At 40.4% G+C, this 72,089-nt stretch overlaps 3 non-coding genes across 3 annotated transcripts; all 3 read right to left on the bottom strand.

The window, feature by feature from the left end:
• Positions 1-37,218: 37,218 nt before the first annotated feature.
• On the bottom strand, positions 37,219-37,291 carry TRNAV-CAC. The gene has a single exon. It is a non-coding gene; the product is annotated as a tRNA-Val (tRNA).
• A 7,210-nt stretch (positions 37,292-44,501) lies between these two features.
• On the bottom strand, positions 44,502-44,574 carry TRNAV-UAC. The gene has a single exon. It is a non-coding gene; the product is annotated as a tRNA-Val (tRNA).
• A 3,216-nt stretch (positions 44,575-47,790) lies between these two features.
• On the bottom strand, positions 47,791-47,863 carry TRNAV-CAC. The gene has a single exon. It is a non-coding gene; the product is annotated as a tRNA-Val (tRNA).
• Positions 47,864-72,089: the final 24,226 nt, after the last annotated feature.

The raw sequence follows: 72,089 nt of genomic DNA on the forward strand, positions 1-72,089 counted from the left end.
AGGTAGATCATGCTTATTAAACCTGGTGGATTTCTTCGAGAATGTCACCAAAGCCCTGGATGAAGGCAAAACAGTACATATAGCTTATCTTGACTTAGCCAAGGCTTTTGACACAACCCCCCACTCAGGCATCATTGAGAAACTCACCCAGCTGGGATGCTGGGAATTATGGCAGTAGAACAAAAGGGCAATAAAAGAAAATCATATGGAACAAAGGATCATTTGTTGATAAATAAAGTTATAATGGAGAACTGTAAAAAGGGGAAGAATTTAAATATGGCATGGCTTGACTACAAAAAAGCATTTGATAGTATCCCTCATTCACAGATAAAAGAGTGCTTAAAATGTATATGACACACCCCACACTGATCGACTACATTACAGTGGCCATGAAACAGTGGCAGACCACTTTGCAATTAAGCCATGATAAAGGACAAATTGTTATCCCAGGGATAAAAATTCAAAGAGGAATATTCTGGGGTGACCAGGTTAGTTTTTAGAGTTTGCACTGTTAGTTGTTGCCTAGATCTCTGTTGAAACTGTTTTGTCTCACCCACCCTCCCTATTTTTGGTTTGTAGTTTAAATTTGGTGGCTTTTGCAATTGTCCGCCCCACTGTAGATTTGATCTGGGACACTCCCCCAGTCCCATCTCTTTACCACATTCTACCTAGTAAACTCTTTCTGCACTTGCTTTTAGTCCTTTTTAATTTAATTGCATTTTTTAAACTGTGTTTGGTCTAATATTGCTACATACTCAAGTGTGCTAGCTTGCACTGCATGTGAATTGTTTTTGCTACTGTTTTCTACTTTTCTGTAAAAAAAAAAACAAACAAACAAAAAAAAAACTGTAAGCCTGTTTCCTACCTTTCCTGTAACTAGTGTTCCAGATACAGATTTGCTGTATCCAAGACTGTATGTAAGCTTCTGAGCCCCCAAGCCTTTCTGTGTTGGAGGGAAACCTTCTAGCTTATCAGTGGGAGTGGTAAGCACTAGGTAACCTGTCTACCACATAAGGAGTGGTTCTGGCCCAGAAATTGTAGTTATTGGCCGTTTGGGCAATCTCTTCCATCTCTCTCAACTTTCTGATTTGAAAGCCTGCATTTGCTCTTGTTTCTGTCCTGTAACTTGTCTAGTGCAGATACAGATTCTTAGTTTTAGCACTTAAATTTGTTTATTCATGCTCGGCACTTGTTCAGAACTTCTAAGCACTAAATAAGCTACTAATTACTATAGCACTCAGTCTTCCTCATTACCTAGAGGAAAACAGTTTTTGTACTTACTTTTCTCACTTGCTTAGAGAAAAACAGCTCTTGTACTCACTTTCCTCACTTATCTAGAGGAAAATAGTTTTTTATTCAGGCATGTCCAAGGGTCAGCTCCCAGTGTTCTCTCCTGTCTATCTGATGAATCTGGGCATCTTGAGGCAATGGAGAAATTGCCTCATATACACAGACAACCCTCTCCTCCTACCACCCAACACTACAACCTGTGAGAGATGCACTTATCTAGCCAAACTGGAGGTAAAGCTGTCACCAACCAAGACTGAACCTGACAGTCATGAGGAGAAGGTAAACATTTGCACCACACCACACTCATCACATAGTCTCACTAAATCTACACCACCAAAATCCACACATAGTAACACAAAAACATTCATGGAGGCTCTCAATAATAATCTGTCTAAGCAACAGAGACCTCCAAAGCAGAAATGCAAGCAACCTCCACCCTCCAACACAACCCAAATGACACATAGCCTGCAGACTCAGTGGGCCACTCAACCACAGCCAATAAGGCAAAACAACATACCCAACACACTAGTTATAGGTGACTCTATAGTCAGGCACACTGATGTCCCACTCACCAGGCTAAACAAGGAGAAGGTTACTGTCAGCTGCCTGTCGGGTGCCAGGATCCACCACATAACCCACACACTCAGGTCACTCCACAACAAGTACAAATATGACTCTGTCATTGTCCATGTTGGTGTGAATGACCTGAGACATACCTCCCTGGACTACATGAAAAGAGACATGGAAGAACACTCCGATCTTGTAGCTCAGGCAGGTATGACCCTAGCCCTGAGTAGCATTCTGCCATTGCCCAGAATGATACTGCAGTACAAGGACAAAATGATTGACTTCAACAATTTGCTAAGCTTCTGGTGTCATTCTAAGGGGATCCAGTATCTGTCTGCTTGGTATGACATGGTCGACAGACCACAATGCTTTGCCACAGATGGCCTTCACCTGTCACCCCTGGGATTCTGGATACTGGCTAAAGCTCTTGCTGTCCCTATAGTGCCTTATTTAGGCAAGGTTCAAATAACAAATTCACCACCATAACAGAAACAGGCAAGCAAAAACTGAGGGTAATGCTACTCAATGCTAGACGTCTAAATCTCAAAATGTGCACACTCAAGGCACTCCTTAAAATGGAGAACATCGATATCTGTGCAGTGACTGAGACCTGGTTCAAGGCTCCAGAGAGCACCCCTGCACTACCAGGCTATAACTCATATCACACTTTTCGGTCATGTAACCTGGACCGAAACATCGGTGGAGGTGTGTCCATATTCATTAAGGATATCCACACCTCCAGGCTAGTTGCTCAGCATAATGCATCTGAGGTTATCCAATTGCAACTAACTCTGGGCAAAACTGCAATCCAAATTGTAGCTTGCTACAGATCCCCACCATGCCCTAGGATTCCCAATCCTCTTTTCTTAATGTACTCGAAAATATTAGGGTTCAACCAAACACCCTAATAATGGGCGACTTCAACTAGCCCACCATTAACTGGGAAAACTACTCGTGTAACAACTCCTTAGCTCAACACTTTCTGGAATTCATAAACTCCAATGCCCTGGATCAACTTATCCACACCCCCACCAGGGGCAACAATATCCTAGACCTAGTCATTACCAACATGAGTGACCAGTGTTCCACACCTGAAGTCAACTCCTTGTTGGTCCGATCCAACCATAAGCTAATCACCCTTGATATCCACATCCCGCCACCCCCCAATTAAGGAGACCACAGTAAAAAAAATTCTCCAAAGCCAACGTCATGCTTCTTAAGACAGAAGTGGTGAACTTCATGACACCCATGCAGATGGACAATACAGTTACAACTGCTGAATCCTACACAAATGCACTCTATAAGCACTTACACGACTGCATGGATCATGCTATCCTAAACAGAACCAAAACTCTATCCTCCAAAAAAAGGAAGCCAATCTGGTGGTCCCCTGCCATAAACAAACTGTACAACAGAAGGAAGAAACTGTTGCAAAAGAGAGTAAAATCCCATGAGTGGAGGAGCTCCCTGGTCAGCCTCAGTAAGAAGCTGAGATCCTTTATAAGATCCTCCAAAGTTAGCTATGAAAACAAAATCACCACTAATACAAGGACAACCATAATGCATTCTATAGCTATGTCAAGAATCTCGATGGCAACACCCAGATCTGCTCTGAGTTACAGCACAAAGGCAAGAAAATTAGAGAAGCAACTGATATTGCCAAAATCCTGGCAGATAGGTTCAGTGCTAACTTTACCCCCCTCTCACCCCCTAAAGGGTCCATATCTATACAGGAAGAATGCAGAGTCCCTGTAATCACAACTATGCAGGTAAAAGCGGCACTCTCTATAGCCAAAAACACAGCATCCATGGGACTGGACAACATCCCAGGCTGCGTTTTACATGAACTTCAGAATGAACTGGCTCCCCACTTAAGCAACATGTTTAATAATAGCCTCACATCAGGCTTTGGGCCCACTGAATGGTGAACAGCAACAGTTATCCCACTCCACAAAGGGGGAGCCACCACTGATCCTGGGAACTATCAACCTATTAGCCTGATGAGCCTGGTCTGCAAGGCCATGGAACGCATCATCATGGAACTCATAAACAAAGACATTGGTAACCTCCAAACTCTGGATCCCACCCAGTTCAGGTCTGTGAAATCTGACCTTAAAGCAGTGACAAGTGGAGTACCACAGGGTTCTGTTCTGGGACCTCTCCTGTTTGGTATCTACTTCTCTGAAGTACAGACTAACACAGAAGGCCTCTGGCTAACGATGTTCACAGATGACCGCAAACTAGGAGCCATAGTCAAGTCCCCAAATGATGTGGACATCCTACAGAAGGGCCTCGCTGAGACAGATGCCTGGTGTCACAGCCATGGCATCAAGCTCAATGCCAAAAAGTGCAGTGTCACCCCCTTTGGTAAAAACTCTGTACCCATGAACTACCACATAGGCAGCAATCTACTTAACACCGAATGCGTGCTAAGAGACCTTGGGACCCAGGTGGACAGTAGTCTCTCCTTTGATAGTCACATCGCCACAGTAGTCATGAAGTCCTTCTACATGGCACACCTCATCATAAAAGGGTTCTCATCCAGGAAAAAAGATGTCATTATTCCCCTCTACTCGACACTCATTAGACCCATTATAGAGTACAACGCCCCTTTTGGAATGTACCTCACAAGACATTTGCAGCAGCTGGAAAGGCCACAGAAGTACCTCACAAAGAGGATTACTGGCCTCAAATAAATGCACTACACTGACCGCCTCAAAAAACTCCAGCTTTACTCCATAGCATATCGCCTACTCCAAGGTGATCTCTGCCTAACATATAAACCTATGTCAAGCCCAGAGCCGTTGGTCATGCTACACCTAAAGAAATCCCAATCCCTCCTAGATACACAGTCTAGGGACCTAAACCTTGTCACTACAATAAACAGGACATGCTGGAGGGATAGATTCCTGTCCCAGACACTTCCCATACTCTGGAACAGGCTACCCATCTATGTCAAGCAAAGTTCTTCATTAGCACTCTTCAAGAAAAATCTTGATGAGTGGATGGGAAACAGGAAATACACCCCGGGGATCACTTCTGTGTCTCTGCTCGACAGTGACACAGGAAAATAATTTTCTTGGGTGGTGTAAGCCAGGGAACCTTGTTGGCTAGGCTTACGTAGGCCCTTGGGCAGATAGCCTAGTACCTACCTATGAACCTATGACTCTCTGTCACTGTTACTCTTCTGCCTTGCCCTTAATCTATTAAGGCATTTACTCAGCAGTTTAGGCCATGGCTATAATCTGGCTCCTAGAAAACAACAAAATATAAAAACTTCTCACCTTCTCTTTGGCGATGATTTAAAACTTTATAGCTCATCAGATGAGGAACTGAAAGCACAACTGCAAGTTGTCAAAACATTTTCAGATGATATAAGGATGTCATTTGGTCTTGATAAATGTGCAAAAGCAACCTTAAAGCAGGAAAACTGCAATGCCAGGAAAACATCAGTTTGGGACAATAATGTGATATAAATGAACTTGAGCAAGAAGGAGTGTATAAATATTTGGGAACTGATGAAGGATCAACAATAAAACAAGAGCAAATGTGAATAAAATTTAGTAACTAATACTTCAGAAGACTTAAATTAATCCTGAAAACAGTACTGACTTCTGGGAACAAAATCCAAGCTATAAACCAACTTGCTCTTCCTGTCCTAATTTACAGTTTTGCAGTGATTGACTGGCCTCAAAACTTGTTGGATAGATTAGATAGGAAAACAAGAAGGATGCTTCCTGCTCATCAAATGATTTATAAAAATCAGTGCATACCAACATTATATATTCCCTGTTCCAAAGGAGGAATGAGCCTCCTTGAAATTGATTATATGTATAGATCTGCAATCATGGGACTCCACACATATCTGCTGACCTCACAAGACCCAAACATAGAGAAAGTTTTGAAACATGAGGAGAATAAATCTAAGATGACTTCTCTGCTTAATCTAGGAGAAGCTTATCGGCGTCAAGCAGGAATGGAAATCAAAACAGAAGTAGATAAAAATCAGGCATCAACTGAATGTGCCAAAAAACAAAAGAAAGAATCAAAGGTGAAAGATCAGATGAGAACGCAAGAAATGTGGAAAAAACATAAATATAGTTGCAAGTATAGAAGACTTCTGGAAGAACCTCATGTTGATCTGGAACGAACACAGGAATATTTAAGGAGAGGCAAATTCAAACCAAGAGATGAAAGGTTAATATTGGCGGCCCAAGATAGTGAGTTATGTACACGTTGGTTTATAAAGTCCATTGAACATGTTGGAGAAACAGACAAATGTAGGTTTTGCAAAACCGAATTGGAAACAGTTGCACACCTCGTTGCTGGTTGCGACATACTAATGGTAGAAGGACTGTATACTGAAAGGGTGTATATCACATAATCTAAATCCCAAAATATTGAACACCATAAGCTCGAACTTGGAATGTCGAAATGTGATATAATCGAAAGCTCAGAACAGCAAATTATTTCCCAGGGAAAAAAATTTGCTGTTCCGAGAAACACACACACAACACAAGCACACCAAAAAAAGTAATCCACACATATACACTTAAAATCCTACTTCTAACCCTACACTAAACCATACATACACTACTATCTATCCACTTACATTAACCCAAACCGTAACTCTAAGGTCCGTAACTATTGCACACTCACCTTACCCACTCCCTAACCCTAAGGTCCCTATCGCACACTCACCTTACCCGCTCCCTAACCCTAAGGTCCCTAACTATCCCATTCTCACACTCACCTTAACCCGGTCCGTTTGCACACCTGGTCCATAACATTCGCACCACAGTGGAGAAAATAACGAAGCGGCAGAAACAGCCTACCGAATTCTTTCCCTAGGAAGAATTCGATGTTCTGCAACTTCGCTATTTTCACCATTTGCTGTTTTGGGTTCAATATTACAACATTCGACATTTTACTACTTCGATGTTATAATATAAACCCTACTGAAAGGCATAATAATGTGGCGAGACTGTTGCACTGGGGACTGGTAGATATTATGGTATTGAAGTGGCCGAAAAACACTGGAAACATGAGCCACAAAGCATCATATAAAATGAAGAAGTTACATCACATGGGATCATCCATTACGAACAATTCAAAAATCAGATGCTAGAAAACCAGATATAGTGGTTCAAGAAAAGAAGACAAGAGTAGCATTGATCATTGAAATTGCCACACCCAGTGACTACTGTGTCTTGAGTACAGTGAGAAACAAAGTCATAAAATATCAGGATCTGCAGGCAGAAATGAGAGCAATGTGGAAGAAAGATACCCAGACAGTTCCAATAGTGGTACGAGCAACGGGTCTTAGAAAAAAGAATTTACAATCATATTTAGACATGTTAGCAATATATGTAACTCAATATGAACTGCAGAAGGAGTCATTACTCGGCACATTGCAGGTGCTGCGAAAAGCACTACGGGCTGGCATCAAAGATTAGTATTTCCTGAACTTCAATCGTACTTTGACTTAGGAATGGGGTCCATTCAGGCCATGGTATTAGAAACCCAAAAGACTTGGAGAAATTAAAAAAAAACTGGGAATTGACCCATATGTCATCAGATGAGTAGCCAACTGGCTCACTGACAGAATGCATACAGTCAAAGCTGGGGATTCCACCTCCACCAGCAGACCAGTTACCAGTGGTGTACCACAAGGATCTGTGCTGGGCCCCCTACTGTTTGCAATCTATTTCTCATAAGTCAGGGTGAAAATAGATGGCCTGTGGCTTACCAAGTTCGCCGATGACTGCAAACTTGGTGCAATCATTGAGTCCTCTAATGACGCTGACATACTACATAAAGAACTAACACAAACAAATGAGTGGTGCCAAAGCCATGGTCTTAATCTAAATACAATAAATGCATTATCCCTTTTGGAAAAGGGGAAGTCCCTGCAAATTACAATATTAACAGAACCCCCCCCCCCCTTAGCTCAAACCCTGTGATGAGAGATTTGGGAACACAGGTTGACAGCAACTGTAAATACGATCACCGTTTGTTCACTTCCATCACCATGTGCCCACAGTGGTAAGGAAGGCCTTCTGTGTTGCACATCTCATAAGTAAGGGCATTGCATCCAGAGCTAAGGATGTTATAACTCCCCTGCTCATCCCTCATCAGACCACTATTAGAGTACAACACCTCCTTCTGTGTGTACCTCACCAGACACCTGCATCAGCTGGAGAGGCCTTAGAGGTTTCTCACCAAGAAAATTCAGGGCCTTCAACACATGGCCTACATGGACAGACTGAAAGCCCTGTCACTGTACTCTGTATCTTATAGGCTGCTGAGAGGCGACTTGTGCCTTGGCTACAGAGCAGTCTTGGACTCTGCCCTATTGGGAATGCTGCACATCCGCAAGCACTCACACACCTACATGCACAAGCCAAAACACACGCATGTGCACGCACACACGCACACACACACACACACACACACACACACACACACACACACACACACACACACACACACACACACACACACACACACACACACAGGCACAGCTTTGCGATTCCTTTCTGTATTCATAGATGAGCTGCAGTCATTTAGTAGGTATAAATGGATGATCGACATCTGTTAGCATTCAGTTTTCCTCCTTATGAAACAATTAACTCAGAGCAATTGTCGGAATTACACTACTGTATTAATCTGTTGTCAGTGTCATTTTTGTGAGGCAGCACATAATTTGCATTAGCTGCTCCCCCCAGCCAGCTACATTTGCAGTTTCAGTTGCAAGACCACTGTCTGTGTTTGGGCCACTTCCAGAGGAAAACCTCAGTGGGAGAGCAATCTAGGGAATATGCAGGCATATCATGATGAAGAAACCTTATGAGTTAAAAGTTTCTGCATCTCAGTACGCCTTTCTGAACATTATTGCATATTTGTAATTTTACTAAAGATAAATAAACAGCACGTTTTCAGGACAAACTAATTTTTACTGTAGTCAAATTTATTAGATCCTAGGTCTGTGTTGTATAAGATTTTACAAGTCACAATACATGCAGTAAATATTGATTTTTATAAAGTTTTGCAAACAGTATACAATATTTCAGTAACTCCTCAGCTCTGAACATGCTGCCAGCAACATTTTGTTCATGCATTTGTGATTTTTCACTTGAGGTTAAGCAATTCTGTTTTGTCACTTGGTTACTGATTTATTTTGTGAAATAAGAACATTATGACAATATGAGTAATTAGTACAGGATCAACACTTAACATTTATTTAGCTGCAGTAGACAGATGTCAAGTAGGAATATAGTTGTGTTTAAGATAAAATATTTCAGTAGTTTCTATATAAGATAGTTTTAGAATTATTAAAATAAATATGAACAGGCAATAGCAGATGTCTGGAGGCATCACTAGGATGACCCTAGAAAAATGCTTGGAAGTGTCACTAAAATGTAGGGCCTAGTGAGTGATAAAGAACCATGATCAGTGAATCTAAGGGAGTAATTATGTGTTTTTATGATTTGCTTGCTTGCTAATGGCAGGCAGTCCTCTACATTTAATAGTATGAAAGTGAGGGACTTGATTAAAAGTGCCGCCTCTGCCATTAGTGGCAGCCAGTTGTTTTTTTTCTTTTCTAGAGTTAATGTTTATTTTCAGGACAGAGATAGATAGACAGAAATGAAATAGCAGATTTTGTTAACTGTAGTTTAGAGAATTACTGTGATTTAATGAGCTGTAAGTGCAACTAGAGAGAATCCATATTCTAGTTTAGGGATATGATGCTGATTCCCAGATCATGTTTGGCTTCATAGTTTGAATTAACATGTTATAGTAGAGTTTAAGGTTTACAAATACCCTGACAATAAATTATTAAATCTGAGACTGAATAAAGGAGTGGAATTTATATAGATATCTATATATTTATGCATTTGATGTTGTGCCATATCAGTTTTTAGTGGGTATATAAATCTGTATATTAAGTAAGTTTTTCTGTTTCTGCAGTATATCAAAAATCATGGTGGTTTTATTGTTTATGCATTCCAGGTAAGTTTGTTGTTTTTTATTTTTTGTTCAGGTACAAAGTTTTGAGTCACTATTTTAAAGGCTGTTTTGTAATGCCTATATAGTTATACCCAAACTGAGTAATAAATAGCATCTATGTATGGAATAGGTGAGATTGAACTAGATCAAGTATTAGGTTATTATTGAAAAAGAAACAGAAGTATAAGAATCCCTGTGGACTAGCTACTTTTAGGATGTCTGATTTGGAGGTTGAAGCTCCCACTGAGACCAGATAGGTACAATTTGTGAAGTAATTTTTGAACCACTTTAGTTGGTCGTCAGGAATTCCTGACTGTTGCAGTTTAAGTAACAGTGACTGATTATCTTTAATTCTGAATGTTCTTTTCATGTCTTCAATGGTTACCCCAGTTATTAATACCTCTCCATATCTGAATCTTTTTTCTTTTCCAGTCCTTTTCTGTCTATTGACTCTCATTCCACAAGCTCCACTGATGCATTTGTTTCCACAGGAATGACAGCTGTGTGGCCCATTAGGTCTCATCAGGATGATGGTTAAGGACCAGGTGTTGTACCATTGTTCACATAAGGGACATGGTTACTCTGTATGGCCAACCGCTAATGTCCAAGAGAGGGATTCCAATGAGTTGCTGAGGGGGAGGAGACACAAACTTCTGCATGTGATGTGATGCTTTCTCTGACCCCCTGCAACAAGCACCTCTGTGAAATCTCCAGTCTCTGCACAGGATTCTATAACAGTGTGCACCTAAGGTGTTCAGCAGGTATTCCCTTATCACTCATGCCTCTTCTCTCTCCAGCTCCTCCACTTTCCAAGCTGTTCACTGAACCTGAGTCATCTGGGAAACTGTCAGAGCTTTACCCCTGAACCCCACAGAGTAGCCACAATCCCAACTTCATAGTGCTGAACATTACATATGATGTGGGACATATGTCAGTTACTGTATTATAGAGCATACATTAGCTGCTTTGGATATAGGATAAAAAAATAACATTTATTAACATGGTCAAGAACTTGATTATAGACTATTTTTAAATAAATTTGTAATCAAGCTGAGTTGGGCTATAGGATGATAATCTTTTGATGGGTTTTATGTCTTCAGTAATGGAGTGATAAATGAATGTTATGTACTCATCATAACAATACATCTGTGTGGTCTGTGTTGTCTGCTTCCATCCTTCCTCAATGGATGGGTCTTCGGTTTTGGACTGCCAATAAATCAATTTACACCTAAACACCTTTCAACAAATCACAAAAACTTTTTAAAGGGAAGGCAACCCCCCATTAGTCCTTGATGTTGGGGGCAATACCCACCTAAAATTATATAGACTTACTCTGATGTCAACAATGGAGTAAAGGGAAAACTTTACTGCTGCTTAAAGGTGTTTTTGCATAACATCTTTGACCTATCAGCAGTTGAAGAAACAGCCGTCAATAGATAGACTTACACCTGGCTATGTGGTGTTCCTACCACCACTTAAAACTGTCCTGGTAGTTTCCATCTCAAGCTCAATAGACAAACCACTTCAGGCATCAACTGTTGTGTGCAGTATCCTCTAGACAGAAGAACATGGATCACACACTGTGTCCCAAGTCAGGTCTAGATATTTAATGGTATAAAAATTAGCTCTAGGTTATTTGGTCTCATTGCCTAACGCCACCAAAAATGTTCTGGGTATTTGTCAGAGAGAAATAGGTTGTGGACTCAGCCTTCTCTAACCTACTCCAGGGATCCATGCTAACAGTAGGAAGGGTCTATGTGTCTCTATTGGTCAGTGTTTGCCTGTTATAAAGACAAGCAGCTCTGAGTCAATAAGCTACTGGCCAGACAGCATCCACTTGCCCAACATGGATTACCAGGCATAGCTCTATTGAGGGAAAACTGGAAGTAAAATTAATCAGCCTGCCAAACATTAACTAAGGATTGCTACATTCATAATAACAGGATATGACTTGGAAGTAGATAACATGATGGTAAGGAGGGGGACAGACATCTTATGTATCCAGGAGGCAAGATAGAAGGACAGTGCAGATAAATCACTTGGCTTGTGTTCCAGAGCCTACTAGTCAGGGTGGAGAACAGATGACAAATGGTATAGGGATTGTGGTGAGGGAGAGGCATCAGAATATAGTGAGGGATGTCATCATTATTACTGACAGACTCGTGGCAATTAGACTCTAGTTTAAGGATGCAGCAGTATTCATAATCTGAGCAAGGTTGTGAGAGTGAGGAAAAAACTGCATTCAGGCAGCAGCTGCACGACCTACTACATAAAACAGGGCAACATGAGCTGGAATTGATAATAGGGGACCTGAATGCACATTTTAGGATAGACAGAACAGGATATGAGGACTGTCTGAATCCACATAGATGAGATAACAGTAATAAGAAGGAAAGGCCATTCTAGACTTATGTTTGGCAAATTGTTTGATGGTGGCCAACACATGGTCCAATAAGAGAAACTATCAAAGGTCACATACAAGAGTGGCCAACTTGCTACCCAATTGGATTTCATCATAGTAACAAAAGGGCACTAGAGCTGAATCAGAGATTGCAAAGCCGTCCCTTATTAAAAACTTGGCCCACAGCATAAATCACTGGTCACCACAACCAGTTGTAAGCAGTGGTCAGTAGAGACTAAAATGAAGACCTAGAGCCTAACTTGAGAGAAACAGCAAAGAACAAACTTGAGAAGTAGCACCACGGTCTGGGTTAAAGACACTTTATTCGATAAAACAATAAAAAATGTGCAAACGCTTTTGGGTTCAACAAAATTAATGCTTCTTCAGACATATATTCTGGGTTTCTGAGTTGACCACTTCAGATCATGTCTGCAATAAAACCCTTGAGAAATTAGAGACAGAATTCTTGAACAGAGGATACAAGGAGAAAGAAAGTAACTCCTTAAGAGACGGGAAAGTTATAGATAGAAGGAATAGAGGGAGACCATTTTTTTTTAGAAAAGAATGGATGCTAATATGATTTTTGATAGGGTTGGTAATGAAGGAGTCCAAGGGGTTAGAGTCACCATCCCTTAATCTAATAACAACACAGCAATACAAGAAATTATTACTAGAAACTGGGGGATTTTGACTGTTGAAGAAAAGATCACTAGCATTGCAGGACCTAAACCTAGATATGCATATAAGAATATTAAGTCCCTGAAGAGAATACTTTGTTTTTTTATTTTGTTTTTATTTTTATTATATTTTTCATACCAGAGTCCAATCAAAGCAAAAAGGAATCTTCCCATGCAGGAATTGCAACCCTTGTATATATATATATATATATATATATATATATATATATATATATTTATGGCTAGTAGCAATACTTTTGTACATCCAGTGACACAGATATCTTATGTATTTAACCACTATGCAGACTGCAAGGCATGTGATTTAATATAGTTAGCTACCTGTATGAAATGCTCATCATTTTACATCGGGAAGATGAATAGGACTTTGAGAGAGAGAGTAAGGCAACATTTATATGCGATTAACAGGGAGGATGAAACTAATGCATTGGCACGACGTGTTAAATGATGACCTTTCTCACAAGTTTCTATTTCTAGTGACAGAGCTTGTCAATAAGAGTATTAGGTTAGGTCATTTTAGGAACTACACGGAACAACTTGAAAATAAATGGATCATTAGACTACAAGCAGACAAAGCTTGTGGCCTCAATGAGAGTATTTCTATGAAACCCTTTTTAGTTGTTAGACCCCTCAGACATTAAAATGGTCTTACAAGTAAGTGCTCCTTAGTAATCTTGGCTCTCCCTTTATTTTATTTTATTGTATTTTGTTATATCTTGGATCATATCACTGTGCACTTGTTATGTATTATATTCTATATATTGTTCATACTAAGTTTTTTAATGTGATAAGTTATACATTTTTAACAACCTTGAATATAGATTTTTTTTGAAAGCCTTAAATATAGTTTTATTTATGCGTGTTCAGGTTTTGTTAGTATAGAGGGATTTTTAGATATTCACTGCTATTTATTTGTATGTTAATAATTCTAAATGTTTAGTATATTTGATGTATAAATATCAATATTTAGTGATACATTTACAAGCATTTATTATTTTACATGGTATATGTGTTTTTGTTCTTGATTGTAGTTTTATGTGGAGAGTGAAATATGGTTTCATGATGGATTGATATAATAATAGTTATTACAATGGGTTAATTAGAATAGGGATATGATTGTTGATACCAGTATTTAAACTGAAGATGTGATAGTCTGGATATGTCTGAAGAAGTGTTTGTTTTGTTGAACGCGAAAGCGCTTACACATTTTTTATTGCTTTATCGAATAAAGTGTCTTTAACCCGGACCATGGTGCTACCTCTTGAGTTTGTTCTTTGCTGCTTATACATTTTTCTCAGAGAGGTGCTTTGTCCTCATACTACTTTCATTCTTCATTGTATCTTAGAGAAAGCACACATTTAGGAAAATACTCCGGGCTCTAGCACCTGAAGAAGAAGAGGAAATAGGTGGAGTTGAAGAAGAAGAATGGGAGCGCCACAAAATAACAATTATGAGTAATGTAGAATAGATATGTGGCTGAGCCACGTATGGAAATATGGTACATAGTGAAAGCTGGTAGAAGAATGCATAAGTCCAGGAAATCATTAAAATAAAGGAGTGCAGGAAAGGTAGCAGATAAAAAACACAGATCAGCATAGGAAAAGGAGTGCTGGAAAAAAGTGGGAGGTAGACAAGATGGACCAGGCTGAGAGGGAGTAATGGCTGGATAACAAAAAGGGTAAGAGAGCAATGGCAAAGAACATGGTGACAGAAGCAAACCACCAGCTACTGCAAAATTACTCAGCAGATGGCACAAACAAACTTTCTATTAGGTTGCTAGGCAAAGACAGAAAGATAAAGAAGGTAGTCATCAGCCACCCTTCATAAGGGATGCTAGCAACAACATCCTCACCAGTCCACAGGAGATTAAATACAGATATAAGGAGAACTTTAGGAAGCTTCTGAATGAAGAAAACCCCCAAATAAGCTATACTGCCCCAGACACAGTTTACAACAAAATAGGAAGAAGAGGAGCTCACCCTAGAAGAAGTAAGAACAGCACTAAGGAAATGCAGTCTGGGAAAGCAGCAGGCTCAAATGAAGTCATGGCAGATATGATCAAGATGTTGGGTGAGTTAGTGAAGAAATGGCTGCAGAGGGTACTCAAGGTAGTATCAAGAAAAAGGTGGATTACAGGTGACTGGAGAATAAGCATTCTTCTGCCAGTGTACAAGAACAAAGGGGACATTCAAAACTGTGGGCAGTACACGAGTATCAAACTTATGTCATGCTGCATGAAAGTGTTGGAGAAGGTGACTGATAAATGAATATGCAAGCAGCAGAAAGTAAAATGGTAAATGAGCATTTTGGATTTAGATCAGGATGTAGCACAACTGACCCAATGTTTTCAGTGAAACAGGAAAAGAAGCTAGAAATGAGGAAGGAGTCCAAATGGACATTCATAGACTTGGAGAAAGAATATGAAAAGGTCCCTATAAGTCTGACTTGGGCAGTTCTTTGATGGTTCAAAGCCTCAGAAACATTGGTAGAATTAGTGTAGACTACATACAAGGACATCATGACTCAAGTAAGAACAGAGTTTTGTTTCACAGATGGTTCCCAGTGTGTGTAGGGGTGCATCAGGGTTCAGCTCTGAGCTCATTGCTGTTCATACTGGTGATGGACTTCATTAGCAAACAGATCATAGGGGACAGATCAACAAAGTCTCTGTATACATATTGTGAAGAAAAAGAAAACACTGTCATTGGGTTAGCATGTCTGGCAGGAGATTCATGTATATTCTCAGATTAACTGTTATTGTATGCCAGCATGTCTAATTGTGAAAATGTAAATAAGTTTTTAAAATGTTGAGTATTTCCCTATTTATACAGAATGTTTAAAGAATCTGTCAGTGTTTTGATACATTTCTAATTGCACACATTTGTGAGGGAGATTCTAAAGTACAAACTGTGGAGAATTAGCTGATCAGTAGGTGACATCATTAGAATGTTCCTGGTTGCTATGAGATAGTTGAACAGATGATTAACAGGAAAAGGAACCTTTTTAAACAGCTGATTATTATTTTTTTAAAATAAGACAGTTGAGACTGCTAACCTGGAATATAAGAAACTGCTGAAGTCAGTTGAAGGGGGAGTTAGTTTAGAGTTGCAGTTACAGTGCTGTGCAGTTGATACCCAAAAAAGGACTCACCAAAAACTGTAAGCCTGCCTTTGCCTTGCTGTTATGTTTTAGATTAGCTCAGGGACAGTATTCTCTATTCAGATTAGGAAAGTTTAGTTACTTAGAGTTTTTGTGCAAAAAAAAAAAACAAAAAGCAAAAAAAAAAAAAAAAAAAAAAAAACAGGGACTGATGAATGAAGAGAATGAAAGGGAGAGAAGGTTGGGTGATGTGCGGATAGTGAATCATGAAGTGCAGTGGATTAGCAAAGAGGAAGTAAGGATAGCTATGAAGATGATGAAGAATGGAAAGGCTGTTGGTCCAGATGACATACCTGTAGAAGCATGGAGGTGTTTAGGTAAAATGGCAGTGGAGTTTTTAACTAGATTGTTTAATGAAATCTTGGAAAGTGAGAGGATGCCTGAGGAATGGAGAAAAAGTGGTTTGGTACCGATTTTTAAGAAAAAGGGTGATGTGAAGAGAGAGCTGTATTAATAACAGAGAGATTAAATTGATCAGTCACAGTATGAAATTATGGGAAAGAGTAGTGGAAGCTAGGTTAAGAAGGGACATGATAATTAGTGATCAGCAGTATGGTTTCATGCTGGGAAAGAGCACTACAGATACAATGTTTGCTCTGAGAGTGTTGATGGAGAATTGTACAGAGAAGGTCAGAAGGAGTTGCACTGTGTCTGTGTGGACTTAGAGAAAGCATATGACAGGGTGCCTAGAGAGGAGTTGGGGTATTGTATGAGGAAGTCAGGAGTGTCAGAGAAGTATGTAAGAGTGGTACAGGATATGTACGAGGGTAGTGTGACAGCAGTGAGGTCTGCGGTGGGAGTGATGGATGCGTTTAAGGTGGAGGTGGGATTACATCAAGGATCAGCTCTGAGCCCTTTCTTATTTGCAATGGTGATGGACAGGTTGACAGACGAGATCAGACAGGAGTCCCTGTGGACTATGATGTTTGCAGATGACATTGTGATCTGTAGTGAGAGTAGGGAACATGTGAAGGAGACCCAGGAGAGGTGGAGTTATGCTCTAGAGAGAAGAGGAATGAAGGTCAGCAGGACTAACACAGAATATATGTGTGTGAATGAGAGGGAGGATAGAGGAATGGTGAGGATGCAGGGAGTAGAGGTGGCGAAGGTGGATGAGTTTAAATACTTGGGATCAACAGTTCAGAGTAATGGTGAGTGTGGAAGAGAGGTGAAGAAGAGAGTACAGGCAGGATGGAGTGGGTGGAGAAGAGTATCAGGAGTGATTTGTGACAGACGAGTACCAGTAAGAGTGAAAGGGAAGGTCTACAAGAGGGTAGTGAGACCAGCTATGTTATATGGGTTAGAGACAGTGGCATTGACAAAAAGGCAGGAGTCAGAGGTTGACGTGGCAGAGTTGAAGATGTTAAGATTTGCACTGGGTGTGACGAGGATGGACAGGATTAGGAATAAGTATATTAGAGGGTCAGCCCAGGTTGGAAGGTTTGGAGACAAAGCCAGAGAGGCAAGATTACATTGGTTTGGACATGCGCTGAAGAGGGATGCAGAGTATATTGGGAAAAAGATGCTAAGGATGAAGCTGCCAGGTAAAAGGAAAAGAGGAAGGCCTAAGATAAGGTTTATGGATGTGGTGAGAGAGGACATGCAGGTGGTTGGTGTGACAAAACAAGATGCAGAGGACAGGAAGAAATGGAAACAGTTGATCCATTGTGGCAATTCCTAATGGGAGCAGCTGAAAGAAGAAGAATAAGTTACTTAGAGTTTTTGTATAATGATGGACTTCTATTTTACAGTTTAATTTTACATTTCTGGTGATTGAATTCTGGTGTTTATTGACAGTTAGTAATTTACATTTTTTTAAGGGCGGCTGTGGTGCTGCAGTGGTTAGTGTTGCCATCTCACAGCAAGAGGGGTTCTCCGGTTTGATCCTCGGCTGCGGTGCCTTTTTTGCGGAGTCTGCATGTCCTCCCTGTGGTTGCGTGGGTTTCCTCCGGGTGCTCCGGTTTCCTCCCACATCCCAAAGACATGCTGTAGGTGGATTGGACACTCTAAATTGGCCCTAGATGTGAGTGTGTGCATGTGTGTGCCTTCTGTGGATGGTTGGGCGCTGGGCTGGCAACTCAACACCGTAAAACTCCACTACCAATCATGAGGGTACAGGTAATCCGCTGTGGCAATCCCTAACTGGGAAAAGCCGAAAGAAGAAGAAGATGTGGTTTACATTTTTTAATAATCATTTTACTTATTATTGAATGTTTTTCTTTACTTTACATTGTGGCTGCACAATCAGTGTTTTCTTTAGAGATTAAAAAGTGTTTATACCTGTTTGATACTCTCCAGGTCACCTCGAATGCCTGGCTGCGTCTGGTCATAGCTATAATTTATTTTGATGTTTAATTTTTAATAACTGATCACCCTTTGAAGGGTGTGTAGACCTGTCTGACTCTGGTGGCAGCATTACTATTTGTATTGGGGAGGGGACACAGCTGGAAATCTGTGTCAGGCTTCCCATAAGTGCCTGAGTGTATGAGATTTAAATTTATTTTGAGTGTGAGTGAGTCAGAGGTCTTAAACTGGAACACATTCCTCTGAAGTGTATAATAAGGGATTACATTTAAGTATATAGTCCATTTCCAGGAAATAGAGCATGCTCCTGTTGTGGTCTTAAGGGAAAATGTGGAATTTCACTCGTGTGTGTTCTGTGCTCTGGTGTTTTCCATGATGCTCCCACATTGGAAACAGTAGTGATTGAGGATCCTTAATTACTGACCTGGGTTTTAAGTGGGGGATGTCACATTAATTGTTGCCATTCTGGTGGGATATTGTCCGGACGTCACACATATAATATTTATTACAGGCAGATTCTGAAGAAGAATTTCAGCAAATAAAAGGGAACTGGAATGCAAAATTGTATGCACATGATGAAACTAAGTACAGATAAGATGATTGTCATGATAACAAATGGGTAAAATTAGAAGAAGCTGAAAACTGAGATAGAAGGAAAGTAGTGGAACAGGTTAATGGCTTCAAGTTTCTGGGAGGGGTGGTTGAGGAGAAAGGAAGTCTGAATGAGGAGGTTAAATTAAAATCAGAAGGGATACAGCCAACTGGCACAGAATGTCAGGGTTAGTGTGTGACCGACAAATGCTACAGAAGCTGAAAAGTAATGTGCACAAAACAGTGGTATGACCAATACTATTGTATTGTACAGAAACATGGGCAGTAAAGGCACAGCAGTTGAGGAAGCCAGAGGCAATGGGGATGAACAGGTGGGTAGAATGCTCATTATGGAACAGACAAAGAAATTGAGGACATCAGAGCAGATGGTCAACTTCCTCCAATTACAGACAAGATCAAAGAGAACTGATTACAGTGGTTCAGGCACATGTGCAGGAAAACAAAAGACAATCTGGTAAAGATGATTTGGGACAGACATGGAGAAGGCAAGAAGTGGGCATCCAGGAAAGAGATGGATGGACTGTGGAAGAGAAGACCTGTGAAAGTCAAGCATGAATGTTAAAAAGTAGGAGAATGACACTGAATCAAGTGAGATGGTGACAATTGATGTGACACCCCAATCCCATGTAGAAAAAGAGGAAAAAAGGGGATTGATAATGAAGATGGTGATTATTATACAGAATATCTCTGGTGTCTAGCGTCTGCCTCGGGTCTTGTTCTATGAATTTTAAGTGCTTTTAAGGCACACTGTAAAGAGCTATTCCTGGTATCTAGTGCTGCCCCCACCTTGTGCTGCAAAACTTTGTTCTATGAATTTTAAGTGCCTTTAAGACACAATATAAATAGTTATGCTTGGTTTCTAGTGTTCCTCCAATGTTGCAGAATTTGCTCTTTGGTCTAGAGGGAGTTTGGAGGTATGACAACCCCCCACACACAAACACACATTTAGACATTGGTGTATAGACACACACACACACACACACACACACACACACACACACACACACACACACACACACACACACACACACACACACACACACACACACACACACACACACACACACACACACACACACACACACAGCCCTCCCCCCTCACCTGATTGCACTTTTGGACCGCCCCCTCACCTGATTGCATTCTTGGACACATCATTGCTATCCCCTAACTAACCCCCTACTATGACCTCCTATGCAGACATACTTATGCACAAATATACTCATAGATGCAGCCACACACACATGAACACTCGCACATACCCCCAACACAACCTGTCCGTTTAAATTCCCAGCATGTACCTCTAACACAATTTAGTGAACACACATTTTTGTCTCTTTTCATTAGCAATGCAGGCTGATGTAACTTAAGCAATTCTCTGAATCACTTGACTGCATAAATGCATTACTACAGGAGGGAGAGCAAATACCTAATCATCATAGGCTGCTACCTTATTATACCTCATTAGCATTTGTGGTGGAGACAGCCCATTGCAGCGTGTTGCAGCTCAGTAATAGGACTGTCTCTGAATCAGAAATGTTTAAGGGTCCATGCATACTTCTCATGATAACCTTTCTGAATTTGGCTCTAAGATTTACGTATACTTGATTAGAAGTTTGATCACATGGGCTTCAACCTTGAGGTAAAGCAAGCCCAAGTGTGAGTAAATCCCATCGAAACCCATCCCCAAATGTACGTCTTCTAAAAACAGTCACTAAATGCAGCTGTTTCTTTTACTAAAAATGGATCATTTTAAATGAGGTAAAAGATTAGTTTGGCACACACCTAAACTAAAATACGATCATGAAAGACTTCAAAATTAAAATAAAAATAGTTTCACTTCCATATCGTAAATGTGTTATTCAGCAAATTAATGGAGTAACCCTCTTGTAAATTCTTCTTTAAATTAAAAAATAGTTGGCTCAAACAATGATTATTACTATGTTATATGAGATACAAGTGCCACAAAAGTAAAGAAGCCATGTTCTGCAATATTTAATTACATCAAATGTAGCAAAAGGTGAGAGGGCTCAGAAAAAGGAAAAAGAAGAACAAAACAGCCATTGCCATTAAACATGAAATTGTTTTTATTTTATTTTTGAAACTTGGTACTGAAAGAAACAAATTTTGTGTGTTAGCTCTGCAATAGCTATAAGATGATGTCAGCTGAGTGACAGGCCTTTGCTGGCTACAGACCAAAATGACTATTATTTTGGTAACTGCCATAGCTGGTCCCAGGTGACTTGATTACACATTGCTATAAGGATGCTGCTAGGTATCTTTTAACACTGCTGCTGAGATTTGTTGACTGAAATGGTACGAGTCTGGTAATGCACCAGAACTGTTGTGTTTATTTGATAGCCCATATTGGTAGTAAGGGAAGAGTATTATTGACCGAGCACAGTGCTACTGTGATAACGCAGTAACTATTTTCAAGATAGGCAGGAATTTTTTCTTCTTTGTTTTGTTTTGTATCTACAGTGGCTATAATAAGTTTACACACCCCTGTTAAAATGCCAGGTTTTTGTGATATAAAAAAATGAAACCACAATAAATAATTTCAAAACTTTTCCCACCTTTAATGTGACCTATAACCTGTACAATTCAATTGAAAAACAAATAAATCTGTTAGAGGAAAAAATATTTAAAAAAGTATAATAAGCTGGTTGCATAAGTGTGCACACCTTTAAACTAATACTTTGTTGAAGGACCTTTTGATTTAATTATAGCATTCAGTCTTCTTGGATACACACCTACCATGAATTAAAGAGACTCTGATTAACCGCATATAAAGTTCAACTCTTTTAGTAGGATTTTCCTTACATTTACTCAGTTGCTTGCTACAGCAAAAGCTATGGTTCACAGAGAGCTTACAAAGCATCAAAGGAATTTCATTGTTGAAAGGTATCAGTCAGGAGAAGGGTACAAAAAAAATTCCACAGTATTGGATAAACCATGGAACACAATGAAGGCACTCGTCAAAAAGCAGGGCCAGATTAAGGTGGGTGCTATTGATGCTGCAGCATTAGGCCCATTTCTGAAATAGGCCCAGATGAAAACAGATGAATATTTTCTGGAAGCTGAACAGTTTTCCTTTGCTATATTAACCTCAAAATAATTCTTAAAATGAAATTTGGAGTCTGACTTTCGGATGCTTATACACAGCTTTACTTATTATACAGTTACTATTATTATTTGCACTGTGACATAACTATAACGTTGTCGTGTTTTTTTGTTAACCAAAGATTTCAAGTTAATGCTATCAATTTTACGTTAAACAGTTTACTTTGTGATATCTTTCGTACTGTTTCACGCACGCTTGCTATGGAGTCTCAACTCAGTGGATGGGATAAAGTGAAAAAGAAAAGGAAAGAAGCAGCAGAACAAGAAAAGCTTTTGGCAAAACTTCCAAAATTGAGTTCATACTTCGGAGTACGAGCATTTTCGTCTCAACAGTCTGCGTCAGATGCGATTGCAAGTTTGAGTGCTCCTGAAGACCAGGCCAAGCAAGATAAACCTGTGGAGGCAAGAGAGAATAAAGAGCGGGAAAGTTCAGTGGAGAGGGAAGAGGTAAAAGGAGACTCTATCGCTGAAGCACTAGCGCCACCGCCGGAGGCTTTCACCAATGATTTGGGACAGTGGGGTGAAATCAATGCTGACACTCGAGAATATTGGGCCAAGAAAGGTCCAAAACACTGCCAACACACTAAATCGAAGTTTGAAGAGAGTGCCAGACAATACCCAGGCAAGTTGTTCCAATGTCGATGCACAAAGACCTTCTTCATGCGTACGCATCTGCTCATTGGCGAAAAATCCTGTAGACAATGGTTGTGCTACTCGCCTTTGACAGGAAAGGTGTTCTACTTTGCATGCAAGTTGTTCGGCGGCAGTGCCGTTCAAGCGACCGAGTTCGTTTCTGGCGGTTTTGACAACTGGAGGGCAAGCGAATCCAGAATGAAAATGCATGAAAGCAGAGATGGTCATCGCGAGGCTATGTTGTCCTTTGCGAGCTGACACGGGGAGGCCATTTGTGTTAACTACCTAGCCACCAAACAGGTCGAGGAAGAGCGGTGTTACTGGCGCTAGATTCTGAAGTGGCTCATCAATGTTCTGATATTCCTAGCTGAGCGTGGTGTTGCTATAAGGGGCGAGGATGAGATCATAGGTTCCACTCATAATGGTAACTACCTTGGCATCATTGAGCTGTTGGCGGAGTATGATACTCTGCTGGCTAGCCATATTAGAAAGTATGTGAACCGCGGGAAAGGTCATGTTTCCTATTTGTCATCCACAATTTGTGAAGAACTGGTGAAGCTCATGGGACAAAAGGTGCAGGACACCAATCTGAAAGAAGCCAAGGAGGCAAAGTATTTCTCTGTCTCGATTGACTCGACACCTGACGTATCGCCTCAATCAGCTAACAATTGTTATCTGGTATGTTCTGCCGTCGGGCCCAGTTGAACGGTTCCTGACATTCATGCCTATGATGATGAGACACACAGCGGAGCAGATGGCTAGCATACTTCTAAACTTTCTGAAGGAAAAAGGCTTGGATATTGCTAACTGCAGAGGCCAGTCGTATGACAATATGTCAAACATGTCAGGACGGTACAATGGTGTCCAGGCAATTTTGAATGGAGAATGTAATTATGCCACTTTTATTCTATGCTGCAACCACAGCCTAAACCTGGTAGGAGATCAGGCTGTTGAAAGCTACGGTGGCTGTACCAGGTTTTTCGATTTTTGTCAATGAACTATATGTATTCCTGTCTGACTCAACATATCGCTGGTAGTGACTAAAGAATCACTGCAATCTGACGCCCAAGGGTTTGCCTGGAACCCAATGGTGTAAACGTGCAGATGCTGTCAAAACACTGGTAGAAGGGTGGAAGAGCATTCAGGAAGTCCTGGATGGGCTAGCGGCAGATAAGGAGCAGAAGGCAGATATGAGAAATCAGGCCGAGGGATTTTCATGCAGGATGGATGAACCTGAAACAGCAGTTATGGTGACTGCCTGGAACGATATCCTTGGCCATCTTAACAATACGAGCATTAGCCTCCAAGATCCTACAGTCAGCTTGAATATGGCAACTGGCTTGATGGCATCACTGGTCAACACTGTTCAGTTTGCATGGGACAGATTTGACGTGTATCAGCAGATGGCGACCGAGAAGGTTCAACACGGCGAATACAAGAATGAGCAGCATCGAGGCCGTAAGTGAAAGCAAATGCCTGATGAAGGAGCTGCAAGGGAAACGTTCAAAACTCAGACGTATCTGGTCATGATCGACAGTCTGTTTGCTGAAATGGAAAAGCGGATGAAGGCGTATGACGATATTTGTAAAACATTCTGATTTCTCTCAGAGCTAACATCATTGAGCATTGAGCAGATCAAGGACAAAGCTAAGAATCTCGTTTCCTCATATCCAGATGACTTGGAAGACACACTGGTGGCTGAGCTGATACAGTTTGCTGCATTTATGCTCACTCAGAAACCGGTGACTGTGAACGAATCAGCAGAGCTTACCCTGTACAAGCTTTTGTCATCGTTGAATCTTTCTCAGATATTTCCAAACATCGAGATTGGGTTGCGCATCTATCTGTGAATGATGGTGTTCAATGCCTCCAGCGAGCGGAGCTTCTCAAAGTTGGGAATAGTCAAAGGGAGCTGCGGTCCTCAATGGGGCAGGAAAGGCTAAGCATGCTGGCACTTATGAGCATTGAGCATGAGCTGCTGTGCAGCCTTAACTTCACTGACACGATAGAAGAATTTGCGCTTGCTAAGGCTCGAAAAACAGCAATATAAGTAAGCAGCACTAGCGCAGTAGTAAGAGTGACAATATGACTAGGTAGGCAAGGTTAAGTTGATCTGGTTTAGCCTTTTCTGCATTAAGTGCACTTTTCAGACAATTCCTATTGAATGTTGATGTTACATAGCTTGATGTTAATCTCGAGTTGTTACAATAATACGTCAACACGTTGTTATTATTATTCATGTTCAATAAAGGCTGGCTGGCTGTGTCACAAGCAATTAAGGCTTTTTGGCGGTCTGAGTGCGCATGTACAGTGAGTGTTGAATGCACATGCACCAATGTCGAGAAAAAATAGGCCCTTTTTGCACTGCAGCATCAGCCCCAATTTGGTCTTAATCCGGCCTTGTCAAAAAGTGGAGAAAATATAGGACAACAGTGACGTTGCAAAGAACTGGACATCCCTCCAAAACTCAAGAAAAACTGGTCAGGGAAGCTGCCAAGTGACCTACTGCAACACTGAAGGAGCTGTAGAAATTTCTGGCAAGTGCTGGTTGTGTACTGCATGTGACAACAACCTCCCGTATTCTCCATATGTCTGGGCTATGAGGTAGGGTTGCAAGACGGAAGCCTTTTCTTACACAGAAAAACATCCAGGCCCGGCTAAAATTTGCAAAACAATACATCAAGTCTCCCAAAAACATGTGGGAAAATGTGTTATAATCTGATGAGACCAAGGCTGAACTTTGTGGCCACAATTCCAAAAGGTATGTTTAGTGCAAAAACAACACTTCACATCACCAAAAGAACACTATCCCCACAGTGAACCATGGTGGTGGCAGTATCATGCTTTGGGGTTGCTGCTGTTCAGCTGGAACTGGGGCTTTAATCAAGGTGGAGGGAATTATAAACAGTTCCAAATACCAGTCACTTTTAGCCCAAAACCTTCAGGCATCTGCTAGAAAGATGAAGATTAAGAGGAATTTCACCTTTCAACATGACAATGACCCCAAGAATACATCCAAATCAATAAAAGAATAGCTTCACCAGAAGGAAATTAAAGTTTTGGAATGGCCCAGCCAGAGCCCAGACCTGACCTGAAGAGAGCTGTGCACAAGAGATGCCCTCGCAATCTGACAGATTTGGAGTGCTTTTGCAAGGAAGAGTGGGCAAATATTGGGAAGTCAAGATGTTCCATGCTGATAGACTTCTACCCAAGAAGACTGAATGTTGTAGTTAAATCAAAAGGTGCTTCAACAAAGTATTAGTTTAAGGGTGTGCACACTTGTGCAACCAGCTTATTTTACGTTTTTTTTATTTTTCCCCTAACAGATTTGTTTGCTTTTCAATTGAATTGTACAGGTTATAAGTCACATTAAAGGTGGGAAAAGTTTTGAAATGATTTATTGTAGTCTCATTTTTTTATATCACAAAATCTGGCATTTTAACAGGGGTGTGTAAACTTTTTATATCCACTGTATATTTACTGTGCTATTGTAATGTCTTGCTCCCACAGATCTGTTAGATATTCAACAGATTTAAAAGCAATCTGTTCTTTCGGGGGTGGGGGGATCATTTTAAGTAATTTATGAATAGAACTCTTTAGATGGGAAAATCTAAAATAAGAGATAAGGAGAGTCTTTTAAAGATATACCAGCTCTGACACAGTAGTTTGTGAGACATTTAATATCAGCAGGGCTGTAACATGAGATACTACTGACACAGAGAAATTGGTGAACAGTAAAGTGGGAGAGAAATTAAGCCAGTTGGAGAGAATGCAGTGATCACAAATAAGGTGTGAGATTCTTTAAGCAACAAGTATGACCCCTACGGTCCCTTGTGCAGTCACCCCTCTCTACTTTCTACTCCCACTCTACTTTCCCTCAAATTTGAAGCCCCTGTACTTACACAAATATTCTTCTAGCCACTAATCTAATTATACCTTGTTTCTTTTCATTATATTCCTACAACCTTAACTCCCCCCGCTTACCTGCTGGATTTATTATTATTGTTTCTCATGTTACAACCTATTACTACACTTTTTGTATATATAGCTATGTACTATTCCATTGAGTACATTATGTTTTTCTTATCCATTGTATTCATAAGATTCTTTTGCTCTGTAATATTGTTAATTTGTCTCTATTCGTATGTATTTGTATGTCTGTTTGGGGCTTTTCCCCTCGGGTCTCCACTGAAAAAGGATAAATTCTTACCCAGCTGGCCCATCCCGGTTAACAAATGTTAAATAAATAAATAAATAAGTAGCTTTCTGTGGTTAAAAGATTAAAAAGTTCTAGTGTCAAAACAAAAAAAACAAGCAATCTACCAGTTGGTTTTAAATACCATGTTAAAGTTTTAATTTAAGTGTATATGTTGTTTCCATCATCATATATTTTTTCTTATTATTTTTTCTTTTTCCTGTTCTCTTTTTTCCACTTTATTCAAAATGACGTGTAATAACAATACTAATTATACTATAATATTTGTATAGATATTTTTATAGATAGTTTTTAGGGTTCTTGTACACAGGCCTAAAGAAGTCTAGAAGGACGAAAGCAAACTTTGTTAACAATAGGTTATTTATTTATTTATTTTACGTTTGTTAACGGGGAAAGTCCGACTGGATACAGGTCCATTTTCAGGGGAGGCCCAGGGAAAAAAGCTCCAAATGTACAAAAACAAATGTAAATAAAGTGAAATTATTATGGTGAGTTATCACAAAACTGAGATTTGTCTAATGATATGTACACACAGGTACATATTTTCCTCACATACACACAGCAAAATTGGAAGCAGGTACCTGAGAAAGAAATAGTTAAAGAATTCATCTGAAAAAGGAAAACACATGTATTAAAGGTGGTTATCATACATGGTATAGTGTTAACTTTAAATCTTTCCCAGTAGGTGGGTGATACACAGAATTTTAAACAGAGAGTCAGAGTTTTATTCTTGTAATGAAATTCTCATTTATGAATTATGTTTGAGTGGGGGTTAGTCAGGGTTTGTACAGGGACAAAGCCATTGCATTTTTAGGTATTTCCTAAGGGATTTTTTGAATTGGGATAAGGAGGGGTCAGTGGTGAGTTCAGCAGGAAGTAGGTTCCAGTTTTTACTGGCAGAGTTGGAGAATAGTGATTCACCAACTGAATTGTTGGTTTTAACAGTTTGCACTAGCAATTTTTTGGAAGAGCGAAGGGATTTAAGGTTACTGTAGGGGGTAATAATATTTTTCAGTATGGGTGTACTGTCTGGTTGGTAGAGGATTTTGTGAACAACTATTAGTTGGTTATATTGCAGTTGATAGGGTAGTTCAAGCCAGTCTAACGATTGAAGGTTAAGGCAGTGATGGGTTCTATAAGCTGATCCTGCAGCAAATCTGGCAATGTTATTGTAGCACCTAGTAAATTTATTGAGGTTTGATTTGCTTAGGTTTACGAAGATGGGTGAGGCATAAAGAAGAGTCAATAGCAGATGTGTATGGGCAATAACAGTTCTAGCAGATGGGGTTAGGAATGGTTTAATCCTGTATAAAAAGCCTAATTTTTTATTAACTGTTTTAAAAGTTTTGTCTATGTGAGCATCAAACTTGAGGTGTTTGTCGATGATCACTCCCAATAATTTAGTACTAGGTTCTGGGGAAATTATGGTACCATTTTTAGATATTATGGTGAGAGGTGGTGAGGGGACCTTGCGAGTGGGGGAGAAGAGTAATAGTTTGGTTTTATTTGGGTTTAATAGTAGTTGGCAACCAGTGTGCCAGTTCTCTACTTTGCTGAAAGTGATTTGGGGCAAGGAGTGTAAATCTGTGGGGGAGGTGGCAGAGCAGATTAGGGTTGAATCATCTGCATATTGAATACAAGTTGCATCAGGGATGACTTTGTACAGGTCATTATTGAATATGGAGAATAAGAGGGGACCTAATATCGATCCCTGTGGGACTCCAAGGGTGACTGGTAAAAGGGAGGATAGGTTATTCTTCCATAGTACAGCTTGTTGTCTGTCACTTAGGTAAGAATGGTATGAGAATAGAATATGATTTTTACAATTGATTTTTTACGTGCAAAGTGTATATGTATATATTTACATATATTTTTTGATTGCCAAATGGACTAAGGTTGATATATTTCCAGCCATGTAGTATATTGTCGTGGATAAAATCACAGACTTAATAATCTATTTAATAATCTGGTTAAATAAGAGGTACCACATCATTATAAATTTTATTTGAAGTACATAAGGGGTATATTATTATAACAGCTACTAAGTAGGGCAGGACCAGGTCAAATGTCACACTGATGGGGGAATGGGGGAAGGGATGTGAATTTAACATGTGTACCAATAACATTTTGTTTTACAGCACAATAAACCACTCCTTTGCCTGATAAAAAGTATATATACATTTAGAAAGCTTGTGAGGAAACTATTACTGTTATTTTTGTTTTACTTGGATCGCTTGTCTGTGTACTTAATAAAGGATTTTCGACTGGAAACAGACTGCCTGCCTTGCTTGGATTACTTTCGAATACTTAGTAATTCTGTACAATATTTCAAATTATATATTTTTTATTATTTTTTGACTTAAGACGAGTTTAAGTTTGCTACTTCTACTACTGTTGTCTGATCTGATTAATATACAGTGATTAACTAGAGATACATGGACTGAAAATCTTCCACACAGAGAAATTTCTTGCACTGTAAAGTTCTAGTGTCAACAACAGGATGATTGTTTCCAAGTAGACAGTACTGCCTGGGTAGCAGCTGACATATTATAATTTCAAGTAACTGCTATGGTATACTAGTGATTAAAATAAACATCAGGATTTTCCTGTCTAATCACTTTTCAAGAGGAAAAGGGTATTTTGTACTACCAGGATAGTTACTAGGTATTCGGACTGTAAATTATCTTGATAAGGTCCAGGGAACATCTCAATCTAATATTAAGTCCTTCAGCCAAGGGCAGTCTTGCACAGGGGTGGGGGTCGGGGTTTTATGCTACCTTAAGCTCTAATTAAGAAGACAAGCTGCAGATGAGAAAGCTAAGAAAATAAACAGATTTTCATTGCACCAAGAGTGTCTTGGTGGTGTGACACTCATTACTTTGCGGTAGTAGTGACAGGAAAAAACATGTACAAGAAAGGAAGGTTGGAATTTGAAGTGTGTTAGCTGGCCGTGAGAATATAATATGCATTATGAGGTGAAGGAGTTGTATTACCATTTTTACTGAAAGTGAGGCAGTCAATGTCTGTGAAACCCACCCAATAATAGTATTTTTATCACTGTCTGAGTGGAGAGAGAAGAGGAAATTATACCAGAAAAGGTAACTGAGATCATACGTAACAGTTGGCATGAATGAATAAAAAAAGGGAACAAGTGCAAGATTGTCCACTTATGATTCTACAATAACAGAGCTGTGTGCAAAATGAATAAAAATACAAGTTAAATGTTCACCTCTTCAGCTTGTAAGCAATAATTGAGGATATTAAAACAAGTAGTTCCCGGAGGGGGAATATACAACTCAAGGAAGATTGCTCCCAACTAATATTCTTCCTATTTTTCCCACTCATCTCACACACGTTAGCCCAAATAGTGCTCATCGCACATAGAGCTATCCCACTATAGGTTCATAGGTTGGTACTAGGCTATCGGTCCTAGGGCCTTTACAAGCCTAGCCATAACAATTACCTGGATATTTCTTCCCACAATATTTAATTCCCTGGACCCCTGTCTAGCAGGGCGACTGACGTGATCCCCGGGGTGAATTTCCTATCTCCTATCCAATTGTCAAGGTTTCTTTTGAAGAGCGCCAAGGAGGCGCTCTGCTTGACATGTATGGGCAGTCAATTCCAGAGTATGGTGAGTCTCTGGGTCAGGAACCTATCCCTCCAGTATGTTTTGTTCATTGTGATGACAAGGTTTAGGATCCCTGGAGCGTGTGGCTCTGAGGGATTGGGATTTCTTTAAGTGGAGCATGTCCAACAGCTCAGGGTTTGACATGGCCTTGTATGTTAAGCAGAGATCGCCTCTGAGTAGACAATATGCCATAGAGTATAGCTGGAGTTTTTTTAGACGGTCAGCATAGGACATCTGCTTTAGGCCTGTGATACTTTTAGTGAAGTATTTCTGCAGCCTTTCCAGCTGTTGCAGATGTCTTGAGATGTACATACCAAATGGGGCATTGTACTCTATAATGGGTCTAATGAGGGAGGAGTACAGTTGGACAATGACCTCCTTTTTCTGGATGAAAAGCCCTTAATGATGAGGTGTGCCATATAGAAGGCTTTCCTGACTGTTGTGGCAATGTGGTTATCGAAGGTGAGACCACTGTCCACCTGTGTCCCTAAGTCTCTCATCACACTTTCAGTGTTTAGTGTACTGCCACCTATGTGGTAATTCATAGGTACATGTTTTTTCCCAAAGGGGATAACTATACATTTCTTGGCATTAAGCTTGAGCCCATGGCTCTGGCACCAAGCATCTATTTCTGTAAGGCCCTTTTGTATAATATCCACATCATTTGGGGAGTCAGTAATGGCTCTCAGTTTGTAGTCATATGCAAACTTTGTTAGCCAGAGTCCTTTAGTGTTGGCTTGTACTTCAGAGAAGTAGATGCCAAACAAGAGCGGTCCCAGGACTGAACCCTGAGGTACTCCACTTGTCACTTGTCTGGAGCTGGATTTAGAGTCAGCTACTTTTACAGTCTGGGTTCTGTCAGTAAGCCAGTTGACAACCCATCGAGTGATGTAGGGATTTATGGCCAGCTTAGTAAGTTTATCTATGGTTCCAGAGTGGGGGATGGTGTCAAAGGCCTTGGTGAGATCCAGATAGGCTGTGTGGACCGCCTTACCCTCGTCCACAGCTCTGGAGACTGATTCGAAGAAGTCAATCAGGTTCAGGAGACAAGATCGGCCTGTCACGAACCCAAACTGGGTGGGGCCCAGTGTTTGAAGGTTACCAATGTCTTTGTTTATAAGTTCCATGATAATGCATTCCATGCCCTTGCAGATCAGGCTCGTGAGACTGATAGGACGGTAGTTCCCGGGATCCAAGGTGGATCCCCCCTTGTGGAGTGGAATAACTGTAGCTGTGCAGCACTCAGTGGCATCTATCTTATCTTTATTAATCTTTGTTTCTTCAGATGACCTAACTTGTAAAACTACATGACCAGTTTTGGTCTATCAGAAGTAATTCACCTTGTAAAGCTACATGACTTATGTACCTCATATATATTGTAAAAAAAAATAGTATTCGTGTTTGCCTGAAACATGCATGTTTATATTGTATTCTGTTATTATATTTTGATATAATATTTTTGTTAAGCTCATTTACATATTGTTAGCAATGTACTACCTAAACTAAGTTTACTGCTTGCACCCTAATAATGTTCTTTTTGCTGTGGAGCTTTTCGTTCCAGGTCTCCACTGAAAACTTTTTTATTTTTTCAACTCAGTCAGATACTAACCGGTTAACAAATGTAAATAAAAATAAATAAATAATTTTGTGTTACTTTAAATACATTTTGATGAGCACAAGGTTTTTAGCAGGAAGTGGAAAACATTAAGGTACAAGACTATTAGCCTTATAAGGTATGCAACAGTATGAAATGAATCTGAAATAAAGCAATAATTTGAAGTCTAACAATACTTTTGTTTACTATTTGACAGCGCCAAGAAACTGATAATTGAAGAAATCATTTCAGATTATTCCTGGTCATCTCTTCTAACAGTTCTCTTGAAAGAATGGAAGATCAAACTACTGAACTTGTAATCTTTCCTTTTTTCTGTATATGTTGGTCCACCAGAAAAAAAGAGTAGTTGTTGTAGACAGCAGCATTTTAATATGACTCAAACATTGCTCATTAAGAAAGCACACTCCAGATGATGTTTCTAATTAGTTACCTGCAAATAAGGAGCACGTGACTTATTATTATGATAATTAAATGGCAATTTAAAATAATAGTATGCTCTGCTAAGAGTTTGATTTTTGCATTATACACTTACTGTATATGTTTGGAGCTGCAAGTAAGAAAAAGATATATTTGCAGCATTATAGATATTGTTTGCTGTTAAAATTGCTGAAATGAAAACCAATAAAACAATTGTTTAAACCCTAGACCACAGTTGCAGTGTCACTCTTTCCTGCATTAAAATAAGATGCTTTTCAGCTGTATCATACTTGCAGGAGTCTAACAAGTTTTAGAGAATGCATGTATAGTTTAAATTTGTAAGACAGATGGCCTGAGTAAGAGTGAAAACTCCTTTTTCAAAGTCAACCTCAAAACACAATCACCTTACATCATTTGTTGTGGGTTAGTATATCTCAAATGTATGTTACTGTGTCTGTGTACTGTCCAGACTGACACTAGCCTAACAGTCTCTCCCCCTCTTTCCTCTTTCCAAAAAAAAAAAAAAAAAAAAAAATATGTTTTATCTACTGTTAAGAGTTAATTCTATACTGACAATTTACTTTGAATTGTTAGAATTTATCCTGTAAATCAGTCTGTTTTTGCTTGTATTTTTTGTATTGATTTTGTTTATATGCTTAACTCACAGAAATTTGTTAATTTAGCTGTATTTACCTAGGAGCTTTTCTCCCCGGGCCTCTACTGAAAATGGACATGTATCCAGTTAGACTAGCCCGGTAAACAAATGTAAAATAAATAAAATAAAATAAAACATGGTACACAAGTACAAACTAATGGGATTCAAAATTATACAGCTTGTAAAACCAAAGTACATGGAGAATAACATGCAAACTATATTTTCCGAAGATAATATCAACTCTCTCTCTCTCTCTATATATATATATATATATATATACACACACACACACACACATATATATATATATATATATATATATATATATATATATATATATGTATAGAGAGAGAAGAAAAGTACAGTTGTGTAAGTTAACTTACCTTACCAAGAAACCTTCTAATGGATCTCCATTGCAGTAGCCCTAGCTATAAGGGGGGGGGGGGTTACCCCCCACACACATACTGGCCAGCTTCTTAAAGCTTTAGGGGCCTTCCATGCACTCTAGCTGCCAGGAGCACACAGGGTACTCAAAACCAAAGGTAAGAGGAGTACTAAAAGCCAGAAGCATGACTGGTACAACCAATGTCCTGTGCAGATACCATGAACCAGCACCCCACCCCCTAAGTTCTTCAGGTGATCAGCTTATTACAGATCCATGAAGACCTCATCCCTCAGCTCTTGCAATGAAGAGCAAAAATAAAAATGGACATTCCTTCTACTGGCACTCCAACTTGTTGACCAGATGCACAACACCCCCCCACCAGCCATTCAGGTCCCATTTCTGTGCCCTACACGTGACTCTCCTTGAAAGTTGTATAAAAATAATAATAGTTTCTTCTTTTAGATTGTAGCAAACTGCTTGCTACAAATGTTGTTACAGTTTATACCCTGCCTGCACAGATCACTACAGCACTCAGGTTTTACTTACAAAAAACCCCACATTTCTTCTTATAAACTGTAGCAAACTGCTTGCAGCAAATGTAGTAAACAGTTGCTACAGTTTATATCCTGTTGGTACAGTGCTTTACACTGCTCAGGTTTTAGTGAAAAAAGATATATATAGGTCTTATACTAGGTCTGACATCATGATGAGCTACAGCACTACAGGCATGGGCTGACTATCTGAAAATCTATGCTGTACCCACTGCTGAAAAGCAGTGATAGAAAGCAGAAAGCTTGTGGCAGTGGGCTGACAGCTAGTTAACAAGCCCGCAGTCAAGGGGACTGTTAAGGAGTCAAACCAAACAAAAATGCCCCATTGTCCCATTGTTCCAAAGACAGGTCTGGTTAAGTCACTTGCTCCAGCTAATGCAGTCAGTAAAGGAGGTTTGTCAGAACGGAACGCCGTACTGTAGAAATAAATAGAACTATTAATAGTTCGCAGGTGTGATCCAGTGTTCTGATGAGAGACAAACTCAAATAAAATCACATGCTTCCCATCAGGGAATCGAATCCTGGTGTCCAGCGTGACGGAGGGGATACTCACCACTACGTTAAAGAGGAAAACGGTCACTTACCCTGTTGTAAAATGGGAGTCAGGTCGATAGGGTTAAGATGGTGAATGTGACTTCCATAATTCCTTCTACTGGTATTTCAAATGGCAGTTTGACTTTAGCAGCTTAAAACTGTATAGTACATTTCTCTTTTATTGAATAAAGTGAGGTAATCTGTGAATGAATAAATTTTTCATAGCTACGTGGGGGGGATGAGTAGTTACACTTGAAAATGACCTGTGACGCTGGACTGAAAATAAGATAGCCAAAAGAGAGGGAAATAGATGTTTTGAATTCAGAGCTTCTCTCAGCCTTCAGCTGAATGAATGAATGAATGAATGAACGCATGTACTAACTGAAGAGAGTCTCTTTTGTCTGAAGTTGCTCTGTCCATGTCTTAAGTGCTTGTGACACTAAGGAAATGGCAGGCAAGAAAGTAATGTGGAGTTCTAGAATGTGTGATGTCAGCACACAAAGCGATGACCATTTGAGATGCCAGCCAATAAAAAAGACATAACAAGGACTGCATCACAATGGATGGTGATCTAGCAGGGAAAATACATAATGATCATGGCATCATGACGGAGAGAGTGATGCCACCTACTCAAATGCAACTGATACTAACTAAACTGTAAAAATTGCTGTGGGAGAAACAGACACAAACATGAGAATAACAAAAACTAGAGAAGGTAAAATATATAAAGCTGACAACATCCAAACAAATCAAGAAGGAGGAGAAGAAAACCATTTACCGGGCCTCCTTTAATAAGACATGAGGATTTTTTTTAAGACTAAGGAGAGCAGCAAAAAAAAAAAAAAAAAAAAAAACTCAGCAATGATTTGAAAATGAAGAAAAGTGAGACGACATGTATACTGAGCCACAATACCTTCTCTTTCCAAATCCCTTTCACGACAGAGAAAGACCTACAGGTAAAAAGATGCACGGTGAAGCATGGCATTTTGGGAATGCTAATGAGCTGCTGCAACAAGTTTGTTTTTCAGTAGTTATTCTTTTCAGTTTGTTAATGTCACTCCATTAGCTGATTAGCATACCCAAGAAGCCATGCTTCAGCTCCGTGTTACACACTGAAACTTTTCCTCAGGTTGTCTTAGAATTTTAAAAGCCAGGTTTCTTATGCATGTTAGCCTGCAAGCCTATGTTGTTTTGTCCTGCAGTGCTTCATTCTTTGTCCCCAAGACTATACTGAAAGCGAAGCTCTACATCAGGACATCTCGCCTGGGGCATATCTGTTCCCAATGAGGGTGAGCGAGTGTGGGCACCAGTTAATAGTTTTTTTCCTTGAGGTGGGTTTAAAAAAATATATAAAATAAAAACAAGCAAGCAAACCCATCCTGCTGTCGTGTGCCCTTTTAGGTCTTCCCATGTAGTCAATTCTGAAAGGAAGTAAAGAACTGTGCGCTCCTTGGTACCTCTGCTTTACTATCATCTGCTTCTACCCTGCCTTACATTTTCCTTTCAATCAATACCCAACACATCTTCTCACCTGTTGTGCAGCATCTTTTACCCACCGAAAGGTGACATCCATCTATGGATGCATTAACTCGCTCAGTCTCTGCAAACCCAACCTGCTTGAAAACATAACCTGGGCACACGCAATACTCTGTCAAGTGTCAGTGCACAATTCTACCATATTGCAGTCTGTCTGCAATTTGCAAAATGATGCATTAGTTTTACCGTAATACCTCTTAACTTGTTTTTAAGGAGACATAACAAACATACGACGCACGTCAGACATCTTTCCCACGGTATTAGCACAAAGCTTATTGATGGTATCACCAAGGGGATGACAATATTTTACGCTGCTTAAATCTCTGGCTTTTGAATTTGTAGCTCAATGGAGAGGTTTCCTTTTTTGTTGTACTTTTGCAGGAGTCAGGCCGATCTCTCTCTGTTGCGCAATCGGTTAGCAGTTGTGGTTTTTGACTGAAAAGTTGGTGGTTCGAGCCCACTCAGGGATACTGCTATTCTAGAGACCTCTGGTTCTGCTTTGTTAATAAGCTGCTTTTCCAGACCGTATTTGGGGAACTGGGTTAGGCTGCCCAGTGATCTACCTGCCAGAGGCTTTCTGGTCACCTACCAACATGTAAACAAGTTGCTAAAAGAGCATCTGTTTTCTTTTAAAATACTTACGTCTGTGCATTTAAACGCATTTTGAACGTAATCTACAAAATGTTGACAGTGTTTTCTGTGACCTTGCAATCCATGCATCAGCTGATATATTGTCGCACAACAGAGCAGGATTTTCTCAATTGAAGGAGTTTATCTGAAACAATCAAGAGCACATTAAAAGGTATCTGAAACCACAAATTTACTGGAATTGAATCGGTTTTCTTTCGTCACACCTGCCCCAATTTCCTTATCTTGCACTAGCATAATGGTTCCACTGGGGATCGAACCTAGGACCTTCTGCGTGTGAAGCAGACGTGATAACCACTATACTACAGAACCTACTCAATCAAATCTGAAACATCTCGCTCTGTCTCTTGCTAGCTAGCAGGCTAACTGTCTATCTATCTATGCGTACACGCATACACACATATAGCTGTTGCTGTAGATGGAGCGGCATATAGGTTGACAGATTTATATGTGTGCACACACACACGCACGCATACACACATGAGGGCCTGCACTGGTCTATCGACTCTTTGCAGCCATGACTTCCTCGACTCAAACCTATGCGAGAAATAGCTGGAAGTTAGTTTCCACGTGTAAGACGTGTACAGTGTAGCACGCTGCAAAATAAATAGAATACATGACATCTGCAGTAATTAATGAATATATTTAAAGTGCGCTGAACAGTGAGGGCAACTTATTTAAAGAGGTCACCGAGCGAGAGACGCAGTAGGAGAAATATGTTGAGAACAGCAATCTTTCAAGTCGCTGCGCTACACCTTACCCCTTATACTAGGTCCGACACCATGTTGAGCTACAGCACTACAGCTAGGGGCTGACTATCTGGAAATCTATGCTGTACCACTGCTGAAAAGCAGTGAGAGGAAGCAGGAAGCTTGTGGCAGCGGGTTGACAGCTAGTTAACAGGCCTGCAGTCAAGGGGACTGTTAAGGAGTCAAACCAAGCTGAAATGCCCCATTGTCCCATCGGTAGGTCTGGTTGAGTCACTTGCTCCATCTAATGCAATCAGCAAAGGAAGTTTGTCAGAATCAAACCACATACCATAGAAATTAATAGTCAATAGAAGTATTAATAGGTTATTAATAGTTCACAGATGTGTTCCGGTGCTCTGATGAGAGACATACCAAAAGAAAGATGCATGCTCCCTGTCAGGGAATTGAATCCCAGTCTCCCGCGTGACAGGCGGGGATACTCACCACTATACTAACGAGGGAGGCAGTCGGTTGCCCTGCTGTATAATTGGAGTCAGGTTGATAGGGTTAAGACGGGTGACTGTGGCTTCCATAATTTCTTCTACTGGTGTCTCAAATGGCAGTTAGACTTTAGCAGCTTAAAACTGCATAGCACATTTCCCGTTTACTCAATAAAGTGAGGTGATCTGCGAATGAATACAGTTTTCATAGCTACATGTGGGGAAGAGTTGTTGCACTTGAAAATGACCTGTGACACTGGACTGAAAATGAGATATCAACCAAAAGAGATGGAAATAGATGTTTTGAATTCAGAGCTTTTCTCAGCCTTCAGCTGGAAGAATGAATGAATGAATGAATGAATGAATGAATGAATGAATGAATGAATGAATGAATGAATGCATGCATGTTCTAACCGAAGACAGCTTCTTGTCTCTGAAGCTGCTCTGTCCGTGTCTTAAGTGCTTGTGACACTAAGGAAATGGCAGGCAAGAAAGTAATGTGGAGTTCTAGAATGTGCGATGTCAGGATGCAAACTGATGACCATTTGAGATGCCAGCCAATGCGAAAGACATAACAAGGACTGCATCATAGTGGACTGCGATCAAGCAAGGAGAAGACAGAATGAGCATGTCATCATAACAGAGGGAGAGCTACCACCTACTCAGCTGCAACTGATACTAATTAAAGTATAAAAATTGCTGTGGATGAGACAAAGACACATACACTAGCTTGACTGAAACTAGAAGAGAAAAGAAATATCAAAACTGACAAAATCCAAATAAACAAGAAAAGAAAAAAGCGACACTGACCGGGCTTCCTTTGATAAGAGACGAGGAGTTTGTTAAGATTACAGTGAGCAGCACAAAAACAAAAAAAAAAAACTCAGCAATGTTTTGAAAATGAAGAAAGCTGTGACGTCTATATTGAGCCACAAGACCTCCTCTTTCCAAATCCCTTCCATCACAGAGAAAGAACTACAGGTAAAAAAAAAAATGCATGGTGAAGCATGGCATTTTGGGAATGCTAATGAGCCGGTGCAACAAGTTTGTTTTTCAGTAGTTACTCTTTTCAGTTTGTCGAATAAACAGATTGCTCTTTCTGCTCAGGCATCCTGTCTGCTCAGCGGTGACTCTTTAATTAAAAAACTGGCAAAAAGAATTGAACAGTGAAATGTCACCCCATTAGCTGATTAGCATACCCAAGAAGCCATGCTTCAGCTCCGTGTTACACACTGAAACTTTTCCTCAGGTTGTCTTAGAATTTTAAAAGCCAGATTTCTTACGCATGTCAGCCTGCCCGCTTATGGTGTTTTGTCCTGCAGTGCTTCATCTTTTGTCCCCAAGACTCTACTGGAGGGGATGCTCTACATCTGGACATCTCGCCAGAATTATATCCATTTCCAATAAAGGTAAGTGCATCTGGCCACAACTTAATAGCTACTGCCCTGACTTTGTTTGCTCTTTTGTGCCAGCTCTACAGGTTTAGTTGATGTGCTTTGCTACCTGTGATATAGATAACTTTAAAAATAAGTAAAGATCTGTGTGCTCCATTGCCACTTAAATTTCATTTGCTCTTATCCTGCCTTACATTTTCCTTTTTAATCAATACCCAGTGCATCTTGTTACCTCCTGTGCAGTATATTTACCCACTGACAGGTGACAGCCATCTATGGATGTGAAAACTTGCGCAGTCTCTGCAAACCCAACCTGCTGGAGAACCTAAACTGGGCACCTGCAACATTCTGCCAAGTGTTGATGCACAATTCTACCATATTGCAGTCTGTGCGCAACTGCAAAATGATGCATTAGTCTTACTGTAATACCTCTTAACTTGTTTTTAAGGAGACATAACATACAATGCACATCAGACATTTTTCTCGTAGTATTAACACAAAGTTTATTCATAATATCACCAGGGGGGTGACGATATCTTACGCCGTTTAAATCTCTGGCTTTTGAATTTGTAGCGCGATGGAGAGGTTTCCCTTTTTGTTGCACTTTTGCAGGGGTTAGGCTGACGTCTCTGTGATGCGATCAGTTAGCACGTTCAGCTGTTGACCGAAAGGTTGGTGGGTCAAATCCACTCAGGGATGCTGCCTCTTGCTACTGCAGAGACCTCAGGTTCTGACCTATATATAAGACACTTTTTCAGACCGTACTTTGGGGCTCTGAGGAATCTGGATTAGGCTGCCTGGTTATCGACCTGCCATACGCCTTGTGGTCACCTACCAACTTGTAAACATGTTACTAAGAGAGCAGCTGTTTTCTTTTAAAATACTTACATCTGTGCATTTAAACACATTTTGAATGTAATCTACAAAATGTTGACAGTTGTTTCTGTGACCTTGCAATCCATACATCAACTGATATACTGCCACACAACAGAGCAGGATTTTCTCAATTGAAGTAGTTTATCTGAAGCAATCAAGAGCACATTAAACGGTACCTCAAACCGTGAACTTAGTTCTTGGAATCGAATCTGTTATTCTTTATCATGCCTACCCTAATTTTCTTATCTTGCACTGGCATAATGGTTCCATTGGGGATCGAACCCAGGACCTTCTGCGAATAAAGCAGATGTGATAACGACTACACTACAGATCTATGCACTTACCTACAAAACATCTTGCTCTGTCTCTAGCTTGCTAGCAAGCCAGCTAGCTAGCTAGCTAGCTCTCTGTCTGCCTATCTATACATACATATAGCTATTGCTGTAGATGGCGAGGCAGATAGATTAGAAGATTTATATGTGTGCACACACGCGCGCACGTATATACACATGCGGGCTTGCGCTGGTCTAGTGTCTCTTTGCAGCCATGACTTCCTTGACTAAACTTATACAACAAATAGCTCAAAGTCAGTTTCCATGTGTAAGACGTATACAGTGCAGCACGCTGCAAAATAAATAGAATACATGACATCTGCAGTAATTGATGAATATATTTAAAATGTGCTGAACAGTGTGGGCAACTTATTTACAGAGGTTACTGAGGGAGAGATCCGGTAGGAGAAATATGTCGAAAACAGCAATCTTTCAAGTTGCTGAGCTACACCTTACCCCTTATACTAGGTCTGACATCATGATGAGCTACAGCACTACAGGCAGGGGCTGACTATCTGAAAATCTATGCTGTACCCACTGCTGAAAAGCAGTGCTAGAAAGCAGGAAGCTTGTGGCAGCGGGCTGACAGCTAGTTAACAAGCCTGCAGTCAAGGGGACTGTTAAGGAGTCAAACCAAACAAAAATGCCCCATTGTCCCATTGTTCCAAAGATAGGTCTGGTTAAGTCATTTGCTCCAGCTAATGCAGTCAGTAAAGGAGGTTTGTCAGAACGGAACGCCGTACCGTAGAAATAAATAGAACTATTAATAGTTCGCAGGCGTGATCCAGTGTTCTGATGAGAGACAAACTCAAATAAAATCACATGCTTCCCGTCAGGGAATCGAATCCTGGTGACACGCGTGATGGGGGGGGGATACTCACCACTACATTAAAGAGGAAGACGGTCACTTACCCTGTTGTAAAATGGGAGTCAGGTCGATAGGGTTAAGATGGTGAATGTGACTTCCATAATTCCTTCTACTGGTATTTCAAATGGCAGTTTGACTTTAGCAGCTTAAAACTGCATAGCACATTTCTCTTTTACTGAATAAAGTGAGGTAATCTGTGAATGAATAAATTTTTCATAGCTACGTGGGGGGATGAGTAGTTGCACTTGAAAATGACCTGTGACGCTGGACTGAAAAGAAGATGTGTTCCAGTGCTCTGATGAGAGACATACCAAAAGAAAGATGCATGCTCCTTGTCAGGGAATTGAATCCCAGTCTCCCGTGTGACAGGCGGAGATACTCACCACTATAATAACGTGGAAGGCAGTCGGTTGCCCTGCTGTACAATTGGAGTCAGGTTGATAGGGTTAAGACTGGTGACTGTGGCTTCCATAATTTCTTCTACTGGTGTCTCAAATGGCATTTAGACTTTAGCAGCTTAAAACTGCATAGCACATTTCCCGTTTACTCATTAAAATGAGGTGATCTGTGAATGAATACAGTTTTCATAGCTACATGTGGGGAAGAGTTGTTGCACTTGAAAATGACCTGTGACACTGGATTGAAAATGACATATCAACCAAAAGAGATGGAAATAGATGTTTTGAATTCAGAGCTTTTCTCGGCCTTCAGCTGGAAGAATGAATGAATGAATGAATGAATGAATGAATGCATGCATGTTTTAACCAAAGACAGTCTCTTGTCTCTGAAGCTGCTCTGTCCGTGTTTTAAGTGCTTGTGACACTAAGAAAATGGCAGGCAAGAAAGTAATGTGGAGTTCTAGAATGTGCGATGTCAGGATGCAAACAGATGACCATTTGAGATGCCAGCCAATGCGAAAGACATAACAAGGACTGCATCATAGCGGACTGCGATCAAGCAAGGAGAAGATATAATGAGCATGTCATCATGACAGAGAGAGTGATGCCACCTACTCAGCTGCAACTGATACTAATTAAAGTATAAAAATTGTTGTGGATGAGACAGAGACACGAGCTTGACTAAAACTAGAGAGAAAAAGAAATATCAAAACTGACAACATCCAAATAAACCAGGAGAAAAAAAAGATTACACCGGCCGGGCCTCCTTTGATAAGAGACGAGGAGTTTGTTAAGATTACGGTGAGCAGCACAAAAACAAAAAAAAAAAAACTCAGCAATGTTTTGAAAATGAAGCAAGCTGTGATGTCTATATTGAGCCACAAGACCTCCTCTTTCCAAATCCCTTTCATCACAGAGAAAGAACTACAGGTAAAAAATAAATTCATGGTGAAGCATGACATTTTGGGAATGCTAATGAGCCGGTGCAACAAGTTTGTTTTTCAGTAGTTACTCTTTTCAGTTTGTCGAATAAACAGATTGCACTTTCTGCTCAGGCATCCTGTCTGATCAGCGGTGACTCTTTAATTAAGAAACTGGCAAAAAGAATTGAACAGTGAAATGTCACCCCATTAGCTTATTAGCATACCCAAGAAGCCATGCTTCAGCTCCGTGTTACACACTGAAACTTTTCCTCAGGTTGTCTTAGAATTTTAAAAGCCAGATTTCTTACGCATGTCAGCCGGCCCACTTATGGTTTTTGTCCTGTAGTGCTTCATCTTTTCTCCCCAAGACTCTACTGGAGGGGATGATTTACATCTGGACATCTCGCCAGAATTATATCTATTGTCAATGAAGGTAAGCGCATGTGGCCACAACTTAATAGCTACTGTCTTGACTTTGTATGCTGTTTTGTGCCAGCTCTACTAGTTTAGTTGATGTGCTCTGCCACCTGTGATGTAGTTAACTCTCAAACATCTGTGTGCTCCACTGTCACTTAGATTTCATTTGCTCCTATCCTGCCTTACATTTTCCTTTTTAGTCAATACCCAGTGTATCTTGTTACCTCCTGTGCAGTATATTTACCCACCGACAGGTGACAGCCATCTATGGATGTGTAAACTTGCGCAGTCTCTGCAAACCCAACCTGCTGGAGAACCTAAACTGGGCACCTGCAACACTCTGCCGAGTGTCGATGCACAATTCTACCATATTGCAGTCTGAGTGCAACTGCAAAATGATGCATTAGTCTTACTGTAATACCTCTTAACTTGTTTTTAAGGAGACATAACATACAACGCACATCAGACATTTTTCTCGTAGTATTAACACAAAGCTTATTCATAATATTACCAGGGGGATGATGATATCTTATGCCATTTAAATCTCTGGCTTTTGAATTTGTAGCGTGATGGAGAGGTTTCCCTTTTTGTTGCACTTTTGCAGGGGTTAGGCCGCCGTCTCTGTGATACGATCGGTTAGCACGTTCAGCTGTTGACCGAACGGTTGGTGGGTCGAATCCACTCAGGGATGCTGCCTCTTGCTACTGCAGAGACCTTAGGTTCTGACCTATTTATAAGACACTTTTTCAGACCGTACTTTGGGGCTCTGAGGAATCTGGATTAGGCTGCCTGGTTATCGACCTGCCAGAGGCCTTGTGGTCACCTACCAACTTGTAAACAAGTTACTAAAAGAGCAGCTGTTTCCTTTTAAAATACATCTGTGCATTTAAACACATTTTGAATGTAATCTACAAAATGTTGACAGTTGTTTCTGTGACCTTGCAATCCATACATCAACTGATATACTGACACACAACAGAGCAGGATTTTCTCAATTGAAGTAGTTTATATGAAGCAATCAAGAGCACATTAAAAGGTACCTCAAACTGTGAACTTAGTTCCTGGAATCGAATCTGTTATTCTTTATCACTCCTACCCTAATTTTCTTATCTTGCACTGGCATAATGGTTCCACTGGGGATCAAACCCAGGACCTTCTGCATGTAAAGCAGACATGATAACCACTACACTACAGAACCTATATGCTTATTTATAAAACATCTCACTCTGTTTCTAGCTAGCAAGCAAGCCAGCTAGCTAGCTAGCTAGCTGTCTGTCTGCCTATCTATACATACATATAGCTATTGCTGTAGATGGAGAGGTAGATAGGTTGGAAGATTTATATGTGTGCACACATGCGCGCACGTATATACACATGCGGGCGTGCGCTGGTCTAGTGTCTCTTTGCAGCCATGACTTTCTTGACTAAACTTATACAACAAATAGCTCAAAGTCAGTTTCCATGTGTAAGACGTATACAGTGTAACACGCTGCAAAATAAATAGAATACATGACATCTGCAGTAATTGATGAATATATTTAAAATGTGCTGAACAGTGTGGGCAACTTATTTACAGAGGTTACTGAGGGAGAGACCTGGTAGGAGAAATATGTCGAAAACAGCAATCTTTCAAGTTGCTGAGCTACACCTTACCCCTTATACTAGGTCTGACATCATGATGAGCTACAGCACTACAGGCAGGGGCTGACTATCTGAATATCTATGCTGTACCCACTGCTAAAATGCAGTGACAGAAAGCAGGAAGCTTGTGGCAGCGGGCTGACAGCTAGTTAACAAGCCCGCAGTCAAGGGGACTGTTAAGGAGTCAAACCAAACAAAAATGTCCCATTGTCCCATTGTTCCAAAGACAGGTCTGGTTAAGTCACTTGCTCCAGCTAATGCAGTCAGTAAAGGAGGTTTGTCAGAACGGAACGCCGTACCGTAGAAATAAATAGAACTATTAATAGTTTGCAGGCGTGATCCAGTGTTCTGATGAGAGACAAACTCAAATAAAATCACATGCTTCCCGTCAGGGAATCGAATCCTGGTGTCACGTGTGACGGGGGGGGGGATACTCACCACTACATTAAAGAGGAAGACGGTCACTTACCCTGTTGTAAAATGGGAGTCAGGTCGATAGGGTTAAGATGGTGAATGTGACTTCCATAATTCCTTCTACTGGTATTTCAAATGACAGTTTGACTTTAGCAGCTTAAAACTGCATAGCACATTTCTCTTTTACTGAATAAAGTGAGGTAATCTGTGAATGAATAAATCTTTCATAGCTACGTGGGGGGATGAGTAGTTGCACTTGAAAATGACCTGTGATGCTGGACTGAAAATAAGATAGCCAAAAGAGAGGGAAATAGATGTTTTAAATTCAGAGCTTCTCTCAGCCTTCAGCTGAATGAATGAATGAATGAATGCATGTACTAACTGAAGAGAGTCTCTTGTGTCTGAAGTTGCTCTGTCCGTGTCTTAAGTGCTTGTGACACTAAGGAAATTGCAGGCAAGAAAGTAATGTGGAGTTCTAGAATGTGTGATATCAGCACACAAAGCGATGACCATTTGAGATGCCAGCCAATAAAAAAGACATAACAAGGACTGCATCACAATGGATGGTGATCAGCAGGGAAAATGCATAATGATCATGGCATCATGACAGAGAGTGATGCCACCTACTCAAATGCAAGTGATACTAACTAAACTGTAAAAATTGCTGTGGGAGAAACAGACACAAACATAAGAATAACAAAAACTAGAGGAGAGAAAAATATATAAAGCTGACAACATCCAATCAAATCAAGAGGGAGGGGAAAAAAAAGCCATGCCTCGGGCTTCCTTCAATAAGACATGAGGAATTTTTTTATGACTAAGGGGAGCAGCAAAAAAAAAACAAACAAAAAAAAAAAAAAAAAAAAAAACTCAGCAATGTTTTGAAAATGAAGAAAAGTGAGACGACGTGTATACTGAGCCACAACACCTTCTCTTTCCAAATCCCTTTCAAGACAGAGAAAGACCTACAGGTAAAAAGATGCACGGTGAAGCATGGCATTTTGGGAATGCTAATGAGCTGGTGCAACAAGTTTGTTTTTCAGTAGTTATTCTTTTCAGTTTGTTAATGTCACTCCATTAGCTGATTAGCATACCCAAGAAGCCATGCTTCAGCTCCGTGTTACACACTGAAACTTTTCCTCAGGTTGTCTTAGAATTTTAAAACCAGGTTTCTTATGCATGTTAGCCTGCAAGCTTATGGTGTTTTGTCCTGCAGTGCTTCATTCTTTGTCCCCAAGACTATACTGGAGGCGAAGCTCTACATCAGGACATCTCGCCAGGGGCATATCTGTTTCCTGTGATGGTGAGTGAGTATGGGCACCAGCTAATAGCTTTTTTTCTTGAGGTGGGTTTAAAAAAAATAAAATAAAAATTGTGTGCTCTCCTTGGTACTTCTGCTTTACTATCATCTGCTTCTACCCTGCCTTACATTTTCCTTTCAATCAATACCCAACACATCTTCTCACCTGTTGTACAGCATTTTTTACCCACCGAAAGGTGAAATCCATCTATGGATGCATTAACTCGCTCAGTCTCTGCAAACCTAACCTGCTTGAAAACATAAACTGGGCACATGCAATACTCTGCCAAGTGTCAGTGCACAATTCTACCATATTGCAGTCTGTCTGCAATTTGCAAAATGATGCATTAGTCTTACCGTAATACCTCTTAACTTGTTTTTAAGGAGACATAACAAACATACGACGCACATCAGACATCTTTCCCACGGTATTAGCACAAAGCTTATTGATGGTATCACCAAGGGGATGACAATATTTATGCTGCTTAAATCTCTGGCTTTTGAATTTGTAGCTCAATGGAGAGGTTTCCTTTTTTGTTGTACTTTTGCAGGAGTCAGGCCAATCTCTCTGTTGCGCAATCTGTTAGGAGTTGTGGCTTTTGACTGAAAAGTTGGTGGTTCGAGCCCACTCAGGGATACTGCTACTCTAGAGACCTCTGGTTCTGCTTTGTTAATAAGCTGCTTTTCCTGACCGTATTTGGGGAACTGAGTTAGGCTGCCCGGTGATCTACCTGCCAGAGGCTTTCTGGTCACCTACCAACATGTAAACAAGTTGCTAAAAGAGCATCTGTTTTCTTTTAAAATACTTACATCTGTGCATTTAAACGCATTTTGAACGTAATCTACAAAATGTTGACAGTGTTTTCTGTGACCTTGCAATCCATGCATCAACTGATATATTGCCGCACAACAGAGCAGGATTTTCTCAATTGAAGTAGTTTATCTGAAACAATCAAGAACACATTAAAAGGTATCTGAAACCACAAATTTAGTTACTGGAATTGAATCGGTTTTCTTTCGTCACACCTGCCCCAATTTCCTTATCTTGCACTAGCATAATGGTTCTACTGGGGATCAAACCCAGGACTTTCTGCGTGTGAAGCAGACGTGATAACCACTACATTACAGAACCTACCCAACCACATCTGAAACATCTCGCTCTGTCTCTTGCTAGCTAGCAAGCCAGCTAGCCGGCTAGCTGTCTATCTATCTATGCATACACGCATACACACGTATAGCTGTTGCTGTAGATGGAGCGGCAGATAGGTTGACAGATTTATATGTGTGCACACACACGCGCACGCATACACACATGCGGGCCTGCACTGGTCTATCGACTCTTTGCAGTCATGACTTCCTCGACTCAAAACTTATAGGAGAAATAGCTGGAAGTTAGTTTCCATGTGTAAGAAGTGTACAGTGTAGCACGCTGCAAAATAAATAGAATACATGACATCTGCAGTAATTAATGAATATATTTAAAGTGCACTGAACAGTGAGGGCAACTTATTTACAGAGGTCACCGAGCGAGAGACGCGGTAGGAGAAATATGTCGAGAACAGCAATCTTTCAAGTCGCTGAGCTACACCTTACCCCTTATACTAGGTCCGACACCATGTTGAGCTACAGCACTACAGCTAGGGGCTGACTATCTGGAAATCTATGCTGTACCCACTGCTGAAAAGCAGTGATAGAAAGCAGCAAGCTTGTGGCAGCGGGTTGACAGCTAGTTAACAGGCCTGCAGTCAAAGGGACTGTTAAGGAGTCAAACCAAGCTGAAATGCCCCATTGTCCCATCGGTAGGTCTGGTTGAGTCACTTGCTCCATCTAATGCAGTCAGCAAAGGAGGTTTGTCAGAATCGAACCACATACCATAGAAATTAATAGTCAATAGAAGTATTAATAGGTTATTAATAGTTCACAGATGTGTTCCGGTGTTCTGATGAGAGACATAACAAAAGAAAGATGCATGCTCCCTGTCAGGGAATTGAATCCCAGTCTCCCGCGTGACAGGCGGAGATACTCACCACTATACTAACGAGGAAGGCAGTCGGTTGCCCTGCTGTACAATTGGAGTCAGGTTGATAGGGTTAAGACGGGTGACTGTGGATTCCATAATTTCTTCTACTGGTGTCTCAAATGGCAGTTAGACTTTAGCAGCTTAAAACTGCATAGCACCTTTCCCGTTTACTCAATAAAATGAGGTGATCTGTGAATGAATACAGTTTTCATAGCTACGTGTGGGGAAGAGTTGTTGCACTTGAAAATGACCTGTGACACTGGATTGAAAATGACATATCAACCAAAAGAGATGGAAATAGATGTTTTGAATTCAGAGCTTTTTCTCGGCCTTCAGCTGGAAGAATGAATGAATGAATGAATGAATGAATGAATGCATGCATGTTTTAACCGAAGACAGTCTCTTGTCTCTGAAGCTGCTCTGTCCGTGTCTTAAGTGCTTATGACACTAAGAAAATGGCAGGCAAGAAAGTAATGTGGAGTTCCAGAATGTGCAATGTCATGATGCAAACCGATGACCATTTGAGATGCCAGCCAATGCGAAAGACATAACAAGGACTACATCATAACGGACTGCGATCTAGCAAGGAGAAGACATAATGAGCATGCCATCATGAGAGAGGGAGTGATGCCACCGACACAGCTGCAACTGATACTAATTAAAGCATTAAAATTGCTGTACGTGAGACAGAGACACAGACGCGAGCTTGACTAAAACTAGAGAAGAAAAGAAATATCAAAACAGACAACATCCAAATAAACAAGAAGAAAAAAAAAAGAATACACTGACCGTGCCTCCTCTGATAAGAGACGAGGGGTTTGTTAAGATTACGGTGAGCAGCACAAAAAAAAAACAAAAAAAAAAAAAAAAAAACTCAGCAATGTTTTGAAAATGAAGAAAGGTACGAGATGTCTATATTGAGCCACAAGACCTCGTCTTTCCAAATCCCTTTCATCACAGAGAAAGAACTACAGGTAAAAAAAATGCACGGTGAAGCATGGCATTTTGGGAATGCTAATAAGCTGGTCCAACAAGTTTGTTTTTCAGTAGTTACTCTTTTCAGTTTGTCGAATAAACATATTGCCCTTTCTGCTCAGGCATCCTGTCTGCTCAGTGGTGACTCTCTTTAATTAAAAAACTGGCAAAAAGAATTGAACAGTGAAATGTCACCCCATTAGCTGAGTAGCATACCCAAGAAGCCATGCTTCAGCTCCGTGTTACACACTGAAACTTTTCCTCAGGTTGTCTTAGAATTTTAAAAGCCAGATTTCTTATGCATGTCAGCCTGCCCGCTTATGGTATTTTGTCCTGCAGTGCTTCATCTTTTGTCCCCAAGACTCTACTGGAGGGGATGCTCTACATCTGGACATCTCACCAGGATTATATCTATTGCCAATGAAGATAAGCGCATGTGGCCACAACTTAATAGCTACTGTCTTGACTTTTTTTTGCTCTCTCGTGCCAGCTCTGCCAGTTTAGTTGATGTGCTCTGCCACCTGAGATATAGTCAACTCTCAAAGAAAGTAAACATCTGTGTGCTCCACTGGCACTTTGACTTCATTTGCTCCTACCCTGCCTTACATTTTTCTTTTTAGTCAATACCCAGCGCATCTTGTCTCCTCCTGTGCAGTATACTTACCCACCGACGGGTGACAGCCATCTATGGATGCATAAACTTGCTCAGTCTCTGCAAACCCAACCTACTGGAGAACCTAAACTGGGCACCCGCAACACTCTGCCAAGTGTCGATGCACAATTCTACCATATTGCAGTCTGTGCGCAACTGCAAAATGATGCATTAGTCTTACTGTAATACCTCTTAACTTGTTTTTAAGGAGACATAACATACAATGCACATCAGACATTTTTCTCGTGGTATTAACACAAAGCTTATTCATAATATCACCAGGGGGATTACGATATCTTATGCCGTTTAAATCTCTGGCTTTTGAATTTGTAGTGCAATGGAGAGGTTTTGCTTTTTGTTGCACTTTTGCGGGGGTTAGGCCGACGTCTCTGTGATGCGATCGATTAGCACATTCAGCTGTTGACCGAAAGGTTGGTGGGTCGAATCCACTCAGGGATGTTGCCTCTTGCTACTGCAGAGACCTCAGGTTCTGACCTGTTTATAAGACACTTTTTCAGACCGTACTTTGGGGCATTGAGGAATCGGGATTAGGCTGCCTGGTTATCGACCTGCCAGAGGCCTTGTGGCCACCTATCAACTTGCAAACAAGTTACTAAAAGAGCAGCTGTTTTCTTTTAAAATACTTACATCTGTGCGTTTAAACACATTTCAAACATAATCTACAAAATGTTGACCGTTGTTTCTGTGACCTTGCAATCCATACATCAACTGATATACTGCCACACAACAGAGCAGGATTTTCTCAATTGAAGTAGTTTATATGAAGCAATCAAGAGCACATTAAAAGGTATCTCAAACCGTGAATTTAGTTCCTGGAATCAAATCTCTTATTCTTTATCATGCCTATTCTAATTTTCGTATCTTGCACTGGCATAATGGCTCCACTGGGGATTGAACCCAGCACCTTCTCGGTGTAAAGCAGACGTGATAACCACTACACTGTAGAACCTATGCACTTACCTCTAAGACATCTCGCTCTGTCTCTAGCTAGCTAGCTAGCAAGCCAGCTAGCTAGCTAGCTGTCTGTCTGCCTATCTATACATACATATAGCTATTGCTGTAGATGGCGAGGCAGATAGGTTGAAAGATTTATATGTGCGCACACACGCGCGCACGTATATACACATGCGGGCGTGCGCTGGTCTAGTGTCTCTTTGCAGCCATGACTTCCTTGACTAAACTTATACAACAAATAGCTCAAAGTCAGTTTCTATGTGTAAGACGTATACAGTGTAGCACGCTGCAAAATAAATAGAATACATGACATCTGCAGTAATTGATGAATATATTTAAAATGTGCTGAACAGTGTGGGCAACTTATTTACAGAGGTTAGTGAGGGAGAGACCCGGTAGGAGAAATATGTCGAAAACAGCAATCTTTCAAGTTGCTGAGCTACACCTTACCCCTTATACTAGGTCTGACATCATGAAGAAAGTAATGTGGAGTTCTAGAATGTGTGATGTCAGCATACAAAGCCATGACCATTTGAGATGTCAGCCAATAAGACATAACAAGGACTGCATCACAATGGATGGTGATCTATCAGGGAAAATACATAATGATCATGGTATCATGACAGAGAGAGTGATGCCACCTACTCAAATGCAACTGATACTAACTAAACTGTAAAAATTGTTGTGGGAGAAACAAACACAAACATGAAGTATAGACCTGCGTTCGCGTGGGTTTCCTCCGGGTACTCCGGTTTCCTCCCACATTCTAAAAACATGCTTCTGGAGCATTTCTCCCCCGGCCTCCGCTGAAAACAGGATCTGTGGAACCTAGTCAGACTTTCCCGGTCAACAAATGTTAAATAAAAATAAATAAATAAAAAATTTATATATATATATATATATATATATATATATATATATATTTTTTTTTACTTTTAAAACTGTACAATTTAGGATCATGGGATCTTATTTGGACTACATGCAGAGTGCTACAGTGCTCAGGTTTGACTGCAAATGCAATACCATCTTTCAAAAGCTGGTATTGCATTAGAGATTGGGATTGGCTGATCGCCCGCCCCTCCAACACTTTGCACCTGGGGCTCTCACTCAGCCCTACTTATGCTACTGCTAAAAGCTTCAGAGCATTCTTTGCCTAGAAGGAGGTAAGAGCCATGAGCACAATAACAAATGTGAAAATAACCATACCCTGGCAACACAGTATAGAAACATCAGGACATGGGGCTGGAGGGAGGAACAGCTACTGCAATGATGATCTATTAGAACATCGACTGCTATGGTAAGTTTATTTACATATCTGTACAATGTCTATAAATACATCACTGTTCTAGTAGCATTAGTTAAATGAATGGAATCCCACAGCTTAGACAGGAGTAAGGAAAAAAGTAGGAGGCCAATACATACAATTCCAGGAGCCTCTGAAGTATGGTTAAGGAAAAGTCTCTTCTAGGTCTGGAAAAGGAATCCAGTTTTAATGTTTTGTAAAGGTATGTACAGAGGATGCAGTTCCTGCCTCTAGAGCATTTCTATAGTCACCCCTTTTCCAGAAGGGCACAGAAGATGCTAAAACTTTTGGTGAATGAGCTGTAACCCTATCTGGATGTGGCTTATTGTGATGAGTATAGCAAAAAGTACTAGTATGAGACAACCAATTAGAAATAGTCATCTTTGACACTGGCTGCCCTTTCCTCTTACCTTCACAGGAGACAAAGAGCTGGTCAAGTTTCCTAAAGGAATGAGTTTTGTCAAGGTAGTATCTGAGGTGCCTGTATACATCCAGAGAATGAAGAATGCTTTCTCCCTCATTTTCTGGTTCAGGAATGGAGACTGGGAGGTGAATAAGAGTTGACCCATTTAATTGGGATTTGGGAATGTATGATGAAAGTAATCTAACCTTTGGCCAACATGTGTCTGTTGTTCATAGGTTCATAGGTTGGTTCTAGGCTATCGGCCCTAGGGCCTATACAAGCCTGGCCATAACAATCACCTGGCTATTTCTTCCCACAGTATTTACTTCCCTGGACCCCTGTTTTGCAGGGTGACTGACGTGATCCCCAGGGTGAATTTCCTATCTCCCATCCAATCATCAAGGTTCCTTTTGAAGAAAGCCAAAGAGGCACTCTGCTTGGCATGTATGGGCAGTTTATTCCAGAGTCTGGGGAGTCTCTGGATCAGGAACCTATCCCTCCAGCATGTTTTGTTTATTGCGATTACAAGGTTTAGATCCCTGGAGCATGTGTCTCTGAGGGAGTGGGATTTGTTTAAGTGTAGCATGTCCAACAGCTCTGGGTTTGACATGGCCTTGTATGTTAAACAAAGATCGCCTCTGAGTAGACGATATGCGACAGAGTATAGTTGGAGTTTTTTTAGACAGTGAGCATAGGGCATCTGATTTAGGCCTGTGATTCTTTTAGTGAGGTATTTCTGTGGCCTTTCCAGTTGTTGCAGATGTCTTGAGAGGTACATACTAAACGGGGTATTGTATTCTATAATGGGTCTAATGAGGGATGAGTACAGTGGGACAATGACCTCCTTTTTTCTGGATGAAAAGCCCTTAGTGATGAGGTGTGCCACATAGAAGGATTTTCTGACTGTTGTGGTGATGTGGTTATCGAAGGTGAGACCACTGTCCACCTGTGTCCCTAAGTCTCTTATCACACTTTCGGTATTTAGTATACTGCCACCTATGTGGTAATTCAAGGGCACATGTTTTTCCCAAAGGGGATAACTATACATTTCTTGGCATTAAGCTTGAGCCCATGGCTCTGGCACCAAGCATCTGTTTCTGTAAGGCTATGTTCATTATAAAGTCCTCCTTCTGTATTGCAGAGCTTATAAACAAAGGACTTGTGTCTAGAACTAGGGATGCCATTGTCCCCTTTACTCAGACATCATTAGGCCAGTCATTGAATATAATGCCCCCTTTGGCATGTATCTGGCCAGACATATGTAACAACTGGAATGTCCACAGATACAACATACTAAAGGGATACAAGGAATAAAAAATGTGTCCTACGTGGACTGACTCAAAGCTCTGTCAGTATACTCGGTATTCTACACACTACTAAGAGGTGCCCTGTGTCTCACCCATCCTCAACCCATTACTGATAGATTTACTGCACATCAGCAAGTTAAATGGCATCAGAAATACTTAGTCTAGGGATCTAAACCTCTTCTGTAGTATCAACAGTAGGGTTTGGGGGAACAGGTACATTTCACACAGGATACCACTGCTGTGGAACAAACTCCCAATCCACATAAAACAAATCTCATCCCATCCATTTTCAAGCTCATCTAAGATCGATGAATGGGAAACAGAAAATTCACCCCAAGGCTGCCCCCTGTACCACTGACGGGTACTGGCATCTCCTAAATGCTTTATCACATGCATGGGTCCCTCAAATTATCTATGGTATGATCCTATTTATTCTCATTAGGGGAAACATATAATTATTGACAGTGGGATGGGTAAGACCAATCTAAAACCAAAAGGGATAGGTTATTTTGAGCACAAAAAGGGAAATTGGCTAAGTTTAAAATGCCCGCAAGGGCAGCTAGCCTAGTACTTACCTAAGAACCTATAATAGCCTAGCTTAAAGTAAACTCTGAGATGACTTTAGGCATAAGGGTAGGATTTGTTCTCAAAGAAACTCTTGTCTTTGTGAAAAATGAGGTCGGACTGGCTCACCATAGCTGCCTGTAACTCAGATACTCACTTCACAGAAGTCAGAACAGTCAGTAATACCATCTTCCATGTTAAGAACCTCAATTTAGCCTCATAAGGTTGAAATAGAGAGTAAGCTTTTCAAGAACAAAACTGACATCTCAAGGAAGACCCACCTGTTTCCTAGGTGGGCATATATGTAAGACCCCTTTGAAAAACTGTTTTACTTGAACATTGTTAGAAAGGTGCATGTCTGGGATGCCTTATATAAATCATCACACCTCTTGGAAACCAAAGACTATCTGTCAGGTATACTGACTGAAGTATGAAAAATGTTATCTAAGGCAGGCAAAACAGGAGGAATAGTTGCTGCTTTAGGCATTTGTAATTGCATTAAATCATAATACATTTTTTTGTGCAATACCGGGAAAAGCCGAAAGAAGAAGAAAAAGTCTTCACTCACCTCACACTGAAAAAAACTCCCTCATATTAGATAAAAATCTCATTAAAAGAGATTTCTTCAGTAAGGAAGTGAGAAAATATGATTTCCTCAGAATCAGAAAGTTCTGACTGAGAAGGCACCACTGATGTATACCTCTGCTCCTGTGTAGACTATTCCTCTGACTGGACATTCCTGTAAGAATGAGAAAGAGCCCTTCTGCTTTTCTTGCATGAGGTTAGACAGAAATCAACCTTCAGCAAAGCCTAGTAAATCCACTCTATCCATACAGAGCAAGAAATAAGATGTTGAACGTTTTTCTCAATAAGCCCAGTGTCCCCCAGTAACGTTTGCCCATTTGGTACACTGGTCCCAGCTTCTAAAATTCTCTCGCAGCAAAGTGAAGAGCCTTCACTAACCTCTTCCCCAGCCAGTGACAAAAATGATTCAGCCTGATCCACTCTGAGTTTCTCTACAGCTGCATAGGATGTGACTGTCCTTTATTTGGTGGCTGCAAATGCTACACCAAGAGGACTGGATGAAGATGATGGGTGGTCTGAGGAACAAGGGACAGTCACAGCAGAGTCACCCACAAGCAGTTGAGGTAGAGAAGGAGATGGACAAACCCTAGAAGATTCCTTTACAAGTTTCTTCTTTTTGTGAACTGGGGAAGTAATACAACAGGAAGTGCTGCTTCATAGGTAAGCTGAGAATGAGGAAGGGAAAAACTGCAGCATAATCTGGAAGAGCCAGTAAAGAAAAAAGAAGAGAACATGGGGTTCTGAGGTAAGTATAACACTAAAAGTCTCACACAAGAGCAATGCCCTTTCCCCAACACACTATTAAAACTATTTAGGATTTTAGTCATAAAACAAATTTATTTTCATCACGAAAGGTTCAAAGTAGCACCATCGACACACTTATGTTATGTAAAATGGTTATTCCCTTTCTGTTTGTGAACAAACACTAGCGAATTCTTGTCAAATATATACAAGTTAAATTCATCCCCTTATTTTATAGGGTGACAGTTAATTCTCCTCCAATAAAATAAAAGATTCAATTAAATAATATTTTAGTTTGTATTTCGTAGTAAGATGTAGATTTTAAATGTATTAGTAAATGTAATGTGTAATCAAAAGTGTGACAATTAAAATTACAACCACAAATATATAATACAAAAAATATGTATATAATGGTGTGTTAAATATAAAATAAACATTCAATTTAAATTAAGATCTGCTAAACTTTGAAAACAATTTCTTTCTATTTCTTGTTTAAAAGCTATTAGAAGAAGTTTTTATTAGATTTTATATTATATTGTAATACTCGCTTTGAGCACTTCTTGCTTGTATAGTGGCATAATTTTTTCAAAAACATATACCTAAACAAGTCACTAGTGGGAGTAGTTGTGTTTAATTTTATAAAATTTGAATGTTTATTTTATATTTAACATACCATTATATACATATTTTTTGTATTATATATTTGTGGTTGTAGTAATTTTAATTGTCACACTTTTGATTACACATTACATTTACTAATACATTTAAAATCTACATCTTACAACGAAATACAAACTAAAATATTATTTAATTGAATCTTTTATTTTATTGGAGGAGAATTAGCTGTCACCCTATAAAATAAGGGGATGAATTGAAAGCTACAACTATCTGACGAAGTTGATGACGAAAACAAGAATACAGAGAACGTTAATACACATTTTCTGCTTGGCACTGTGATTAGTGTGTGTTTTTAGCTTTGTACTGGTTCCTGCTTTTATCATTAAAACATTGCTGCCTGTGGATTTGTGGTGCTTTTTTTTGGTTTACCAGTTTTGGATTGAGCACTATCCGTTTTTTACTTGGTTCGTAAATATATACAAGTTTTCCACAGAAAACTACATTTTAAAAGGAAGACTTTCCCCATTGGGGACTTATCTGCCCAGCTTGAAGATTTCAGCCAATTCACAGGAACTACTGAAACTGCCAATTTGAAACACTTGTTCAGTGGCAAAAAGGCTCTGAAGCGTTTAGTGCTCCTCCTGCTATTTATTTAGAGCATCCCATGTGCTCTTGGCAGGTGGAGTGCATGGAAGGCACCCAAGACTTTGAGAAGTTGTATGGTCCATATAGCTTATGCAACTGCAACAGTGAAATATTCATGAACATGGCATTATGGATGAGGTCAAAATCATTCACACTGCCTACTTTGACCAAGCCAAGGCACCTGACACAATACCCCACCCAGGCATTGTTGACAAACTCAAGAGGTTAGGTACAAACCTGTATGTCACCCGGTGGATAGCCAACTGGCTCACAGACAGGACCCAGGAAGTTAGAATTGGGGAGTCCACCTCTACAAAGAGGCCAGTCACAGGTGGAGTCCCTCAGGGATCAGTCCTTGGACTGCTCCTTCTTGGCATTTACTTCTCAGAAGTCAAGGCCAATGTCAGTGGTCTCTGACTGACTAAATTTACAAATTATTGCAAATTAGGAGCTGTCATTGAATCTCACACTGACACAAATGTTCTCTAGGAGGGGCTGGCACAGATAAACAACTGGTGTCAGAGCTATTGACTAAAACTAAATGCCACAAAATGCATAATAGTATCCTTTGGGAAGTCATCTATCCCTGGTAACTATCATATTGGCAACACACCCCTTAGAGTTGACCCAGTAGCCAGGGACTTAGGGACACACATAGATAGTAATCTAGCCTTTGACCATCATGTGTCTACAGTGGTGAGGAAATCATTCTGTGTTGCACAACTTATAAAACAAAGTGCAAGGAAGTCATTGTTTCACTGCATTCGGCATTCATCAGACCTATCATTGAGTACAATGCCCCCTTTGGTATGTACCTAACCAGGCATATCCAGCAATTGGAATATCCACAGAGGTTCCTCACTAAAAGAATACAGGGCGTAAGTAAAATGTCTTATGCAGACTGCCTCAAGGTCCTATTCCTGTATTATGTCTTTGAGTGTAGATCTATGCCTGCCATACAGGCCATTGTCAGACCCTACTCTGATGGACCTCCTCTATATGCACAAAACAAACAGCACCAGAATTACCCATTCTAAAGACTTAAACCTTGCCTGTGATATAAATAGGACCTGCTGGAGAGATAAGTATATATCCCAGAGACTCCCCCATCTATGGAACAGGCTCCCCAACCATGTGAAGCAGAGTTCCTCCCTAACCCAATTCAAGTGCAACTTGGACAACTGGATGGGAAACCAGAAATTCATTCCTGATTTGGAACCTATGTCTCTAATGGACACTTGTAACCTGTAAATGGTTCATCTCCCAGGCCCATGCTTATACTTATCAAGGGTATCAGAACTTGTCAGAGATTTGGGATGCATGGCTAGGCTTAACAAGGCCCTTGTGGTCGTTAGCCTAGTAAACACCTATGAACCTATGAACCTACTATGTCAGTGATATGGCTCATTTAGCTCATGTAAGGACAGCATTAGATATTTATATTAAATTTGCAAATTGCAGATGTGAAATATTATTGAAAGAAGATCAATATTTTGTAGACCTCACCCCTGTACTTCAGCTGTTCCTTTTGAATTTGCATTCCCCTGTCCCAGACATCTGATACTACTGTCACAGGAACTTTTAAACTGCTTCCAGTCTGTACTTCTCCATTCTCTGTTGCAATAGATTCTACATCTTGCATCCTTGCACAATAGCATTGTATATTCTTACATTAGCCCTGAATCATCGTCATTTTGATTGTCAGCAGGGCCTGTTACTCCACCCTCTGACCATACTGTTCAGTTCTACTCAGTATATCACCATAACTCTTGTATTTTGTACTATCTTTCAATTCATACAATACAGCATCCATTCATTTTTACAAGGAAACATAACTGATGGATATCTGTTTTCTGCCTAATGTGTCTTTGTGATATTTTCTGTATCCCTGTTTTTATTCTTTCCTTCTAAACATTTCCACTTTTTCCTCATGGAAGAATGTCTGCTCATGTGCTTTTCGGCTACAAGTCTTATTCCTACCAATGAATTATATATCCTTGCTTTTTTTTCTGTTCCTGAAGCATTCAGCGAGGAACCACATCTCATTTCCCTGAAGGTGCCTCAAGGAATATGACCCTAAGCCAGTGCTATGTAAAGTACATGTACCCACGGTTTTCCTCCTGTGTAAAAACATTTTAGGTAATATGTGGACCCTCAAAGACAGCTCACATGACTAGATAATCAATATTAGTGAAGGGCCCATGTTCACACTTCTTTACTTAAGCTCACTTAAAGGAAGTCAAAAGATTAAAACCTTTTTACATTCATTTCATCTTCTTCTTGGTGATATACTCTGTGCAGGACATGCTGTATGAACTAGCAAGAAGTCAAGCTGAGATCTATAAAAACATTTGCTAGTCTGCTGCTGTTTGACCAGGCAGTTGTCTTCACAGTCCCTATCATTTATTTGTTCTGTTAAATTGTAAATAAAAGCTATTATTGTTATGACATTATACCAAACTCTGAACAAGGTACAGTTTATAAAGTATCTAGGAGGGCCACTTAGACTTAGAGGGAGATGTGCCTTAACAAGAAAAGTGTTCCTGGATTACTCCTGAAACAAAGCATGTTTACCTTTAAATGGTTTTGAAATAAATATAATAAAATACAGAAAACTAACAGCTTGTGCACCAGTGGCTGAACAGCTTTATTAATAAATTGATAAAGCCCTGACAATGACCCGGTTAACTGAGTTGGATTAGCAATATGGGGTGGATGAAGGGGCTTAGCCCACTCAACTCTTTCATGCAAGGCACATTTTTGGGAGCACACACTTACACTGACTTCACTGGTGGTGACAGCAGAAACATGCCTGAGTGGTTGTTCTGTGAAGGAAGGGTCATCTGCTATCTTATGCTGCTTGTGGAAGTGAGCAGGAGCTCAGATCTATGTCCATTACATGTTCTCTGGTGAATGAATAATGGGTATGTGTGGGGAGTTACAACTAATTGCAAAACTCCTAACCCAGTGTGAATAAAAGCACTACTCCTAACATGTAATTCTCGCACCCCAATGGGGCTGGATGAGCTGAAGGACTGTTGCCCCAGAGAAGAACAAATGAGTCCATAGGCTGTCACATGGGAAGACTGATGGGCAGAAGAGAGAAAGGGACACAAATGCATATATATGACAGCATAATCTTTGGATTAGTGGTAGTAGTGGGGGTTGTGACTTTTTGCTCAGCTGTTGCTTGCCAAATATTAACTCCCTAGCCAATTGGCTCATTTAGTCACCATTTACAGAAGTCAGGAGCTGACAGAGAAAGGTTATCATTCAGGCAGTTTTCATTTTATTTTTTGTTATTTAGCCCTAACACCACTGCACATACCTGATTACATTCTGCATGGACTGGCATGTAATGGGCAATCAACAAAGCTGTGTCTGTCCCTTCTGCAGAAGACATAACACCCTCAGGATTGCCCTGACCCTAGCAACCAGTGGTTCTATGAGGGCTCCCGTCTCCACCCAAGAGACTCTAACACCAGACTGTCCACATTTAGCATGCATCCTCACTCACCCTCCAAAGAGGGATGATACCACTCCTCTCCTTCCCCGATGCTCCAGCAGGCACCTGAGCCACTAATTGAATTTGGGTCGCCTCTAGCATAGTTAGGGCTTTATACCTCTATGCCAACAGGCTATCTTTGTAATGGTGTTAAACAAAAATAAGTCCCTTCAAAGAAAAATATAAAGTACAGTTATGCAAGTTGCACTTATCCATAACAATATCGGTTTGAATTCTTCACTACTGCATTAGTCTTTACACTATATAGGTAGTGTCTTGTCCAAGACACAGCAAACAGCTAGCTTCCAAAAGATCTGGCTCCCTCCCACACTTCCACTCTGACTGCTGATTGATCAGCCCTGATGAGGGAAAATCAGCAGATCCTGAACTAAACAAAGAAAAAAATAACCCGATACACCACTAGAAGGATGGTGGGTGGGGGCAACTACTGCAGCAGTGAGGAATTCAAACATCTACTCTTATGGGTAAGTACAACTTACACAACTGTATATGTTCATTATTCCCATTGCTGCAGTAGCCTTTACACTACATGGCTAGATTATCATAGGATATCAGCCTGAGAGGAGGAAGGATATGGATTCAAGATCTCCTGGTCAATGGTCCTAATTTGAGACAAAGGAATCCAGTATGAAATGTCTTGTACGGGTATATACAGGGGATCATGTAGCTGTCTCTCAAAAGCTTCTAAAGTCCATTCCTTTCCAAAATTCCAACTCAGAAGTTAAAGACTTAGGAGACTGTGCCTTAATACTACCTGGAACTGGTTTACAATGGTGGGTATAACAAAAGGCAGTACTCAAGGACAAACTACTCGAAATTACCTGTTTGACTTGTAGTGTCCTTTTCAGTCCCAAAATAAGAAATAAATAGCTGATTGGCTTTTCTAAATGGCTAGGTTCTGTCAATTACTATCTGAGCTGATTATGTGAGTCAACAGTATGTGAAATCCTTTCTTCATGGTTCTGAGGGTTAGAATAGAGCAGAGAGAGATTGATGGCCCATTTCAAAGAAACTCTGAAATAACTTTTGGCATTAATGAGGGAATTGTTCTTGCTAATACCCTATCACAAATGCAGACCAGATAGGGTTTATAGGTTCATAGGTTCATAGGTTGGTACTAGGCTATTGACCCTAGGGCCTATGCAAGACTAGCCATAACAACTCCCTGGATATTTCTTCCCACAATATTTACTTCCCTGGACCCCTGTCTAGCAGGGTGACTAACATGATCCCCGGGGCGAATTTCCTATCTCCCATCCAATCATCAAGGTTCCTTTTGAAGAGGGCCAATGAGGTGCTTTGCTTGACATGTATGGGCAGTCTATTCCAGAGTATGGGGAGTCTCTGGGTCAGGAACCTATCCCTCCAGCATGTTTAGTTCATTGCGATGACAAGGTTTAGATCCCTGGAGCGTGTGGCTCTGAGGGATTGGGATTTCTTTAAGTGGAGCATGCCCAACAGTTCAGGCTTTGACATGGCCTTGTATGTTAAACAGAGATTGCCTCTGAGTAGACAATATGCCACAGAGTATAGCTGGAGTTTTTTTAGATGGTTAGCATATGGCATCTGCTTTAGGCCTGTGATTCTTTTAGTGAGGTATTTCTGTGGCCTTTCCAGCTGTTGCAGATGTCTTGTGAAGTACATACCAAATGGGGCATTATACTCTATAATGGGTCTAATGAGGGATAATTACAGTGGGACAATGACCTCCTTTTTTCTGGATGAAAAGCCCTTAGTAATGAGGTGTGCCACATAGAAGGATTTCCTGACTGTTGTGGTGATGTGGTTATTGAAAGTGAGACCACTGTCCACCTGTGTCCCTAAGTCTCTCATCACACTTTTGATGTTTAGTGTCCTGCCACCTATGTGGTAATTCATGGGTACATGTTTTTTCCAAAGGGGATAACTATACATTTCTTGGCATTAAGCTTGAGCCCATGGTTCTGGCACCAGGCATCTGTTTCTGTAAGGCCCTTTTGTAGAATATCCACATCATTTGGGGATTCAGTAATGGCTCCCAGTTTGCGAACTTTGTTAGCCAGAGTCCCTTAGTGTTGGCCTGTACTTCAGAGAAGTAGATGCCAAACAAGAGTGGTCCCAGGACTGAACCCTGAGGTACTCCACTTGTCATGTGTCTGGAACTGGATTTGGAGTCGGCTACTTTTACAGTCTGGGTTCTGTCAATAAGTCAGTTGGCAACCCATCGAGTAACGTAGGGATTTATACCCAGCTTAGTAAGTTTATCTATGATTCCAGAGTGGGGGAGGGTGTCGAAGGCCTTGGCGAGGTCCAGATAGGCTATGTGGACCGCCTTACCCTCGTCCACAGCTCTGGAGACTGATTCGAAGAAGTCAATCAGATTCAGGAGACAAGATCGGCCCTTCACAAACCCAAACTGGGTGGGGTCCAGTGTTTGAAGGTTGCCAATGTCTTTGTTTATAATTTCCATGATAATGCATTCCATGCACTTGCAGACCAGGCTTGTCCGACTGATGGGACGGTAGTTCCCGGGATCCAAGGTGAATCCTCCCTTGTGGAGCGGGATAACTGTAGCTGTGTGCCACTCAGTGGGCACGAAGCCTGAGGTGAGGATATGATTAAACATGACACTTAGGTGAGGTGCCAGTTCATTTTGTAGTTCATGTTGTACACAGCCTGGGATGTCATCTGGTCCCATGGATGCTGTATTCTTAGCTTTGGAGAGTGCAGTTTCTACCTGTGTGGCTGTGATTATCAGAATTTGGCAATCTTTTTTTATTGAGATTGGCCCTTTAGGGGGTGAGAGGGAGGTGAAGTTGGCACTAAATCGATCTGCCAGGATACTGGCAATATCCTTGGGATCAGAATATTTAATGCCATTCTGTTGTAGTTCAGAGCAGATCTGAGCATTATCATTTAGATTCTTGACATAACTATAGAATGCCTTGTGGGTGTCTTTGAAATCTTTGGCAATTTTATTTTTGTAACTAACTTTTGAGGATTTAAGAGGGATCTCAGCTTCTTACTGAGGCTGGTGAGGGAGTTTTTTGCATCCTGGGATTTTCCTCTTTTCTGCAACAGTTTCTTCCTTCTGTTGTATAGTTTGTTTATAGCAGGGGGCCACCAGATTGGCTTCCTTTTTTTGGAAAAAAGCATCTTGGTTCTATTTGGGATGGCACGATTCATGCACGAGTGGATGTGCTTGTACAGTGCCTTAGTGTAGGATTCTGCAGTCAAACTTCCAGATCCCGTCTGAGTGGGTGTTGTGATGTTTGTCACTTCTGACTTCAGTAGCATGAAGTTGGCTTTGGAGAAGTTTTTTAAGGAGGTTTCCTTACTGGGGTTGGGGGTGGGATGTGGATGTCAAGGGTGATTTGCTTATGGTCAGACCTGACCAATGAGGGGGTGACCACTGGTGTGGAGCATCTATCTCCCATGTTGGTAATGACCAGGTTTAGGATATTGGAGCCCCTGGTGGGACAATGGATTAGTTGATCCAGGGCACTGGAATTTATGAATTCCAAGAACCGTTGGGAAAAGAAGTTAGTACCCGAGTAGTTTTCCCAGTTAATTTATTTATTTATTTTATTTATTTTATTTTACATTTGTTGACCGGGCTAGTCTGGCTGGATATATGTCCATTTTCAGTAGAGGCCCGGGGAGAAAAGCTCCATGTGCAAAACAATATGAATAATACAATAGACAACATATTATAGACCAAAAATAGAATCAAAACAATATATAATAAAAAACATTTAAGTATGGTCATAAAAAGTCTACAGAATAATAGAAAAAAAATACATTTAAAATATGGTCATGAAAAAGTCTACAGAAGAATATATGCAATGTATATGATGGTAAAGCAGTTAAACAAAGATGATAATAAAGAAGTAATTATGAAGAATTCAGTCACAGAATTCATAGTAAGCAGCTTTAGAAGGGAAGGGTAGCTGATGCAGGTGGTTGTAGGGAGAAGAAACAGCAGTTAGTCAGGGATAATACAGGAACATAACCAGTGCTTCTTGAGATGAAGCTTGAGCTTCTTTTTGAAAAGTTAATGGCAGGGTAGTTGAAATCACCCAGTATTAGGGTGTTTGGTTGTATCTTAATATTTTCCATTATGTTTAGAAAGGTGTAGTAAGAATCTTGGGGCATGGTGGGGGATCTGTAGCAAGCTACAATTTGGATTGCAGTCTTACCTAGTGTTAGTTGCACCTGGAGAATTTCAGATGCATTGTGTAGGCAACTAGCCTGGAGGTGTGAATATGGACACTCCTCCACCTTTAGTGTTTTGGTCTTGGTTTTGTGGCCGAAAAGTGTGGTAAGAATTGTAGCCTGGTATTGCAGGGGTGCTCTCTGGAGCCTTGAACCAGGTCTCAGTTACTGCACAGATATCGATGTTCTCCATTTTTAGGAGTGCCTCGACAGAATTCATTTTGAGGTTTAGACTTCTAGCATTGAATAGCATTACCTTCAGATTTTGCATGCTTGTATCTGTTATGGTCGTGGTTTTATCCTTTGAACATTGCCTAAAAAAGGCACTATGGGGTGGCAAGAGCTTTAGCCAGTAACCTGAATCCCAGGGGTGACAGGTGCAGACCATCTCTGGAAAAGCATCGTGGTTTGTCGATCATGTCTTCCCAGGCAGACAAATACTGGATCCCCTTTGAATGACACCGGAAGCTTAGCCAATTGTTGAAGTCAGTCATTTTGTCCTTATACTGTGGCATCATTCTGGGCGAAGGCAGGATGCTGCTCAGGGCTAGGGTCATACCTGCCTGGGTCACATGATCCAAGAGCTCTTCCATGTCTCTTTTCATGTAGTCCAAGGAGGTACGTCTCAAGTCATTCACTCCAGCATGGACAATGACAGAGTCGTATTTGTACTTGTTGTGGAGTGACTTGAGTGCATGCGTTATGTGGCAGATCCTGGCACCTGACAGGCAGCTGACTGTAATTTTCTCCTTGTTCATCCTGGTGAGTGGGACATAAGTGTGCCTGGCTATAGAGTCACCTATGACTAAAGTGTTGGGTACACTGTCTTGCCTTAGGGGCTGTTGTTGGTTGGCACACTGGTGTTGTAAGCTATGTGTCACTTTGGTTGTGACTGGTGTTTGTTTGTGTTTCAGCTTCGGAGGCCCTTGTTGCTTGGGCAGGTTCATGTTAAGGGCCTCCGCATATGTGGGTTTAGTGTTGCTATGTGTGGCTGTTGATGGTGTGGGTTTTGAAGTGCTATGAGTTGCTTGAGGTGTAATGCAGGTGTTAACCTTCTCCTCTAGACTGTCTAGCACAATCTTGGCCGGAGAGAGCTTTGCTTCCAGTTTGGCTATGTAAGTGCATCTCTCGCAGGTTGTAGTGTTGGGTGGTAGGAGGAGAGGATTGTCTGTGTACATGAGGCAGTTGATGCATTGCCCCAGTATGCCCAGATTTACCAGGTGGACAGGAGAAATCACCGGAAGCTGACCCATGGATATGCCTGTTTAGGTGTTTTTTTGTAAAGTTTAAGAGCTTTTTTCCCTTACCTTTGCAAGGTACTTTGCAATTATAGGCTGTTTAGTGCTTATGATTAATTTCTCCTTATTGACAAGGAGAGCTGAGTGCTTGTATCAGTTTCAGGCTTCCTAGTGCTTTCCAGCAGGTTCTAGAGCAAGTGCTAGTCACAGGGGTTCAGATTTTAGTTCTACTACTGAGAAATCAGCTAGTTCTAAGGGAAATTTTGAAGAGCAGACTTTCTGGCACCTGAAATAGTTTAACTGTAGCCTCGCAGTGCTGCACGGTGTGAAAAATGTGCAAACACACGCGTTTGTAAGCCAGAAAGTTGAAAGGGATAGAAATCAACCCCAAAAGGCTAATAAAATTACAATTTCAGAGCTGGAAACTACTCCTCTAGCGTTAGATAGGCAGTACAATGCTCAGCAGTCCCACTGGTAAGCAGTAGGACTTTCCTCTACCACAGCAAGGTCTGGATAGCTCTGAACACAGAAAATAAAGTCCTGAGACAAGCAAAGCCTGGGATACGGACTGGCTAGGAAAGGTGGGAAACGAGCAAACAAGATAGTATTTTTTTTTTGTTGAAACAGGCTAAACAATGCAATAATACAGTAAATAAACACAGAAAAGGCTAACACACTTGAGTGTGTAGTCCTAAACAGTAAATGCAATTAAAACTCTACAAAATTAGCAATTTAAAACTTTTTAAATGAAGCAAGGCAAGTGCACAACTGAAAAACGATTTAAGAGGCAGTAATACAGCAGAATAAGTAGCTAGTCTACATATACAGAGAAGTCTATATATACAGAAAAGCAGCTAAAACACACAAACACTTCAGATACAGTGCAACCTACAGCACTTGCATTGTAGCAATATTAAGGCAATTACAGTTATAATAAATGCTCTAAAATATACTCTATATTTCCAAAATGTTTCAGAAGCACAGTCAGAACACAAGGAGATTCAGGCAAAAAAAATGTTTTTCTGAATGGGAAAAAGGAGAAACAGAAGGCCTTATCAAATGTTCTCTCTGTATTAGGTAGAATGAGCTAATGACACTAGACTGGTAAGAGTGTCCCAGATCAGATTTACAGTAGGGGCGGGCAACTGCAAAGCCACCAAGTATAACAGCAAGACACAAACAGGGAGAGAGGGTGGGGACAATACTAAAGCTATTAGCCTACAGACAGTAAGCACTACAGAAAGCCACAAAATGAAAGTTTTTAAACAGATAAATGAGCAATGAGACTCTACAGAATGCTTTTAACTGCAAACAAATCAGTTACCCGTGCAGATTAGATAATAGCAATAAAATACACTAAAAAAACTATGCAGCAGGCAATAAAAAGTGCTATATATAAATTGCTAGAAACAATAATCAGTATAAATAATAAAAAAAAACAGGATACTTATATATCTCAGCTAAGAGTTGTAGTCAACACCTCTCCTCCACTCTGCTCAGTGTGTATAGACAGAAATCCTCTCAAAGTTAGGGCTTAAGTACTAGAAGATATAACCTTAGACAACTTTTTTTTTTTTACAAAAACACAAAAGAACCAGCCCCCACTAGCCAGCAGCCAATTAACACAATCTAGCCAAGGTAAAGAAAGTTTCTGCTAATTCAAGATGGCCTGTTCATGTGCTTTGAACAATCACTGTATAAACAAACAAGCTCAGAGTCAGCAATTCTGAACTAGGACAATACTAAAGCTATTAGCCTACAGACAGTAAGCACTACAGAAAGCCACAAAATGAAAGTTTTTAAACAGATAAAGGAGCAGTGAGACTCTACAGAATGCCTTTAACTGCAAACAAATCAGTTACCTGTGCAGATTAGTTAATAGCAATAAAATACACTAAAAACTATGCAGCAGGCAATAAAAAGTGCTATATATAAATTGCTAGAAACAATAATCAGTATAAATAATCGAAAAAAACAGGATACTTATATATATTAGCTAAGAGTTGTAGTCAACACCTCTCCTCCACTCTGCTCAGTGTGTATAGACAGAAATCCTCTCAAAGTTAGGGCTTAAATACTAGAAGATACAACCTTAGACAACTTTTTTTTTTTTTTACAAAAACACAAAAGAACCAGCCCCCCACTAGCCAGCAGCCAATTAACACAATCTAGCCAAGGTAAAGAAAGGCTTCTGCTAATTCAAGATGGCCTGTTCATAGTCAACACCTCTCCTCCACTCTGCTCAGTGTGTATAGACAGAAATCCTCTCAAAGTTCCCTTTTACCCACAAAGAGAGCTTGCAACTCAGATACTGACCTTGTAGATGTCAGAGCAAATGGAAGAACAGTTTTCCATGTAATGAACCTTAAACGTGCCTGATGTACAGGTGCAGATAGAGATGTGGTTAACATTTCCATCTGAAAGCTAAGATTACAGGAAGGAGCAGCCTGTTTGCAAGGTGGTATCTGGTTAAACACTCTTATCAGGAATTGCTTTACTTCAAAGTGAAGAAAGAGAAAGATCCATGGGCAGACATACTGAAGTGACCGCAAGATGTACCTTAACAAAATATTACAAAGGCCAGAGACTAATAGCTCATGTAAATATTTGAGAACCAGTGCTGTAGTCCCAACAGGGCCCTGGTTATCAGGTATGTACCAACTTGTCTTCCACATGTCAATATAAGATTCTCTAGTGGCAGGATTTCTTGCCTCTTTTAGTAGTAGCTGCACATCCTCAAAGAAGAAGTGATTTAAATGCATCAGAATCCAGGCAGAAAATTTAAGATGTCTTAGACTGAGGTGTCAAGCTCCCCCATCTTGTTTGAGTAGATCCAGATAGTGAGGAAACCTGTGGCAATTGCCCTTGGTCAAGTCCATACAAGGAAGAACCAATATCATCTGGGCCAAAAGGGAGTCACCATAAATATCCTCTAGAGAGACCTTCTGAATCTTCAGAATTACCATGGTTTTAGGTGGAAATGGTCAAATGCATAAAGAAACATTCCCTTGAAGGGAATTAAAAAGTATCTATTATCTCTTTTGAAAGGAGGCCAACAGATCTCTTTTAGGTGTTCCCCAGAACTGAATCAATACCAGGAGGACCCCTCATTCAAATTGTATTCAGAGACAGCTTGAGTGGCTCAGTGGACTGTGGAAGTTAGCATGTGTGATGGCATTGATGGTTCTAATCTGGAAGTATCCACATCTTTCAGGGGTGACAGGTGCTGATTGAGGTTTCCTTTTTGGGGATAAACTCTTGGCTAGGCTTGTAAGGGCCCCAGGGCCATTAGCCTTGTAATCTCTTATGATCCTATGAGGGTTTGTGTTCTGGTTCTGCTCAGTTTGTATGCCACTATGCATTGCTCTGGTGGACAGTAATATGCTTGGGGGTTAATTAATGCTGAAGTGCTAACTCCCAAGTGAGCACAGCCAGGCTGTGTAGAGGGTCTGCTCTGCACTTGCTCCTTCCGAGAACTTCTGCACTTATGCAGTTGTTTCTTGCTTGACTTCTCAGACCTGGAGGATGGGGACTTTGGAGACTTGGACTTACTCTGAGTCTCTTCTACAGCCTCTGTAAAAGAAGTCTTTAGTAACTCTCTTAAAATAAGCTTATTTCTTCTTTCCATCAAAATCCTGGAGCTGAAGGCATGACAAAAGGCACATGACCCTTGAAGCTGGACTGCACCTAAACAATAAACACAACTAGTGTGGCCATCTGTTAAATTACTATTTCTATTACACTTATTGCATTTTTAAAAATTTTTTTTTTTTCTTTTTCCTTCTTTTCATTCAATGCAAGAATAATAATAATACTACCAATAATGTAGAAAAAAAACTAGAAAAAATTATAAATGTGTGTGTTATATATATATATATATATATATATATATATATATATATATATATATATATATATATATACATATATATACATATATATAAAAATATTTATTTATTTATTTATTTATTTATTTTATTATAACACAACAGCACCAAAAAAGTGGAAAAACAACTAAGGCAGTTCTCTAACGTAAACAAACTTGCCTCTAGAAAGGGAAAGGAAAACAAACAAGGGGAGAAAAGGCCCTCTAAGTTAAATGGGACAAAGGAAGCCCTCTAACTTAAACGAGCTACTTCAGTGAACCAGTTAAAATGTAAATGAGTTAAGTCAGAAAAAGGGTTTTGTATCTTTTTTTCCAAGCTCTCTAACTTAAACGAGCTTGGATAGCTAGAAGAAGGATGGCCGGGTTAGGAGGAAAGAAGGGCCTAGAGGTAGATATGACAACCAAAGTAAAAACAGCTAACAACTATAGCAAAAAAACTAAACAGAGTAAAGCTAACAACTCTCTAACAGATTCTAATACCTATAAGTAACAATTATCAAGTATTAATGACAATTAGAAAAAAAATTAAATTTCACTTAGCCAGAGCCTGACTGGAAGCACTCAATCTTGTTTAGTGGCAAACAAGATCTGGGTAATATTCCCTGAGCATGATGGGATAGGGGTTACAGCCACAAGCCGGAGGAAATCCTCAAGCTTTTGTATAGGCTGAGTCAGAACCGATGATCAGTTCCAAACCTAGCTGAATGAAGGCGAGATAGGACAACATAACATTAAGAGGTTTTGCATTAGCATGAATTTTCTGAAGGTATTAAGTCTGAAACCCAAACATCTGTCATTATTTTCTGACTTAAATCTTGAATAATTTGCAAGAAAACTACAATTTTATGAAAAATCAAACAAAAGATGAGGCAAAAATCTGGACATTCTGTGAATATCTATACAGTTGAGAGGTATGCTTGTGGGCCATTTTAAGCCTAGCCAATGACCCCATGGGAGAATCAAACCCTGCACCTTGTGTCTGTAAGGTAAACACCTTAACCATTATGCCTATCCATGCCTAAATAGGATCATTGGATCACAGGGGAAGTTACTAGGCTATTGGCCCTGAGGCCCTTATAAACCTAGCAGTAGTTTCGTCCATGTTTAGACAAATCAGCACCCGATGCCCCTGTCCAGCAGGGACACAGGTGGAATCCCAGGGATGTGTTTTCTATTTCCCATCCAGTTATCCGGGTTTCACTTAAAAAGGGGTAAAGAAGTACTATGCTAGACATGGAGAGGGAATCTATTCCACAGATGTTGGAGTCTCTGGGACACAAATCTGTCCTGCCAACAAGTGCTATTGATGTCACAGACCAGGTTGAGGCCGCTCATGCGAGTTACATGAGTGGAGCTTGACTTGCGGATATGCAGCAGTCCCATCGAGGTGGGATCCAAGATTGCATTGTATGCCAGACAGAGGTCACCTCTGAGGAATCTATATGAAACTGCATAGAGGGATAGGGCTCTTAGCCTATCTATTTGTGGCAGATTTTTGAGGCCCTGAATTTTCCTGGTGAGGAACCTCTGTGGTCTGTCCAGCTGCTGCATGTGCTTTGCAAGATACATGCCAAGCGGGGTGTTGTACTCAATAATGGGCCTTATAAGGGAAATATACAGGGATATTATGACCTCCTTGTCCCTGGATAAGGTACCCTTACTTATGAAGTGGCCATGTAGAATGCTTTCCATACAATGGAAGCAACATAGTGGTCAAAAGTCAGGT

The sequence above is a fragment of the Protopterus annectens genome, chromosome 2.part1 (assembly GCF_019279795.1).
Source record: "Protopterus annectens isolate FY-2018-M chromosome 2.part1, PAN1.0, whole genome shotgun sequence".
Classification (NCBI taxonomy): Eukaryota; Metazoa; Chordata; order Ceratodontiformes; family Protopteridae; genus Protopterus; species Protopterus annectens.